At 39.0% G+C, this 72,089-nt stretch overlaps 2 long non-coding RNA genes across 2 annotated transcripts; both read left to right on the forward strand.

Moving 5' to 3' along the window:
• The first annotated feature begins 14,887 nt into the window (after nt 1–14,887).
• On the forward strand, nt 14,888–39,321 carry LOC120319235. Its single transcript, XR_005559715.1, has 3 exons — nt 14,888–14,942; nt 16,578–16,669; nt 37,801–39,321. It is a non-coding gene; the product is annotated as an uncharacterized LOC120319235 (long non-coding RNA).
• LOC120319238 lies at nt 24,532–30,235 on the forward strand. Its single transcript, XR_005559719.1, has 3 exons — nt 24,532–24,846; nt 26,289–26,377; nt 30,068–30,235. It is a non-coding gene; the product is annotated as an uncharacterized LOC120319238 (long non-coding RNA).
• Nucleotides 39,322–72,089: the final 32,768 nt, after the last annotated feature.

The following is a 72,089-nucleotide window of genomic DNA, read 5'->3' on the forward strand; positions in this document are numbered from 1 at the left end:
TATCTTGGTAGGTGAAGTTTACAATTGGCTCCACAATATTCATTACAAATATATTCCCTAAAATAAAATAAACCATAGTATTAGAATTCTTTGCTGAGATATAACTTTCCTGTGAATTATTGAGCATCAAGTTTTCCTCGAAATAATTCTCTCACCTTACTTGTAAAGTGTCAAAATCTCCCTGCATTAAAAAAAAAAAAAAAAAAGAAATAGTTTGTTTTAGGAATTCTTGACAGGGTAGCACATACATTTTATACTTGCATTTATATAAAGAATAAAGCTATTTACATAAAATATAAAGGTTGAATGTATATAATCCCTAGAATAAAAACACTTGGTTTTCAATATTAAATCAACATTCGATTCAAACATTTTTATGAATAAATCAGAGTAAAATCATATAGAAGGAGGGGTTTTTTAAGGGTCCCCCCCAGTTTTTTTCCTGCTTCAGAGGTGTGTGGAAAAACATGATGACCAACAAATGAGTCTTAGATTGTAAATAAGAGAATGTGGCTCTTATTGCCTTTGAGTGTCTTGTTAATATAGGCAGTGGCTTTTATCCTTGCACAGCAGAATGCATTATACTAAAAAAAATCACAACAAAACAAAAAACAAAAAAATAATCAATAGAATGTCAGTGAAAGGATAGTGAGTGCAGACAATCTTCTGTTTGTGGAAGAAAACATAGGAGAATGAGGAATTACTATATTGTCTCTGATAACGATACGATAGATTGCCTAGAGAATGAATAACACACTTTGATTAGCTTTTGGATGCTTGCCTCATGTTTCATTTTTGTCTAAGCTATTAGTAAAATATGTAGGCAGGAACCACAGATTATACAAGTCAGCAATGCTTGTCAGAGAACAGTTTGCTAAGATCACATTTCTCCTCAGAATCAGAATAATGAACTTGGGATGTGGAGCTTTATTGAAACAGGTATAAGCCTATTCATTAAAATCATTCAGTTGCATTAAAAGGATTTTACTCTGCTTTTATATATTTGCACTTTAATGACTATATTGTTTTATAGCATATACTATACATTATAGTTTTTAAACTGCTAAGTCATGCTATGTATACTTGTACAGTTAAATAAAATAGTCTATTGCTTTGGAGGAAAAATAAACCCTTAGTGTTCTTCTTAGTTCTCCCAAGATTTATTTCTCTGGTAATATGAAATGCCACATGCTAGCTGAGCAACAGGGGCCTCTTTCAATGTCAGAGACTCAGCCGAAACAGAGGAAAGGAGAACTCTTTTGACGTCAGCTAAGTTGCTATAGGAAGTATCAAATTAAACTGATAGTTATCACCAGCACGTGCATAGACCATCATGGACTTTCTGATGGCTTTTGCTGTCATATGTTTTCAGTTAGCTGATGCATCTTCTTCCATGCTATTCTATAAATTCAAAAAAGTCAGAAAATAATTTTTCTCCTTACCTGCTTTGGTTTAACAGCAATTTCTGGTCATTTATAAAAATGTGTTAAGATTTCCGGCACTGTCTGTTTTGAAGACAGCCAACTGAAAGGAACAAAGTTCTGAGGGAACATTTATTTCTAACTAATCATCTCCTGGTGAAGTATAAAGCTTTAAGAACCAGAACATAACATCAAACACTTTTCAACCTCCTGAGATATTTCATGTTTCAACTTTTGGAGATAATTACAGGCCTGTATAGAACCAATGCACAAAATGTATTGCCAGAAATATCTACAATGCCAACAAATAGTGCCAAAACTGTTGAACTCTGCAGACACAAAACATCACAATGTCACATGTACATCTGTCCTCAGTGTTCTGCCTTTTCTTCTACCATAGGTCGGATACTCCCCCCCCCCAACTGTCGGTATATTGCTGATGTAATGTTCTAAATATACCATACGCTTTAATGGCCAATGAAAACTGTAAGCAGTTCCAGAGTTAGACATGAAAAGGAGGAAGTGCATGCAGAAATAATAATAAAATCTTAATGAAGAGGACATAACTGTGGAAAAAGTTGAGAGAGAAGGTGTGCCATGAAAAATTATGGAAATTAAAATCATATCCATCTATAGATTCCACTTTTGGCTAATGAGAAGTTTCAGAAATGCTAGTGCTCATTTCTTTAGAAGAAGGTTGCAGGAGACTGTGATAACTCCATAAGAGGGCCATAGCATTAGCATTGCAGTACTTTTTTCTCCTGAAAAGGTAGAAGGACCCCTAGACCTAGAGCGTTTTCTGCAGAGTATGATAAAAGACAGTTCTCTTCCTTGGTTTCAGTTCAGACCTAGCACAGAGTTCCTTTTACAAGTAGTTCCTGACAGGAATAGTCAACACTCCAGAACATAGCCTTAAGATACAGGAGGATCTTTTTTTAAATAAATATTTTATTAATTTTCTAATTTTACAATCATGAGCACTTAATAAACAATGTGTTGTTTGGGTCTATTGGTAATTCAGTGGTACATATTAACTTTGTCATTATAATTCCAATACTACACCTTGGTGCTTCCTTGGTCCTTTCTTCTTCTGGTGGTATGCATTTTTCCACACTGGGCAAATACAAATCTTGTTACTGTTAATACATATACAATATAGACATCTTTATCACATTTTTTGGAATTATACATAATATCGATAGTATCAGTTTATAATATCTTTTCTAGCCAGAACATATCTCAGTTGCATTTGCACTTAAAATCCATTTGTTCAATCAATATCCTGTTTTTTCCGCTTTTTAAAAAAATTTACTTTCCCATCAATGTTCAAAGTATCTCTATCACTTATAATTTTCTCATAATAAATTATATTTGGAAAACCAAAAGTTTCCCTTCCTCAAACCCTTTAAAAATTTTCATATTTCCCTTTTCATAACAGAGTACAATATTTTAGGTACAAATCCTATTCTTCTAATTATAATAATACTTTTATTTCTAACAGTTATCTATTTTATTAACCATATTCAAACATCTGTTTAATAGAATATCCCATCTAATAGGTCAAAACATCTATTTCTTCAGTCTTACTCTAGCTTTCTTCCTTTGCCAAATAGCTTTCCAAGTCAGTGCATTTGAATCAAGTAATTCTTCCTCTGTTTTTGTATATATTGTTTGGAATGAGGAAGGGAATTTGATTGAAGTAGTTTTGGAAGAACGCTCAACTCATTTATCTTCATTAAACAGCCTCTGTCCTTCTCCTTCAGTTTTTCTTTTCATTTTTTATTTGTCAATATTCAGCATTTCTCCTAACAGCTTAATCATCTGTTCGATCAGCTCTTCTTTCTTACCCTCAAATGTGTTCTGAGATCTTAAGAAGTAGGATATTTTTTCCATTTCCAGTGTTATCACTGCATCGTCTAATTTTTCATTTGTTTGTAATTCCTTTCTTTAGATCCATTTCTTCTAATTTTCCTTCTGTTTTCTGGGTTAATAGTTTCTTCTTTGTAGTCATAGTCTGGATTTGTAAGTTTAGATTAGAAAATTGTTCTTTTATCTCATTTATTTTTAGTCTCATCATGAAATAAAACAATTGTCTCTTGGATTGATTTCAACACAGAAAGAATTTCTTTCTGAGATTCATTAACATTTTCTTGCTGGTATATCAAGCTGGAGGCTTCAGAGACAATGTTAAAGATGGTTTTTTACCATTTGTGGCTAAGTATGGAAGACCCATTTTGTTTTTGTATGTAGTCTTTATAGTCCAATAGGGTCCCCAACACAGATAAGCAGCCAAAGAGTTTTTTTCCCTTTTCCCAGCTGCAGTCTGTAAAAGTGAAAATTTCCAGAAACAACAAAGAGTCTTATTTAAGTCTGGGCTTCAAGCGAAGTTTCCTTTAAGCATAATAAATTGTAGTGCCATGATTCACCACTAGATGTCCTAGACACCATCTTCCAGCTTTCCAAATCCAAACCTATTTTACAGACTTTCAATTATCTTTTCTAAAAAAAAGTCTCAAAGGTACTTTTAGTCCCCAAATTTCAAAGCTATATATCTGTATTAATTCCAAATTAATCTTGTAGTTTTCTCTATTTTCCCCCAAAGCAATTAATTCTCCCTTCCCTCTCTCATTGGGGAGGATTCTTTGCTTTGGGCATTCTTTTTTTCCAGGAAAGTAGTATTAAGGTCATAAAAAGAGGATAAAGTCTCACCTAGTTCCATCCACATTATTCAAAAATTGCTAGTTAGTGCTTATCTTTGGTTGTCAGCAGCTTCTGACTGGCCACACGAATGTAGCTAGTCTTTCCCCTGCCGGTTTGGAGGGCTTCCTCGGATCCAGCAGAGGGGCTGCTGCTCCTCTGCAATCAATGAGGCTCCTCTCCTTCTTCGTCATTTCTCCGGGGTGACTTTTGACCCTTTTTAGAGTCCCCAGCAGGGTGAAATCGAACTTGGAAGACACAGCCCCATCTTCCTGTACCCATCACGCCACGACACCTAACCAGAAGTCAAGATACAGGAGGATCTTGACAGACTTGAACATTGGGTACTATCTAACAAAAATGAAATTCAATGGTGAAAAAGTAAGGTTCTACATTTAGGCAAGAAAAACTAAATGCACAGGTACAGTATAGGTGCTACCTTGCTCAGTAGTAGTAACTGTAAGAGGGATCTTGGAGTCCTAGTGGACAATCACTTAAATATGAGCCAGCAATGTGCTGCAGCTGCCAAAAAAGCCAATGCAGTGCTAGGCTACATTAACAGAGGGATATAATTAAGATCATGTGAAATGTTAATACCACTTTACAATGCCTTGGTAAGACCACACTTGGAATACTGCATCCAGTTTTGGTTACCATGATGTAAAAAAGATGTTAAGACTCTAGAAAGAGTACAGAGAAGAGCAACAAAGATGATTAGGGGACTGGAGGCTAAAAAATATAAAGAACGATTACTGGAATTGGGTATGTCTAGCTTAATGAAGAGAAGGATGAGGGGGGACATGATAGCAGTGTTCTAATATCTCGGGGTTGCCACAAAGAAGAGGGAGTCAAGCTATTCTCCAAAGCACCTGAAGGCAGGACAAGAAGCAATGAATGGAAACTAATCAAAGAGAGAAGCAACCTAGAACTAAGGAGAAATTTCCTGACAGTTAGAACAGTTAATCAGTGGAACAACCTGCCTCCAGAAGTTGTGAATGCTCCAACATTGGAAGTTTTTAAAAAGAGACTGGACAAGTCATAAAAGGGCCAAGTTTGAAGACCCCTGGTATAGAGTTTCCTGCCTGAGCAGGGGGTTGGACTAGAAGACCTCCAAGGTCCTTTCCAACTTTGTTGTTGTTGTTACAGAAAGTGATTGTCAATAAGGAAAAGAAACTTCTGCTTTATGGCTCAAATCTCAGATGAGTTCCCAATCTCAGAGTAATAATACCCTTTGACCTAAAAGTTCTGACATGGAAAATACTCTAAAGTCTGGGTCTACTAAGATACCTTGGGAATATACAGACTACTTAATGTCATCTGGCAGAATCCCTTCAGATACCAATAGCCACTTCTCAGACTATTTTGGAGAATGTCTGCTTCTGGTGTTTTGGGTTTCATCATTCACTAGCTACACCAATATGACCGACAGTGAGGGGCAATGAGAGTAACAATAGTCCATACATCTCAAGGGTACTAGATAGAAGACTGTTGCCATCAAACTATCAATCTATGGAACTCCTCAAGGCTTTTAAAATGTGTTTTTCTAGTTGGGCTAGCTCTATCATTAAGAACAATAAAGTGTTTATTGCAAGTGGCAGTCCAACAATGAAGTAAAAATACCATGTGGCTGCCTGGCAACTCTTTAGGGTGTCTGCTGCCCTCAGACCGCATATGCAGTCTTAAAGGAAATTTCAAGAGCTAGTTGTCTTTTGTATTTAGAATGGGAAAGGAAGTCTCAGTTGGAACATTCTGTATCAGGAAGCTTAGAAAAACGAAGCTAACCTTTCGGTGGTGATGTAGTGAGATGAATCCATTTGTATAGTTTTCAATTCATTTCTGTAAAAAAACACCAGTAGTCAAAATGTCCAATCAATAAAATGAATATACAGTAGGTTCTACTGAAGAATTCTAATATATATCTGAAACCTGAAGGAACTTCTTACAGTATTTTGCATTCAGATTTGTCATATAGTTCCTCAGAGATTTTTCTCTTTTGCAAAAGAGGCTCACATAGTCACATTTATTTTCAGAGTATTTGAGAATTTCTTTAATAATTTTTTTTCAACTTGGCATAAGATGCTACTACTTGTATTATTTCCTGTTATATATTTAGCATTCTGGAGCTTGCCTAGGTTTCTTGACTTGAAAAGGCCTAATGGGAAAAATTGGGGGTATGTTGTGTATGGATTTAATTCTGAAGCATGAGAATCCTGGGGGGCTGCAGAGTGGAGAAATTATTCTACGGTGAAAGACAAGGCATATAGACATTATTTACTACCATGGGAGTACAAGAACTCCAGACTCACCAATGAGAATTTCACAGGGAAAAGTGCTTCATAACATACCAGAAGATTGGGAACTGGTAGAAAACTGCAGACATATTGTTCTGCATGGCACTTAATGATCCTTAACCCTGTCATCACTACTCATAGTCTAAGGAGGTTCATGATAATCATCCCAATTAATAAAAATGAGGAAAAACATTGTCTATCAGCCTTCTAGCATGTGCTTTGGTTGCTTGATCATAGGCACTCCCAAAGTTATTCTAAATCCTCGTGACTTATTCACATGGCATAGAAGGGTCTCCAGAACAGCTTAGTTGTTTTCAGACAGAAAATAAATACATATAATGGATTTGCAAAATTATCTTAAAGACACGCCGTGGTGATAGGCAAGGTAGATTATGTTTAAAGAGATGCACTCTTAGGGTGCTGCTTCAAGATTCTGAGATAAAATGCTGGGTGAGTTAATTAAACATTATTTTTCCTAGATATACTTCATTTTTTTTCTTTTATTCATTTTTAATTCAAGGAGGTGTGGGGTGCTATTTTTAGGGAGTAGTGAATACATAAGATGAAGCAAAAAAAATAAACTGATTAATTCTTCAAGAAGCTTGAAGAGAGGTAACTTCTCTCCAAGGAGTATTTCAACCAATCCAAAGATGCTTTTACCTCAAAACTGTACTCATTATAGTGGATAACTTATAATTTATTATAACTTAAAGATGTCCTATAAATTATTTGGATTTAATGCATATTGATGCAATTACAGCAGATTCAAATCTTCTTTTTCTTCTTCTTTCCATCCCAACTGTCTAATTAAGATTTCTCTAAGAAAGAAGTATGTTCCCTTGGCTTTTCAAAGAGCAATTACAACATTTCAGCAAATCAGACATGCAAAGAACATAGTAATTACAAGAAAAACTACAGTGTAATACTAAGCATACTTCCCAACCTACCTATCAGGCAGGGCTAATCTGCAGAGATTTGAGGGTTGTAGATAGGAATGGTATATGTCTTTATTGCTTAGGAAGGCCTTATGCAACCAAGAAATATACTCAAGACTCAAAACTCTGTAGTTGTTCATTGTTCATATTGGTGCGCACCACAGGATTCGTATTAAAGCTTAGTTCCCCAATACTTAAAAATGCTAATTTATGCTAACTCAGAATCCTGAGAACTGTAGTGCCCAAACTTTTGTAGATAGAGAAGAGACTTAGTTACTGTGATGCTTATTTGGTTTCAAGAGGAAACACAGAATAATGGTGGGATTTGTTTCTTATCAACTCACTGTTTTTATCCTTTCTGCTAAGAGGTAGATTTTGCTGTTGCAAATGCACAGTTGTTAGGACTGAGCAAAACATTGGAAGTGTTTCCCTGAAAGTAAGACCCTGTCTTATTTTCTTTTGGGCTCTGAAGTAAGCATTAGGTCAGTGGTGGCGAACCTATGGCACATGTGCCAGAGGTGGCACTCAGAACCCTCTCTGTGGACACATGTGCCATTGCCCCAGCCTTGCCTCCCCCGTGACCCCCTCCTCACCAGCAGCCCCCTGGAGGAAAGTCGCCCCTGAGCATGGCCCATGAGGAGCAGTGCAGCCAAGGACATGACAGCTAGGCAACATAGGCAAGACTCTGCCCTCAACCCCCCATCGCGCACAGTTGATGCTGTGGGGCATGGGCAGAGGGCATAGCTGCCATGGCGCTGCTGGCTGCCTGGGAAATCTGTGGCAGGCTCTGGAGGTGGTGAGTGGCCCTGCAGGCAGGTGGGGTGGGGGCAGGGCTGGGGGTGGAACGGGCAGGGCCAGTTTTGGGGCACTCGGTCTCTAAAAGGTTCACCATCACTGCACTAGGTTTTACTTTCGGGGAGAGCTTACTTTTTGCTGGTACAGGTACCAGTAGGCCATGAGTGCACAGGGGTGGGGCAGGGACTGTGCATGGAGTGGAGAAGCAATGTGGCAGCAAAAGCATGGGGGCGGACCAGGTATGGTACTGGTGTGGTCGTAGTGGGCAGTGGCGGAAAGGGCACTGAGTATGGTGCAGGGCAAGTCAGCCCAGATCCGGAGTGCTGCCTGCAAGCCTACTCGGTGCTGCAGGCATCAGGCTAAGGGCGGACGCTGTAGCTCTCATGCCAGCTGGGCACTTTTAGCCTCTACTGGCTGCTCCCACTGGATCATCTTCTGACGCTGCCACCGCTGCCATGAGGTGAGGAGGCAAAGCAGGTGGCGGGGTGTGTATGGAGTTCCTTCCCTCTGCCTGCCAGACACCTGCCGAAGCTGTGCAGGATAAGGTTGCCATGCCCCCCCGCCGCCCAGATGCCCTTGCCTACCCCAAGCATTTTTTTTTACTAACCTGCCTTTCAGCTGCATTGCATTTCTCTGTTCGCTTCTCAGCCTTTGCTGCGTGTTTGTGGGATAAAAAAAAAAGTTCAATCAGACTTTCTAACTTCTCACAAGATCTCAGGAAATTAGAAAGTCTGATTGAACTTTTTTTTTTTTTACCAGTAGTCCCACAAACATGCGGCGAAGGCTGTGTAAAATAACCAGGAATATAAAATGTCACTGAAAGAACAGATTACATGCAGAACAATTTCTCCATTGATTTATGTGACAACTGGATTATTTTATGAGTAAGATTAGTCATATTATTTGCACAATGTTGCCGTATAAACAACTTGCAGAGTGAAAATAAATTTATAAATATGATTAATATGAAGCTTCAAAGGAAGGATTTAAAAACAAAACTAGCCTTATTGTTCTGTTTCATATTTGAAAGCATGCATCACTTCACTTGAGGCTACAAGCTCACAGAGGCCCAACTTGTGACTAAGCAACACAGAGACTTGCCTGTATGAAAAGAAACAAATATGTGAGGCAGCTTGTAGAATAATCAAGTTCTAGGATGTTCATTTGGAATAATAAGGACCAGGATACAAACTCAAAGATAAATTTATAATAGTTTAGGACAGTGATGGCGAACCTTTTAGAGATTGAGTGCCCAAAAACCAGCCCCTCTGCCCACCCTCACTCTGCCTGCTCTGCCCCAGCCCACCCCTACCCCGCTCGCAGGGCCTCTCACTGCCTCCATGGCCCACCACAGATTGCCCAGGTGGCCCAACAGCGCCATGGTGGCCATGCCCTCCACCGGCGCCCTGCAGTATCAACTGCGCAATGGGGCACGAGGGCAGAGTCTTGTCCCTGCTGCCTGGCTGCCATGTCTTTGGCTGCTCTGCTCTGCACGGGCCACACTCGGGGGTGACTCTCCTTGGGGGGGGCTGCTGGTTAGGAGGGAGCCGAAGGGGAAGGGGGGGCTGAGGCGATGGCATGCATGCCCACAGAGAGGGCTCTGAGTGCTGCCTCTGGCATGTATGCCATAGGTTCGCCACCACTGGTTTAGGATCTGAATTGTGGCTCACGGTATGTGATAATGTTTATCAAGTTTGTGCAACATATTTGGTGATCATTATGAGAGTATTTATTTATTTATTAAATTTATATAATAATAATAATAATAATAATAATAATAATAATAATGATGATGATGATGATGATGATGATGATGATGATGTTGGAAGGGACCTTGGAGGTCATCAAGTCCAACCCCCTGCTCAGGCAGAAACCCATTTTGGACAAATGGCTGTCCAGTCTCTTCTTAAAAACTTCCAGTATTGGCTCATTCACCGCTTCTGGAGGCAGGTTGTTCCACTGGTTAATTGTTCTAACTGTCAGGAAATTTCTCCTTAGTTCTAGATTGCTTCTCTCCTTGATTAGTTTCCATCCGTTGCTTCTTGTCCTGCCTTCAGGCGCTTTGGAAAATAGATTGACTCCCTCTTCTTTGTGGCAGCCCCTGAGATATTGGAAGACTACTATCATGTCCCCCCTCGTCCTTCTCTTCGTTAAACTAGACATACCCAATTCCAGCAACCGTTCCTTATATGTTTTAGCCTCCAGTCCCCTGATCAACTTTGTTGCTCTTCTCTGTACTCTTTCTAGAGTGACAGCCATCTCACTCTGAGAAGCTAGTCACACATTTTGTGTGGTTTTCACAAGCATGAAATGAAATCAAGATTGGTTTTAAGAATTGAAGCATGTGAAATTTCATAAAAATTGTGGTGGAGATTTTGAACTACCCTCCTTTAGGTTTTGATGATATTATTTTAAAAATTCCATAATGTTGTCATTTTGGGACAGGTGGTAATGACAGGTGGTAATGACATGTACTGCAAAAATGGGTCCTTGCTGTGCACGTAGACAAATTGTGTGTGTGTCTGTGTGTGTTAGAGAGAGAGAGAGGGGGGTGGTTTGAAGGCATAATGATGCTTTCCCGGTATATAATAGAGCTTAGTGTCAGAACTGAGACTAAAGAGAAGTCTAACTTATTTTTCCTTATATAGTTGTTAAATCAATCAGGAGGAAAGGACAGACACAAAAATTCTTTTTTCTTCCAAGAACAGAAAATGTAAAACAGTGAGGGGAGCAAATGTTTAAATAAGGAATTTTGCTGGTTCTTTCCACTCCCGTCTCGAATACACTGTGACTGAAGAAAAATCTGATTGCTAATTCAATGCTCCTTTCCCCTCTCCTTTCCACTAAGTTGCTTTATGAGAATAAATTCCCAAAGGGTTTTTTGTGGGGGGGGGGGCAGGGAAGGTAGTTGCTAAGTTACAGGGATGTTGATTCAGTTTAGTGTTATGGAAAGCCAGTTATAGTAATCTGCTCTTTTACAAATGTGTTACAGATTATACTGAACTGGCCCAAATTTCTCTGAGTTCAAGAATAGCAGTGAATCTGAACACAGTGCTGTTAAAAAGCTGAGTAAAGCCTCCATATTTCCCCTTGTGGCTACTGTGAACTAGCAAACATTTGAAATATTCCCTTACTCCTCTTACCACAATTAGGGTAGGCTATGCCAGCTCCTAATCTTTGCATATCTACTGTCTACAGGAATGGATGTAGCTTTCTTCCAGCTATTAAGTTATTATTAATTTTACAATAACCAATCAATTGTATTTTTTAAAATTAGAGGTTAAATTGATTTCAGCATAATTCTTTTTAATTTTAAAAACAGATCAGCCAGTTAAAAGATATTGTTTGTGATTGCACACAATACCCCACACTCAAAGTGAAGCAATCTTAACTCATTGTTCTGGGTCTACACAACACACTGATCCATACGAATCATAATGGATGAATTTGCATATTGAGCAGGTTACATTTGTGATTCAATATGATGTGCAAACACAGTCACTGAGTTGAGGAAAGCTGATTTAAATGCTACATCTTGGATAATATGCAAAGAATTCCTAATGTTATTTTAAGGTGTGTGTGTGTGTTTCTCTCTCTCTCTCTCTCTCTCTCTCTCTCTCTCTCTCTCTTTCTCTCTCTGTATCAATGACAAAGAAGGGAATGATGATAGGATGATGAAGTATGATGGAAAGAGTTTTTCATTGTGCTGCACTGAGAGAATCAGCTGTACTTCAGTTCACTTATATATATTTAAATAAAAAGTTATTTTTATTTTTGTCTTCTAATTCAAGGTAAATTATATCTAAAAGACCTAATTCTACATTTCATCCATATATCAGGGTGCCTCCATCTCAATAATGCAACAGGATAATTTAGAGAAGTGTCACAGATTTCTCTATATGTTAATAGGTGATATTTCACTTTCACTCTTTTCCTCTGTTCTTTTGTTTCGTCAGATTCCCACAAGTACCTAGAGATAATTTCTTTCAAAGAGCAGGGGTTCCCAACCCCCAGGCCAGAGACTGTCTGTGACCCACCAGAACCTGGGCTATGCAAGCGAGTGAAGCCCCATCTGCACACTCATGGGATCCAGGCAGCAAGTGAAACAACAGCTCCCCTGTCCATGGAAAAAACTCCCTCCATAGAACCAGTCCCTGGGGCCCAAAAGATTGGTGGCCACTGTCATAGAGACACACCAAAAACATTCCATTCCATACAGCTCCCAGCTAAAACAATTCAAATGCATTGTCTACAGCCCCTTTAAAGAATGACAATTCCCTTTCACTGGCCCTTAGCTGGAAAGCTTTGATTTGGTAATAGAGAACCACTTAATCCAACACAGCTACTACTTAAAAAACAACGGAGCATACCACAACAACAATGATCCTGCAGTACATCTAGATGCCAATTCTGACCCCATATTTGCTGTGGTAATGCTATTATAGAATGTTATTATATTACATACATTAAGGGACAATATATTTGCTCATTTACCAATGCAATATATGAGTTTCTCCCTTAGCAGTTCTACTAAATTTTATCTCAAACAATCCAACCAGTTTCTACACAAATATTTTAGGGCTATCAAATGTACGCTAGAAAATCTGGATATAAGTGAGATGGCAGTAGAGCAGCGGTTCTCAACCTATGGGTCGCAACCCCATTTGGGGTCAAACGATCATTTCACAGGGGTTGCCAAACAACGCAGTCCACCATTTTTTTCCTCCTTTTCCTTAGCTGTGCTACTCCCTCTTATTCTATTGGCTTTTGAAAGCCAATAGAATAGACTCTATTCAAGAGACTCTATTCTATTGGCGTTCAAAAGCCAATAGAATCTATTGGCTTTCAAAAGCCAATAGAATAGACTCTCTTGAATAGAGTCTAATTCTATAGGCTTTCAAAAGCCAATAGGAATTGTCCAGGCTGCCTCTGCCCTGCTGAGCCCGCCAAAAGTCCCAGTCTGCAAACGATGCTGCAAGTTGTCTGCAGCTAAGGCGAGCTTTCTGAATGTTTTCACCCCTCCCTGCTGAGCAACTACTAAATGTAAGTAAAAGAGGGCCAGGGGTGGGAGGTGGGAGGCTGGCGGGCGCAGGGAGGGTTGCTGGCGCGCGTGGGGCCTGGCAAGTGTCTTACCTCCCTTGGGCTGGACCAGCTGATAGTCCAGCCGGTGGTTGCCCTGCGCCCTTGCTGCCATGTGCCATGGCTGCCCAGGAGTGCCTGGGCCTGCCTGCTGCTGTACTGAACATGCGGTGGCCAAGGTAAGGCTAGCGGGGCAGCGGCAGGTGCAGGGAGGGTTGCTGGCACATGTGGGGCCCGGCGGGTGCCTTACTTCCCTTGGGCTGGGCCAGCTGGTGGCCCAGCCGGTGGTCAGCCTGCGCCGTCGCTGCCGCTTGCCAGCTACGCCTCGGCCGATGCAGGGGGCAGCACCACGCATGCACGGCGCTCCCGGGCCGAGGTGGTTGCTGGGCGATGTCCTGCATGCACCCTTGGCCTGCCCAGTGTGCGCTCCAGCCACAGGAGAGGAGGCGGAGCGTGTGCGCCTCCTCCTGCCCTGCCCGCAGGGAAATACAGATAGTCCTCGACTTACGACCACATGGTTGAGGGTCACGGCATTAGGAAGGTTGAGAACCACTGCAGTAGAGAGTTAGGGTTTCTCTACCTCTTTGCAGTTATCTGATGGTTTTCCAGATTTTTGCAGTCTTATCTTTGCCTTCCACAAAAAAACATAAATGGACACAAATCTGACATTTCAAATGACAACATACTGAAACCAATAAGGGAATCTTTTAGTTTCCCATGAAATTGTATCACTATCTTCAAGGTAGCATCATGTGAAAAAAGGAACTATAAAAGATTTAAACAATGGAATTCAAACTCATTTGAAAAGTAATTTCTCTTTTCATTTTGAAAAGAGAAAGTATGTTTTCATGGATTGAATATGGACCAAGGTTTTTTGGCTCATTAAATTCCTTCACTTCAATGCTAAAATAGCCATGTCAATTATTATGACAATTTCACGTTTAGTTATTTCCAAATTGCATATTTCACTTCTCTTTTTACTACTTCCTCCTTCTCTTAACTGCAACCACAACTGTGGGTATATATTGTTTAGGGAATACAAGTCTTGTGCAATAAGAGATGTTTTGGTCTTTAAAGGCCAGAAGATTCTTGATTGCTACAGGACTGAGAATGATCTATGCCGCTACTTTATTTAATACCGCTTTTAAAAAAGTATTTTTAGGGGAGTTTCCTGTTTCCCATTTAAATTCTGTAGAAGAATTCATGGCCTCTGATGTTATATTAAAGCTAACTGGTACCTTAAATACAGTCTAACAATGGCGCCCCTTGGCTCTTCCATTACTTAACAGATAGGACATAATCAAAATTCAGTTTTCTTTCAGACCATTCCACAACTATATTAAAATAAACTTTAAAAAATTAATACTAAATAGTAAGCAATATAAGCAGATTCATTACTTGTAATTAGGGCTATAGGAAAAATATTTTATTTAACATTTTAATGCATTTTTATTAAAATTGTAGAAAAGGAAAAATGCGAATAGAAAAATTTATTGAAAATTAAAATTGAGTGTGGCAGTGAAGGAGTTAAGGGCATGATAACTAGGGGAAGAAACTCTATGGTGCCTTATTTCCCCTGGTTAATGGTTAATCCAGGGCTGATGATCTCATTGAAGAACAGATGGGACAGTATAGCTGTCTGCTAGATGGAATTCTTTTGCCTGGAGAACCAGAACACGATGGAATGCAGGAGGAGGAATTATAAGAGCGGGGATTCCAGACAGGTGATAGAAGGTTGCTTGGATTTTGATGATAGCCACCTGCTGGATTTCTCACTTCTTGTAACAATGCCATGTGCAGGAAATATGTTATCCCCAATCTATGAGAAAGTTGCCATTTTTTTTATTGGTACTCCTGTGCTGCAAAGAAGTAAGAAAGTCAGCAGGTGAAATTTTCCCATGCTAAAAGAATCTTTCTTTATTAAATTCCTTCTTTATTTAGAACCAAACTGAACTCATTTGTACCCTTTCTGAGAAGATTTAGCAATCCAATCTACTTTTTAATCAATTATTGTTATACCATCTTTAGATAAATACTGATTTCTGAGTTCCAGCAGATGATGGTCTGCAATGTCTTCCTTAATATAGTCTTTATTTGTTTTATTAAATCATTATATTGTCCATTGCATTAAGTATCAATGATTAATCATTTTTAAGCCTCAATAGATACAACAAAACAGAGAAAATCACTGCAGGTCACAATATAAACTCTGTAAATGAAAAAAAGTATTGTTTTGTTTAAAGAAGGTATATCCTTTTATTCTGCACGGGATTTCAAATCTCTACGATTGCATCCTGATTTTAGTTCAATATTAACACCAATTTATTGGTAAAATAAAGATGTTACAAATAGTATTTGAAAAATCCTGTTATTTTCTTTGTGGTAATGTTCTAAACATTACATGAATTCTCTGCTTTCGTTAAGAATTCACATAGATGTGCGCATATTGTATTAGCTTGGCAATAATTTTTATCTTTTCAGCCAAAGCATTTCTATACACATCAGCAATGGGCATAAATACAAAATTGGACAGGCCTTCTTTTTAAGTTTAAAATGGACCCAAGCAGGCATGCCAGCAGCTCTTGTTGAAATTTAGTAAAGAAACATTAAGGCTGTGCCCGGTCAATTTTATCACGTATATCTTTCTATTTTTATTTTTATTTTAAAAAAATAAGTTTACAAATAAATAAGGAAAAAACTCCCCAGAAAAAAAGTAAGTAAAAAGGGAACATACAAAAATCATAAAATTGGCAAACAAACAAAAAATTGAAATGACATTGATATAACTGGATGTATCAAACTGAAACTTGGAATCAGTGTTAAAATAAATGAATTATTAGGAATTCCTATTGTATAATTGTATAATACAATAGGAATTCCTAATAATTGTCAGCTTTAACTAGTACAACTTGATATATACATTATAAGTCAATAAAAAGAAAAAATACAGCAAGTTCTGTCTGGTCTGAAAAAATTAATGAATTTAGCAAATAAGGAGAAAAAGGGAAAAACAAAACTTAAATATTATAATCTTATATTAGAAGAATCCCAAATTTTGGATATGGCATGAATAGTCTTAAATATTCCATCTTGTTTTTGGAATTCTTCTAGGACCATTTCACTTATTTGTAGATACTGAAAGCTGTGGTGTGATTTTCACCATTCTAAGAAAGAGTCTCAAGGGACTTTGTGTTTGTTTTATTAATATAAATCTTGTAAGTCTTATATGTATATGTATATGTATATATAATATTGAAGCAAATGATGATAAATCTGGACTAATTATTTATCCCCTACTTTCAGAATGCTTCTTTTTATTGAATAATTTCTTATCAGTTATATTTTCCTATTTGTTTCAGATCAGAGATATTTCTGCAGACTATTTGGAAGTCCTGTTTCTTCCACAGAATCAATCCAATCCATCTGTTATCCAAGTTTAGCAACTAGCACGGTAGTACAATTTAAAAATATTGTATTCGGTTTACAGTATTTTATATTTAATTCTTATTGGAATCATTTGAAACAACAGCAGACAGACAGACAGACAAAAATAACCCTGGTAATATATTCATTTTTAACCAAGACAGTTTTAACTTTCATAGTCTTAAAATCTACCATTTTATTGTTTCCAACTCTGGAAATAATTGTTCTTACATAGATATATTATTTTTTTGTTAAATAAATCCCCAAATATTTAAACTTGTTCACAGTAATGTTGAAACATAGGGAACATATAGCCCTACAAATGTTGCTCAATCAGTTTTCAAAATCTCCCACAATTAGCTATCTGGATTTGGTTGACTGGAAGTTGAACAGAAATATTGGTATTTTTACAGTTTTCCCATTAGGAAGAAGTCATGCCAGCGGATGGGTCTCATCAGAAGAGCCAAATTAAGAGTGTCTATCCCATAACAATATTGTGAGATGCAATTTATAGAAACCTATACTGGATTGGCCATCACCTGGATCAATAAGGACCACACCAGGTGTTAGAGTTCCTTGACATTTTATGACAAGTGGGCTATAAGACTCAAGATTGTTGGCTGAGCAATCAGGGCCAGCACCAGCAGGTCTACTGGAAGAAAGGTTTCTTACCCACTGCAAATGTACAAAGATAGAAAACAAGCAATAATGATTTGCTATCACAAATCAAGTTTAATGAGAAGAGGATATTTGAAAAAAAAAATGCATCCATTCTGGAAAGAACAACATCCAGAATCAAAATAATAGAACAAAGCAGATCAGTGTCAATTTATAACACAAAATAAAGTATTCAAAGAAGCAGAATTAGAAGAACTGCAGAAGTCTACTCCAGACAAAGAGATCAAAGATTTATCAGAAGTAGCCCAGACAGAAAGGGTAAATCAGAGGAATCCATAATAGAGGAAGTCAGAATTGTTATTGAGCTGTTCTCATTTACAAACCTTGTCCAAAGACTCCTAACTGAAAAACAAGAGAAGGTGAAATGAAGAATCACTAAGCATTTAGAGCAGTACAAAAATATTTATATTTATACTTATTTGTATTTCATATTTCTTAACTGCCCATCTCCTTCAGAGAGGGAGAATAATAAATAACAGAATAAGGTTTCCTGCAGAACAAATCAGCTAGCACAAGTATTAAAAGATACCATACTATAATATTGAATATAAGCACCAGCTCACTGCAAGAAACAAATCAAGTGATGTACAGTATAGCTGCAGTTAATAACTAAAGATCTTGAATGCAAAGTCAATAAACAAGGCAAAAAAACCCAAGAAGTATACCACCAAGCTAGAATATCAGGCTAGAAGAATAAGATGAGCATGCTAAGGTCAGATGCAAGCAAGCTAGAACAGATAAAAGAAAAGAAGCTGAAGAACATTAAGTCAAAAGAATACTTGACCAACAAATACCACCCAAAGAAAAGAAAGATCGAGGAATCACTAGAAATAACAAAGCAGCAAATAACAGCCATAGTTAAGAAAATCAGCAGATATGAAGGTCAAATTGCACACTGCAGGCAGAATCTCCAATTTCAGTCATATCAGAAATGTTTCTACCAATCTGTTGAGTCCGTCGCGAAATGGTAAGACACGAGAAGCAGTTGTAGTTCTCAGGAAACCTTTATTCTTCAGTTCAGTTTACATTGGAATATGGCGGCAACGCCTAAAACTCTCGGCCTCTTTTATAGGCCTTTCCCGGGTCAATCTGCTACTTTTGGCGCGCCAGCACCTGCGCATGTGCACGCGTACTGGCGACAGCCTGTCTGGTCCCGGGCAGTTTGCACCTGCCCGGGACCGCCTGCAATGCCCCGAGCCTGCTTGCAAGGCTCAGGACATAACACCCCTTTCCCCCGGGCTAAAACTACGACCAATGCCATAATAATACACAACCCACTCTTAGTACAATGCTCTGCTCCCCCAATGTTCGGAGTTCCCCCCGTTTCCATTGCCTTAGTGTTTCTACCCTTCTACTGGCTCTGTTTAGCCAATAGTGTTATGTAATCCTCTAAGTACTTAGGAGATTTCCTTGCTCTCTGTGACCTCCTAAGCTCTGGGTGTCTGACAGGTACCCCCTGACTGAGGGGTGATGTGTGCTTGTTTCCCTTGTTATGCCTTGGTGACTCCCAAGGACTGTGCTCCAATGCCTGGCCTGCTTGCTTACCCACCGGGCTCATCAGGCCAGGGCTTCTTCCAGTGTATGACCTGGTTGTCCCGCCTAGCTGTAGGCTCTCTGGCCCTTCTAAGTGACTGTCACTGTTGGGCGTTTCTGTAGAACCTCCTAGGTCCGTCCAAGACCTGTCAGGAGGCTGTCTATCCCCTGAATCCCGTTCTGTGTCCGGGCTTGTGTGGGTTTCAGTACTGTCTCAAAACTCAGTTGTCCCCTGAGTGTAGTCAGAGGTGTTGTAGTCGGGATTTGGTTCCTCGACCACCTCCCTGTGTGTTTGCCCCCAACTAGGAGGAGTGTGTGCCAGCTCTCTTGAAGGGAATGGATTGTTGGGATGCTGCCGGGTATTCTCTCTGACTGGAGTACTGAGTGATATGGGTGAGAAGTGATCATGCCCCCGGGGTGACTCCCTGGCTGGAGTAGGCGTGAATGCCTGATAACTGGTTAAGCTCCTAGAATTCCTGTTTGGAGCACTCGCGGAATTTTGGGATGGGCCGTTTGTGGCTCCCTCATTGGTAAAGGGCAGCATTCCATGCCCCTCCCTTTGCCCAAAGGGCTCCCCCTCCCCCTGGAAAAGACCCAGGAGTCTCAGCGGGAAGGTCCCGTCTAGGGCGAAGTTGGTCAATGTGCCGACGCAGGACACGACCGTTGTCCAGGGATACCTCGTAGGATAGAGGACCTGTGACCCTGAATATAGATGTGGGGACCCATGTATGACCAGGCCCGTAATTACGAATCCAAACCGGGGCACCCACAAGTAGTTGCCTAGGTGTCCTGGGGTGTGAGACAGAAGGAGGCAGTCTGTCCGGATGCAACCAGTCAAGCTTGGTAGTCAGTTTGCGCCCCCAACGAAGTTCAGCTGGGCTTTTCCCTGTAGAACTGGACGGTGTGGTGCGATAAGAAAGGAGGAAGTCAGCCAACCTGTGATTCCAGTCCCCGTAGGTGAGCCTCTTCAAGGCGTCCTTGGTGATGCAAACCATGCGTTCAGCCATACCGTTGGTGGACGGGTGGAAAGGTGCAGAAGTGGCATGACGAATCATGTTAGCTGCAAGAAAGCTTGGAATTCGGAGGAAGTGAATTGAGGGCCGTTGTCAGATACAATGACATCTGGGAGCCCGTGTGCAGCAAAAATCCCCCTCAGTACCTGAATAGTCTTTGCAGTGGTGGTGGAAGAGACAGGTACAACCTCAAGCCATTTTGAATGGCTGTCAACGAGGACCAAGAAGAATTGACCCTGAAAGGGCCCAGCGTAGTCAATGTGCACCCTAGACCATGGAGACTGTGTTTCCTCCCATCTATGCACAGGAGCTTGGGGCATTTCAGGGCGTGAGCGTTGACAAAGGTGGCAAGCATGCACCTTAGCTTCTATGTCTTTGTCTACACCTGGCCACCACAAGTGGCTGCGTGCAAGAGCCTTCATTCGTACAATGCCAGGATGACCCTCGTGGAGGGAATCTAAGACCCTAGTCCTCATTGAGGTGGGAATGACAACTCTGCTTCCCCAAAGCAGACAACCCTGAGAGGTGGACAACTCGTTCCGTTTAGACCAGAAACTCTGAAACTCAGGACTAGGACAGTGCTCAGGCCATCCAGACAAAACCCAAGAAAGGACACGTGAAAGTGTGTGATCTGTGCCTGATTCAGCGGCTACATCCCTGGCATTCAGGGGGGACTCGGGCAAGGCTTGAATGGAGAGAATATTGATGGCTGGCGCGGGGTCAGCCTCTATTACCAGCAGGGGTAATCTACTGAGGCCATCAGCATGGCCCATTTCCTTCCCAGGCTTGTGAAGTAGGGAAAAATCATATGCAGACAAAAAGATAGACCACCTGAGCATCCTGGGGGAGATGATTTGGGGAGTTTGTTTACGTGTGGTAAACAGTCCCAACAAAGGCTTATGGTCAGTGAAGACCGTGAAATGCCTACCATATAAAAAATCATGGAATTTTTTAATTCCAGCAACAACAGCTAAGGCTTCCCTGTCTATTTGAGCATAGTTGTGCTCAGCTGAAGACAATGTCCTGGAGTAATATGCAACAGGAACCTGAGTTCCATCAGCCCTGAGGTGGCTCAGTACAGCACCCACCCCATAAGGGGAAGCATCACAAGCGATGCACACAGGAAGGGACTCATTGAAGTGAGCAAGTACACTGTTAGAAGTGAGCAAGGCCTTGACCTCATTGAAACTAGCCTCATGTGTTTGTGACCACTGCCACACTGCCTGTTTATCTAATAGCCTGTGAAGAGGCTCAGCTACACTAGCCTTGTGTGGAAGAAAGGAATTGTAGAAATTCAGAAGGCCCAGAAAAGCCTGTAGTTCGGCCTTAGACTTTGGCCTAGGGGCTTGCATAATGGCTTTTAGTTTGGATTCAGCAGGATGAATCCCAGCAGCATCAATTTTGAACCCCAGAAACTCAGTAGAAGGCACCCCAATTTTACATTTGTCCTTCTTGAGTTTGAGTCCCGTTTTCCTGAACCTTAATAGGACAGCCCTTAGCCTTTCAGCTAGAATGTGTGTGGAGTCTCCTGCAATTAAGACATCATCAAAATAGGGGCAAACCCCTGGTATACCCCGTAGTGTGTTTTCCATTACGCTTTGGAAAATCCCAGGAGCGACATTTACTCCAAATTGAAGTCTCTTTACCTTGAAAGCCCCTCTGTGGGTCACAATAGTCTGAGCTATAGCAGCGTCATCATCAACAGGCAGCTGTTGATATGCTTGAGCTAGGTCAAGCTTTGCAAAAACGCGCCCCCCCTTGAGGGAGGCCAGGATATGACTGACCACAGGAACAGGATAGGCATGTTGCTGCAATGCCTTATTTAGAGTGCATTTGTAATCAGCACAGATGCGAATGTCCCCATTTGCCTTAGAGGTGTGACAATGGGGGTGTCCCATGGACTGGAGTCAACTCGTTCTAGAATTCCTTGTTGGATCAGTTTATCCAATTCAGTGTCAATTTTACTCTTTAAAGCAAAAGGGACCCTTCTTGCTTTAATTCTAATGGGAGTGACCATGGGGTCTAGTTTTAACGACACAGGGGGTCCTTTGAATGTGCCCAGCTGGGGGCTGAAAACGTCTGCAAATTCTTTGCAGACTTCCTGTAGGTCGAGTGTTTGTAGGCTGTTGAGCCCTGTGACGTGTATCCCCAAGGCCTCAAACCACTCGAGTCCTATGAGACTCGTTCGTTCACCCTCTACTACTAGTAGGTCTAGTGGACCCTCAAAATCCTTATACTGTACGTTAAGGGTGGCCTCCCCCTTAACACACACTCTGGAGTTTTGAAAATCCGTTAGCACAATGTCAGAAAGCCTCAACTTGGCCTGGGTTCTGCTGCCGGAATAAATCTTCTTAAATGTGTGCATAGAAATGATCGAAAGTGCAGACCCCATGTCCAGTTCCATAGTTAATGGAACCCCTTGTAGCTTCACCTTAAGTGACAGCTTTTTCTTAATGGGCTTGTGTGTGCCTGTCCTGTAGATGCTTCTTCGTGAAGCACAAAACCCCACCCTATTCTGGCTGGGGACCCTGGTACCTTTCAGGCGTAATTCTTCCTGAGATTGTACCTTCTGACGGCCCAGGCACACAGCTGCAATGTGTCCTTGTTTTCCGCACGCCCGGCAGATAGCGGAGTGGAACTTGCAGTCGGCTCTCTTGTGGCGACCTCCACAACCGATGCACTTGGGGAGAGCTGAAGAGCTTCCTCTTGGTTTTCCTTCCTTTGTGGGGTGGAGACGGTCCACTTCCTCGTCCGGATCCTCCTCGGAGTTCCTTTGGACTTCTTCCTGGTGCACGGACACAGCATCTGGACTGTTTCTGATTGGCCGCATGTTCTTGATGGCGCCGCCCACTGCTTCTTCTGCGATGACCTCTCTCAAGGCATCTTGGAAAGACAAGTCCTCCTTGGCGAAAAGTCTCCGTTGCAACTCTCGATGCCTTAGCCTGCATACAAACCGGTCCCTCAGTCGCTCCTCGAGGTCCTTGAACTTGCAGTGTTTGGCGGCTTTCCTCAGTGCGGCGATGTACTCCTTGGCCGATTCTCCGGGTCGTTGATCCCTCTGCTCGAAGGTGTGGCGCCACGCGATGACGGACATCTTAGGCTGGAAGTGCTCCTTCAATAACTTCTTTAGATCTGCGTAGCTGACAGACTCTAAAGGAACAGGTGCTGTGAGGTTCTCAGCGATTTCGAATGCGTCTTGACCGCAAACGCACAGCAGGGTGGCAGCTTTCAAGCTCTCTTCCCTCACCTGGTTCACTTTGAGGTAGTTTTCCACCCTGGCTACGTAGGACTCCCACCTCTTTGGATGTGAGACGTCGAATTCCGAAAGCCTTCCAATCTTTGCCATTTCGAATCAGGAAGGGTCTATCAGCCAGCCTACCCCCGAATGCGCACTGGATTGGCGGGTAGCTGCCGAGTCAACGCCGTTCCTGCCGCTCCGGACTCACTCGGGTAAGCTTTACACCTTTTCTTCTTTGATGTAAGGCGATCCCATCCTCGTCGCCAGTGTTGAGTCCGTCGCGAAATGGTAAGACACGAGAAGCAGTTGTAGTTCTCAGGAAACCTTTATTCTTCAGTTCAGCTTACATTGGAATATGGCGGCAACGCCTAAAACTCTCGGCCTCCTTTTATAGGCCTTTCCTGGGTCAATCTGCTACTTTTGGCGCGCCAGCACCCGCGCATGCGCACGCGTACTGGCGACAGCCTGTCTGATCCCGGGCAGCTTGCACCTGCCCGGGACCGCCTGCAATGCCCCGAGCCTGCTTGCAAGGCTCAGGACATAACACAATCCATCGATGGAGAGACTGCAATGGACCAGCCAAGACCTCACAAAGAAGAAACGGTTAAGTTCTGGGAGCAGTTGTGGGGCAACACAAAGAAATATAGTAAGAATTCAGCTTGGATAAAGGAGATGGACATCAACCACAAAAAAAAAGTTAAAATGAAATAATTTATAATAACAACAAAAATGGTGGAGAAAAGTGCAAGGAAGATCCAGAATTAGTCAGCACCTGATCTATTGGATCAATAACATGGAAGCTGGGATAAAGGATTGTTCTGTTATTAACTACCTGTTATGTAAGAACATGAAATGTGTAGCCAAAGAATGCCTAAATGAGCAGCTGGAGAAAACATCTTATAGTATTCATTCAGATGAATATCAGGACTCTCAGATCTGGGCTGCGAAAACCTAGGTTAATTCCTTATTGCCATGAAGTGACCATCCAGATTGTCGCTGCTCTGTTCTGGGAGCTCTAAGGTCAATGACATCCCTTGAATTTTTGTGCAACCAATTGATATTCCATCCGCTTGTATTCATGTCTTTATTTTCTTATGAGCTCCTCTCCCCTGTGGTACCTTGAAATGTTGCTTCAGTGTCTGAGCTCTTTTAATTTGCAAAGCATATGATTTTATAAGAAGAAGAATAAAAGGGACAGGGAAATGGGGAGAATCTGTATTATACACATAGATTAAAGAGGAGTTGTGCGAGAGAAGTATTTCTCCTTGACCCAGGGAAGTGCTCCTGCATGCCACGTTGGCTGCAGTTTAAAGAGCAGGCTGATTATCTCAAATACCAGGCCATCCTGGAACAGACTGAGTCACCTCCTCCGCCCTGTTCTCCCCAGTGGAATTAAGGGGATGCAGTCAGCGTCAGCTGCAGGGATAGCTAGAAGTGTTTCATTTGCGTCAGTTTGCAGTGGAGCTGGATGGGGCTGTGTTCAGGGTGCTTTTTAACTCTCTGTGACTGGCAGGTGCATGATGTCACGATGAGGTTAGCTATCTCGCAAAAAGATGGGGAATGACATGGGAAGCAATTTAGGATTAACAAAGAGCTATGGACATCAAAGCACAAAGTGACAGCTCCGGTCGTCGCACTGCAGAGGCAGAGAAATGTGGGAAAGCTTTTTATACACTTTCTGGAAATTGTTTTCATTGCACAGTTAAACTATCCACAGAAAGGTCATGGGAAGTGCGAATCTAGGTAAGGCTAATGTTGATTTTGGTAGGTCTAATTGTTATGCTTGTTTTAATTACATGGCCTTTTATAGTACAGTAAATTAAAAGGGAACAGTTAATTAGAAGATGCTAGTTGAGTACAGTAATGATTGGAATGATAAACTTTACCTGTTACAAGTTTAGTTTAGCACAGTTGAATTAAGCAGAGGATTTGAAACCTGCACATATATCTTTGAAAAAAATTGGGGGGGGGGGGAGATGTGTCCCTGAATCTCCAGGATTGTGAATGGCTCTCAAACAATAAAATAACTTTCCACCTATTTTTGGTAGAAAACATAAAAGATAACCTTTATTGTCATTTTTTTACCCACTATTTAGGCTTAAAATAGCTATAAAACCTAAGAAAAAAAATCTGCCTCCAAAGTGGCAAAGGTTGACTGAAGCATCTGGGGTGTGTGTGGGTGTGTTCAAAAAGGCAAAAATCATACACTCATGAATGCACAATTGAACCTCTCCCTTTTTTGAAGTGCATCATGCACTTAAAAAGAGACACATGGCTTTGATTGCATAGTTGTGCCCACCACCCTGAATTTCTGCTTTTGTCATACACTATTGATTATTTTTTCTCTCCCCCCCCCCCCAAGTTGATTGCTGGCCACTGAAAAGTTGTGCATCTTGTCCTAAAGAAGCAAATTTAGAATTGTGGTGCAAATGTTTTCTAGTCCAGTCCTTGGGGAAGAAAGTATTTTGCTGTCTTTGAAGAACTGAAATGTCTCTGACTGCAATTTTAAACACATTTGATGGGAATTATATTCCAACACATGTAGGCAAGCAAAGCCCTCTTAAACAATATTAATGAAACCAAAGAAGAGAAGGTGAAAGGGGAATAAATCAGTGGTGGGATTCAGCCATTTCACACCACTTCAGCAGAACCGGTAGCTAATTTTTTGTTGCCCAGGCCCAGAATGGACTTCTGGAAGTGGCATCCACCGATTGTTCACATATTTGAATCCCACCACTGGAATAAATTGGGAACCGAACTTGAGTCTTCCATCTCTAATACCACACAGCAGTCATTAAATGACACCTATCTAAAAATACAGATTCTTTGTCTCAGAAATCCTTTGCACTCCCATTTTTCAGAGAAGAAATGAAATTGACCCCACCAGCCAATGAATGATATGATCTGCTAAAAATGAGCCAGATCCTTTGGTATAAACTACTACATAAACTACTACAGGTGGAGTAGCTATAGTCTCAGACAGGAGCACTTGGGAAAAATGTCTTCATCCCAAGGACTTTCCTGTTCTTTGCATCATTACTGTGGTCTAACAGGCACAGTCCTAAAAAAGGGTTAGCTTTCTTTTTGTCTGGTTGTCTTGAGGACACCACATGTTGTAGTCTTGCAGTTTAAAAGAACTAGAAGGATTTAGGACTCTGTTCATTTTGATTACTTCATTTCTTTAGTGGCAGGATGTCAAATTCTGTGATAGGATCAAAAGAACCCAACTACTGTTATCACTGAAATGCAAGCGATGTAACATTTTATCAACCAGGTAAGAATATCTTCTCCATCAGTTAGAACACGCTGCTGCCATCTCGTCAATTTTTTTCCTATAATTTCATTTAGCCGTTCCCGAAATGTTTTTGCAGGTTTTGCTCTATCTTTTCAGTTAGATCTTAAAAGAGAAGTTGAGCTGAACTATGTGTTGTTCCTGCACATAAAAGGGGGAAGGGGGAAAGCAGATCAGAATCTTCAGAAGGGAAAAATGGGACCCTGCCTAATGCAGAGGCATAAATGTTAATGAAAAAAATTGGCATGATCAATGAAGAAGAAACTGAATTACAAAAGAGATAAGCAACTTGCATGAAAAATCAAGTATTCTTTGCATCTGTTGAAATGCCGGCCATTTTGCTTAGCTAACCCAAAGCTGTGAAGAAATCCCTAAAGATAACACTGAGGTTTCTTATGCAATGTTTCCCAACCTGGGGCCCCTTAAGCACCTTGCATGAAAAAGCAAGTGTTTCTCTGCATCTGTTGAATGATTCACATTATTTATAGCTTGTTCTACTCCTACCTTGAGCACAAAGCCAGGTAGGTGATTTTGGACCAGCCACTTTTTCTCAGACTAGAATGGAGGCAATGGTAAATCACATCTGAAAAAATCTTGCCAAGAAAACTGCAGAGATTTATCCAGGCAATCTTTGAGAATTGGACATGACTGAGCAGATTAAAAAAAAAAAAATCACAACTCATCAAAGCTCTGGAGAAATAAACATTTAAGTTTCTTGTGCAATTTTTCTCCAGTCTGGGCGCTTTATGGGTTGGAACTAAATACCTCAAAAATTCCTAGCTAGCTTAAGTTTTCATAGTACAGTATTTCATCTGAGATCAACTTGGCTTTGAAGATCACCGTCAAGTAGTAAGACTGTGTATGTCTTCAAATTCAAAGAGAAAAGGATGTTTCAGGGCACGCAGGGGCACAAACTGCAACTCCTTAAACAAAATGTGCTTTTACCTGAAATTGCAACAAAATGATTGAAATCACCCATTGCTCTAAGCGAGTTTTGCTTAAGCCTAGTTTGCTGAATAACCACAAGTGGATGGGGATACAGATCATGCTAACATATAAACTATAGTTTACCAATCATAATAGTTGAATTCACACAACTGCACCATACATACCCCATAGCAAATTAATACATTGCCTGCCTTCCTTCCCTACCAGCAACAAATCTTTCCATTTTGATTTGAATTCTTATTTTAGGTTCAACATGGGTTTGTATGCTTGTTTGTATGTTCCATTTCAGTGTTTGCTTTTTAATGATATATCTTTAGAGGGGTCCGCAGGCTCATCCAATGCTTTTGTCAGAGTGTCACCATTGGGATTCAAGCTCCATCTCTTTCACATGACATCAGATCTTGTGGCAGAACTGAGCAATGCCTCTTTTGTGTTTTGCCCCCCTTGCTTTCCCACTGCAAATGGCTCTCGCTGCCTTGAATACCCATCAACGTTTTTTAAAAATGGGATATATCTCAAACACATACATTGTCCTTGTCCATTCCCCTACTGGGCTGGTGTCATTTTTTTCTTTTTGTTCTTTATTTTCTCTATCTAAATTTGAAACCAGAGTGCCCACCTCTACCCAGCCTGGTTCCCACACTCAGTGGGTGGTCCTCTAGTTAGAAGTAGAAATCTTGCTGACATAACTAAAATATGTGTGTGATTATGAATATGAGTTTTTAAGAAAGGAAGAGAAAATGTTATGTTAAAAGTGAGCCAAAAACATATTATCATTAGTTCATTGCATAGCAGAAAGCCTATTATTATTAGTTCATTGTATAGTCAACCAGATATTCAGACTGGATTTGGCATTTTTGTCCATTTATCGAGTTCTTCTCAAGGTCCTGGGTAGACAGATGTGAGTGTTAGATGGTGTTAGAGATATCGTTGCAGGATGTAAGCTGTTCCAGGTAAAGCTACCTTCTGCCGTTAATTGATGGTGAATTTGTCAATACTTGAACGGCGTTCAACTAGTGCTCCAGTTGTTTTGGAACTGTACCCAGTGCATCTATTACTAGTGGTGCTACCTTTGCTTTCTTTTGCAATAGACTTTCTATTTCTATTTGCAGATCTTTATATTTTGTTATCTTTTCCATGTTTTTTTCTTCTATTCTGCTGTCTCCAGATATTGCCACATCCACTATCCAGACTTTTTTGTCTTTCTTATCCATAATTGTTAAGTCTGGGGTGTTATGTGGCAGATGCCTTTTTGAATTCTAAAGTCTCAGGGCACTTTATTTTCTCTTACTTTCTCTATTGGTCCCACCAGTTCTTGCTTGCAATGCATCATTGTTGCTACTTTGTTGTGCCTTTGTAGTCAGTTTGTGCGGTCTTCTTGCAGTAGCTAACCAGGTAGTCCACTGTTTCTTCAGCTTTCTTGTAGAGATGACATTTTCTATCTGTTGCTGTCTTCTCAATTCTGGCTTTGTTGGCATTTGTTCTTAAGACTTGATCTTGTGCAGCCATAATTAGCCCATCTGTCTCTTTCTTCAACTTTCCTGCCTTAGCCATGGCAAGACCTTGTTATCTTCTTTGCCTGATATTTTTTTAATGTACTAGTCATGGAATACTTTGTCTTCCCATGTCTCTTTGTTTTTTCTTATAGGACAGTTTGGTCTCCCCAGTATTCAATACTCAATAAGCCTTCCTGCTATACTAACTTCAGTGCATCTTCTTCACTTTCTTTTAGACATTCTTCCAATGTTTCCCCCCCCCCCTTCAACTGCCTGATGTACTTACAACATTCCATGCCCACCCATTTTCCTTGGTTGGTATAATCTGTCCATATCACTGACAATACATCATTTATCATTATTTTTTCATATTCAGTACTTTTAATTCTGCTTTCACTTCTGCTTGAGTCCAGTCCACTATTCCAGCTGTATATCTAATGACTGGAATTGCCCAGGTGTTAATTGCCTTGATGGTGTTTCCTTCTCTGAGCTTGGACTTTAAGATCTTTTTCACTCTCTTGATGTATTCACTTCCAACCCTTTTCTTGACTTCAGTATGCTTAATGTCCAATTGAAGGATGATCGTCTTCTCCCAGACTGATTTTATTTCCATAGGGCACCTTGATTTCTTCAATTTTCACTATTTTTCCCTGTTTGATATTGAGCATGACACATTTGTCCAGTCTGACAATATTATTGTTCAGTATTGTTGATAGGAGGAATCAGTACAATGACAAGGGAATGTAATGAAATGTGGAGAGATGGGTATCTTGTAAGTGTGTGTGTGTCTGCATGTATTTAATGTTCATCCTGCTCCTACTCCTTTAATTTTTTACCGGAGGGGGAGGGTATCTCAGCTTTCTCTTGTTCCATAATTTCTGCACTTGACACAGGGTTAAAAGGTTGACTTATTTACTCTAGTTATTCATCTTGTTTAGACAATATAGTAAAGCCTATTAAAGGGTCCACTTAGCTTTGGCTTCTTTTTTTTATGTAAATGCTGCCAATTGTTATTTGTCCAGTAAAGCATGGTTGAATAAATTACAATATGATGTGATAAGTGAATCCATCATTCTATTATATTTCCTAAGCCAGCCTTGTTTACTTATGTAGATTATCCAAACTTCATGTATTTATCTGTGATAACACAATAAAAACTGGATAGTCAGGGGTAGCAAGGGATAATATCTGGTCTTTATGTAGATTTTTCTCTTCCTCTTTTCTTCAGAAATGGAGATTATGGAAGCTCCACTTCCTGGGTGGATGGTAAAGCATCAAGACCTCTAATTCAGCCCACTCTCTGTGCACTGACCTTCTCTGACTGACAGAGGCAGTAGATGTTCTCTTGAAAGAAAAAAGACCACTGTTGTTCAAGCTCAGAAAGCTCAAGATGTCAAATGGCAATAGGGCAAGTGAAAATAAAACATTTTCAAAAGATTGTTAGGAAATAAGAGGAAATCTCTATAGAAACCTATCACTGCTTGTCAGCTGCAATTTGTAACACAGTGGGGACTTGATGAGTCCCAATGGGGATAATTTGAGTAGTTTTATTTTAAGACACCATTTAAATATATATTATGGCATTTAGAAGAAGGAGGGTAAAAAGGGGCAATTATAACAGCAATACAAGGTTCATGTGCAAGAAGATATGGGCTAAAGACAGAAATTCTGTCTATATTGCCATGTGCTAGAGACAGATGACACAATATATTGGAGTTTTATTTTAATGAAGGAAATGCAATAATCAACATGATCATTAATTCAATTTCAGATCTATTTCTGAAAAAAAAGTTTTGCATTATGTAGAAAAAACTTTAGTTGATAACTAGAGGATGATAATTTATCAATATTTTCAGTTAAAGGTTTTAAAACAAAATTATGAAGCAAGGAAAGGGTTCACACAACATGTTTAATCTGGCTATAGAGTTAACCCATTTTCTGGGTTTGCATAATATATTCGATCATAAACCAACCTAACCTAAAGGACTGACTTTATATACACTAATCCACAAAATAACCTAAGGTTAAAATTGACCAAGTGAATGCTGCCTTATAATTTTGTTGAAATGCTACCATAGTTTTTAGAAGCTAACAAAGATACTGATGTAAGAGTTGTAGCAGCTTTCCCTAACTATAATATAATCCCAGGAAAATTATAGAAGTTGTGGTCCAACATATACTGTATTGGTACTAGGCTGAGAAGGGTGGGTTCTGTGTCAGTACTGGAAAAAGGTATCCATTTCAGTGAATATCCATTACTTGGAATTAAGTCTCCCCTTTCTCCTTCCTTTTTTCCATCTCTCTATCATTGGCTATAAACTATTAACATTCCCATGTCAAAACTCGACTAAATAAGAGGACAATAGAAAATGTTAATACTTTTGACATCATTCAAGTTGTGGGAGAAGGTAGGGAATGCATCCAAACAATTTAAATAGACTGCCTTAAGGTTTGGGTGAGCAAGGGATAACAGGAATGTAACTCAAGGAGTTTGAGTGTGTTGCCAGATTAGATTTGAAGAGTTTAATGGGGCCCCAACTGAGTTTTCCTTATACAGTAAACAATACAAGCCTGTTCTCTGGCTGCTTCCCTTGTTTTCTCAGCCAGAGGAGGTCCCTCCATTATGGAAGATGAGGCTGTGCCCCTGAAAACAAATTAAAAAGTGACCATGTCAGTGTATGAATTATATTTTCCATTGTGATGCTGAACTCTTTCAGACTGTATCAGGTAAGACAGAAAAAACAATCATTCGTATAGATCAGCTTTCTCCAGTCTGTTGTTTTTCAGCTCTCTGCCCTTATAATTTCCATTATTCCTCGCCAGTTTTTCTTCTTGCTATCTATTCTAATAACAACCAAAAAAGTGTTTAATTGAAACTTCCATGAACAGCTTCCTTGATTAGCTTCTGAGCCAGGAGTTTATCCCCAATTGTTAGAAAAGGCTATGGCCAATCAAGCAATTCTCAAATTTTGTACTCCCCATATATTTATTTTTAGAGTAGCATGGAAATGATTCTTTCAAAAAAAAAGGAGAGATTTAAATCTTCTCTTTTAAGGAAGATATATATCTGGATATCCAATTTTATATAAGTAGGTAGATACTTGAATATGTTTATGTAGCAAATTTGAGAGATTTAATGACTTGGAAATTTTATAAGCAAGTCATGATGAAAATCTCACAAAAGATTCTGTCTCTTCAGAACTCAAGATAATTTTGGCAAAGTCAGTGTCTTTCACATATGTTTTGTCCACTTTTATCTTTCATATATTAGGAAATTTCAGTGAAAGCTTTGCTTCTATTCTCCTCTGTGGCAATACAGAGGAATTCTTAGATTTCATTCTACTTTATTAAAATCCGTTTACCAGTCAATATTGCTCTAGGTAATTGTGTACATAGGGAAAAATGTTTTGAATGAGGTATTTCTGCACTGATACAAGATGGTTAATGATCTTCAGAAAAAAACTGTAACTTAGCTAGTTTGTTTTTATTTTTTCGTATGTGGAGAAGATAGTTTTGCTGGCTCAGTTATGAATATTACATTCCTTGAGATAAATTTGTCTTTAAACCTTTCTCCTTCAGCTTTTGTATGAAGTGAGACTCTAATGTTCAGCATTTTCAAGACACCTTGGAATAAGGAAGTTTCATTTATTACTGGAAGTCTTTTTAAGGCAGTGATTCTCAACCTTTCTAATGCCGTGACCCCATAATACAGTTCCCCATGTTGTGGTGACCCCCAAGTGGGTGTGGCCACCAATAAGAGGGAGTAGGACAGCTAGGGAAAAGGGAAAAAAATGGCGGACAGCATGGTTTGGTGACCCCCGTGAAATGGTCATTCGACCCCAAATGGGGTCTCGACCCACAGGTTGAGAACCACTGTTTTAAGGTAAAGAAATCTCTTTAAATAAAATGTTTCTATAAGACAGAGTTATCATATTTTAGAATACCAAGTCATCCTAAAACAATAAAGGAATTTTGCAATCTCCATACATATATTTAATAAGTTAAATTAAATTTGCTTTGTAATAACATAGGGATTCTCAAACTTTGCATATCAAACTACCTGTTGTGCACTTGTTCAAGTAAAGTGGGAAACAAAGCCAAGCGTAAAATCCTGCTCAATGTTTTTTTGCTTTAAAATGTCAAATTCCATTTAAAGTTTTTAATGATTTTGGTAGGATGGATTGGGTGGGTGGGAAATCACATTCTGTTAATCCAACATGGTAGACCAGATTAAGAAACTAATGCAGAATCTTGCAAGTCTGAAAGTGCTTCCCTCTCCCTCATTTTATTGAGTGAACTAGAGTGGAACTTGTCTGAGATATTTCCTCACATTATTTTCTTGGCCCCGGTTCAGGCCACTCTTATCAGACTGTTGCTTTGATAGCAGCTCTTCCTTCTGTCCTTCAAGACTATTCCCTATGCCCTTTACATAATCCACAGTTCCAGAACTTTTGGTTGAGGCCTCAGACTATTAGGGTTCCAAGTAAAATTCTGCCAGTTTTCAAAGTTCCTCCAAACTCAGATACTGAACTCTTAAGTAAAGCTAGAAAATCCTGAATTTAGTAGCATACTACAATGCTGCTGAGTTAAAGGTAATTACCAAAACAGAAGGAAAAATCAGCTTATAATAGTTAAAAACCAAGATGCACTGAGAGGAAAAATGCAAACCTGAAAGTTCTGTCAAGATTTTTACAGCATTTTATAAAAATATAAAATATGTATATAATTTTCTATATGGAAGAATGCCTATAGAGTTCAGTAGGTCTAAGTAGGTTTTTTTTTTTTTGCTCGTCAATACTGTGCAGAGGATTGTAGCATAAACCCACAAATTTTTAAAAGTTATGTTTCACCCTGCCATATCAATTAACCCAGAATTCTTTATATAATGAAATAGCACTCATGGGGATATTTTATACAATTCAGATAAGTGGAGGTTTTATAGTCAGACATAGGCTATTAGTAGATTAAATAGAAATTTATTCCAATGCTTCTATAAGGAGCTCTCCTAGTCAGAATATATAGAAAAATAAATTTGGCCTTGGAATTGACATTATGTGAAATTTAAATTTGTAATAGAAGAGTCTATTATCTTAGGTACATTAGTTACTATCATTAAAAGGTAAAATGGTAACTTAAAGATGGGAAATGCTAACAGGCACAGCAAATTTTAATCAACTACGGCAATTAATCTGCCCAAAAGACCTATTATTCTCTTCCCAGGTATGAAATAATATAAAAGAAAATTGCTATAAAAACTTTGTCAATAATTACTGATACTAGTGAGTATAGACTAGTGAATACAGACTAAGTGATGGTTTTACAACAATAAAATAATAGAAACCAATATAAACTGAAAGAATGAAGGAAAAAGGAGAGTAGAAGGAGCAGAAAAAAATAGAGAACAGAAAAGAAAGAAAAAATAATAAAGAAAAGAAATAGATGAAGTGGCCTCCCACCTTCATCACAACAAGGATAAAATTATAGCAACTTATCACCTTCTCTAAAATACAAAAAAATGATCACCTCTTCCTATAGCCATCTCTTATCTATAAATAAATCCATAAAGCATAGTCATTTCAGTCCTGATGTCAACAGAAGTCCATTGTTATCAGATATTAAAAATATATTCATTTTAACCTTGATCATATAAACCAACTTTATATTTTTTACTTTTATTTCTAACAATTTTAATCTTTTTAGTCCTGTTAAAGTTGCAGAACAATTTCTTTTCATTTTTTCTTTGTTCCTTCAAAGAAAATTTTTCAAAACTTTAATAAGTCTCTTTTGTAAATCCAATATCAGAAAAATATTCAGGTCACTTTCTTGATTTATTTGTGTATTCTTTTTAATTATTAAGATATCATCCAGTTTCTTTTGTAGATCCACTATAATATTTTTTTCCATGTCATTCTTATAGCCTGTCATTTTAAAATCTATTTTCAATTCAGTCTTATCAGCTAGAACTTGTTTCTCTTCCATAACATCTTTTAACATCTATATAAGCAGACACTCTTAAAATTAACTTCTGGGTCCATTGTTCAAAAATACCCTTCAGTATGTCCAAAGTTAAAGTATTTTGTAATTGGAAGTGAAGTTTGAGAATTCTTCTCCTTCAATTGTAATCTACAGTTCCCTCTAGTGTCTATTGTTTTTAAAAGTTTAAGTTAAAAATATCAAAACAAAAACATTTTCCCATGGGAAGAATTCTTTATAATTAATTCAAAAATCTTATTTCAAATCTATATGGACTCTTAATCCATTTGTAACTTTCTAAAATCAAAAATTTAATCACCCTTTTGCTGTTTATTCCCCTCCAATTTTTAAAAGTTTTTAAACTTGCAGTTAAAACTTCTTTCATTAAGGATAGAAGGAAACTCATCCAGTGCTATAAAACTTGTCTATCCAAAGGTTCTTAATGTCTGAAGAGCAGTTAACAATCAATTTCCAGAAGCGATTAGAAAGAAAGTATGCAGACGTAGTGTCCTTTCAAAGAGACTGTAAATTGAGCAAGATGTCTATTGCCTTATCTCCCAGAGCTCAAAATCTACCAAATACTGCCATCTCATATGAAGCAGCTGTCTGGAGAACTTGTGGATGATCTCAAGTCCTCTCCTTATCTGGAGAGGAATTATGGAACAGCCTGTCTGTTCATTCCACCATGGTTGTCAACTGTTTTTCACAGAGCTATCTTCAGTCCATCATTTCTTCCACTTTTGTGACAATCAACATTTGATCCTTTTGATCCTTTACCAATATATAGAGCCGAGGTGGCGCAGCAGTTAGAGTGCAGTACTGCAGGCCACTTTAGCTGACTGTGTTCAGTAGGTCAGCGGTTCAAATCTCACCGGCTCAAGGTTGACTCAGCCTTCCATCCTTCCGGGGTAGATAAAATGAGGACCCAGATTGTTGGGGGCAATGTAAATATATATATATACATTGCTTACTGGTGTACACCGCTTAGAGAGTGCTTGCACTTAAAGCGGTATATAAGTCTCATAAATAAAATAAAATAAATAAATATTTGTGGAATTCTTGGATAATTTAAATAATCAGGAATGTATATGGAATTGGTTAATAGTTGCCAGCAATGTGACTATGAAGAAATGACACAAACATATTTTCTTGTCCACATTAACATAATGTTTAAATGATAAAATTGATAAGTATATCTATGTAATAAAGCAAAGCAGATTTCTAAATGTGCTGTTGTCCTCCTTTCTTTGAATTTATGACACTTAGTTATAGCATACAGTATAAATGCTGATAGATAATGGAGGTTTGCTATATAAATATTTCTGGAATATTATTTATCACATAGTTTTAATACTCTATTTCAGGGGTGTCAAACTGCCGGCCTGAGGGCCAGCCGCATCACGAGGAAACTGCACCCACCCCATTGCCAGCAATGGGGAAAAAGTTCTGTGATATCACATGACGTCACGTAACGTCACAAGTTTGACATGTATGCTCTATTTTACATAGTAAGAATGTATTTAATAATAAAATATTCTATAATTGTTTAAAGATGCTGGCCTTATAATATTTTCTGCTTGAGTGAAATCAAAGCGCACTATGATGCTGGCAATTTGCAGCCTGCTTTATGCAGAAAATATGGACATCCATGGAATGCCAAGAGAGGCAGCAAATTATGAAAGCAACATCACACCATGAACTCTGTCTTCTTTTGTATGTGCGTTGTGATATTATAACCTTGTGCAAAAGTGGCAGAGCTTGTATCATAGTGACACAAAGCTAGCATCAGATCTTGTGGATGCCTCTGTTCCCTGCCCACCAATCAAAGAATCTCAGCTGACAATAACCTTCATAGATGCTAAAGTGTCATGAAAGTCTATCGATGGCATAATTAGATCAATCTGCCACAGAATTCTATCTTCATTTTAAAATAGGATTTTATGTTGTAGTACACCACAGCTGAAAATACTTAGAATGAAGCTACTTGAATAAGCAGCAAAACATTTCAAACCCCAAAGAAAAGAAGTCCTGTTGCCATAAGTTAACTTCCAGATTGCCACATAACAGTATAAGTTATCTGAGTAAAGTCATTATTCTTTGGCTAAATAGTTTTGATAATGTATGAAAAGAACAACAGGAACTGTTACTGCAGTATTTTAATATAACCACTATTACTCCCATACTCCCACAAAGAGCTGCCTAACCCTACAGTTATAGTCATTATGGTTGTTACAAGAAAAGGCTGACCTGCATTTGGTCTTGACAAGTAATAAGGGAGAAATCTTTGAAAAGTAAGATTCAGTAGGCATCTCTGAAACTCTGTGAGATATAACTCATGAGTGGAAGGCAAGAATGCAGGTTAGAATGTATTCAAAAACAACAGAACAAATCTAAGGAGAGGAAGTTAATGTCCTTTCCTTGACGAATCAAAGATTGTTGGGAGAAAGAAGAAAGAATAAAAAATTGGTTTATTTGCTCAAGATTAAAATAATGGGTTGCTATTTCTGGTGGGGTTTAATGGCTTTCTGATTGGAATTGGATGATGTTAGTTATTTCTGATAATATTTAATTGTTGTTTTGACTAGGACCAACTTTGACTATTTGAGGAGAGGAAATAGGTAGGACCTGATTAAATATAATTGGAGGATAAATATAAAAGGAAGGATTAAAATTGGGTGTAATAGCCATTTGTAATACCTATGTTGTTATTTCTGATTACGTTTAGTCGACTTTTGCTGATTAGTACGGAGAGATGAGGTTTTAGAGATATTCTTATAGAGAATGGGTGAGATATGAAATAAAGAAGTCTTTGATAGTATTTTAATAGCAGTAAGCTGTTAACGCTGATCATATTTGTGGAGGATGAAAGTCAAGATTCCTTCTATTCTTTTTTCCCCTTTTTTCTTTTTGAGTATTTTTTTTAATTTTTAGAAACATTTCATGTATTTCTGTAATATGTATTTGTACTAATTTTGTCTAATTTTATAGGCCTTCCTGAATACCAAGGGAAGATCCAATAAAGCACCATGGCTTCTTCATTTCTGGCAAGAGAGCGAAATTCCCAGAAGTCAGATGAAGTGGGAGTTTCTACCCATGCTAAGCTATAAACTAGTAGCTCAATGCAGCAGTGCAAAACTACAATTACAACATTTTCTTTGAAGCAAAACATGAGCCAAAAATTAATCCTTGCAGCTTCCTAGATCACCTGTATTGTGTCTTTAGCCTGCAGATGCAGGCTCGGGACGTTGCAAGGGTCCCGGGCTTGCAAAAGCTGCCCGGGACCAGACTGAGTGGCGCCGGCTTTGCGCGCGTGCGCAAGGCACGAAAAGGGCCTTATTATGTAACCATGTTGTCTGGGATCTGGGCATATAAAAGGAGGCCTGCATGCCTCTGCTCGTTGTTGGAGTTTTGACTGAAGCAATAAAGAGAGTTGTTCTACAGAGATGTGTCCTCTTTCTTCGCCTTCATTTCAAGGACTTAACACTGGTGATGAAGGTGGGATACTTCAAAAGATAAACAAAAGGAAGCTATAAGACTCACCCCAAAGAAGTCCTGCAGAGGGAAAACGGCGTTAACATCAGCAGCCATCCTGCCATTAGAGCATTGCTGGAGGGTGAGTTCAGCTGAAAGACCCTTTCCTTGAAGAAATGAGTGGTGAAGCGCAAGCCACAATGGCAAAGATCGGCCGCTTATCTGAATTCGATGTCTCACACCCGGAAAGATGGGAGTCATATGTTGCGAGGGTGGAGACTTACTTCAGAGTCAACCAAATTTGTGACGATGGTCTTAAGGCTGCCACTTTGTTGTGTGTATGCGGTCAAGAGACTTTTGAGATTGCTGAAAACCTAGTGGCCCCTGCCTCTCTGGAAGGTGTAACATACACAGATTTAAAGAAGCTTCTAAAAGAGCACTTCCAGCCCAAGTTGTCTGTCATTGCATGGAGACACACATTTGAACAGAGGGATCAGAAGGCAGGCAAATCTGCAAAGGACTTTATTGCGGCCTTGAGAAGAGCAGCTAGACCATGTGAGTTTAAAGACTTAGAAGAAAGGCTGCGCGACCATTTTGTTTGCGGGCTGAGGAATAGAGACTTACAGCAAAAGATATTTGCTAAGGAAGATGTCTCATTCCAAGATGCTCTGTGAGAGGTTACAGCGGAGGAAGCAGCAGGAGGGGCAGTAAAGAACATGCGGCCCACTAGAAACTCTCCGGAGACTGTCGCCGTCCACCAGGAGAACGTGCAAGAAGAGTCGGAAGAAGTTCCTGAAGATGAGGTGGACAAGCTTTACCAGGCAGCCAGAAGAAGACAGAAGGAATGAACAGAAAAGGCTTCAACAGCCCTTCAATGCTTCGGGTGTGGAGGACGCCACAAACGAGCTGATTGCTGGTTCTGTTCTGCCATTTGCAGAGCATGTGGTAGGCAAGGTCACATCGCATCCGTCTGTTTGGGTCGTCAGAAGGTACAACCTAGAGAAGAATTGCATCTGAAAGGTACCAGGGACCCGAGGCAAAATAGGGTGGGTTTCTGCGCAACACGCAGAAATGTCCTAAGGACAGGCACACATAAACCCCTAAAGAAGAAACTGTCCCTTAAAGTAAGGTTGCAAGGGGTTCCTTTATCCATGGAATTGGACACTGGGTCCACTCTTCCATAATTTCCCTCAACACATTCAGGAAGATTTGCAGAGTTGTGGCCTTCAAGTTAAACTCAGGCCATCCAACGTGATTCTCACAGACTTTCAGAATTCTAAGGTGTGTGTTAAGGGGGAGGCCACCCTTAAGGTACAGTACAGGAATTTTGAGGGTCCTTTAGATGTGTTGGTTGTTGGGGGTGAATGCACGAGTCTCATTGGGCTCGATTGGTTTGAGGCTCTGGGAATCCAAGTCATGGGGCTGCACCATTTGCAAACGCTAAGCCTTGCAGAAGTCTGCCAAGAATTTGCAGATGTGTTTAGTTCTGAGCTTGGATCCTATAAGGGGCCTCCAGTTTCATTGCACTTAGATCCTTCCATAACACCCATTAGGGTCAACCCTAGGAGGGTACCTTTTGCCTCAAAGGCAAGATTGATGCTGAACTGGACAAATTGTCCAGCAGGGCATCTTGGAACCCATAGATTCCAGCCCTTGAGAAACTCCCATAGTAACGCCTCTTAAAGCAAATGGGGACATACATATTTGTGCAGATTACAAGTGCACACTAAACAAGGCACTACAGCAACATGCCTATCCAGTACCTGTAGTAAATCACATTCTGGCTTCCCTAAAAGGGGGGCGCATCTTTGTGAAACTTGACCTGGCACAGGCTTATCAACAGTTGCCTGTGGATGAGGCAGCTGCTGAAGCTCAAACAAGTGTGACCCATAGAGGAGCTTTTAAAGTAAAGAGATTGCAATTTCGGGTGAACGTAGCCCCTGGTATATTCCAAAGTGTCATGGAAAATACATTGAGGGGTATTCCTGGAGTCTGTCCATATTTTGATGATGTCCTCATTGCAGGGGACTCATCTCAAATATTGGCAAAAAGATTAAGGGCTGTCTTGCTTCGTTTTAGGAGAGCAGGCCTTAAGTTAAAAAAGGATAAGTGTAAGCCTGTTGGCAGTGGACCAAGGTCCATGAAAAAAGTTTCAATGAGGTTAAGGCCTTGCTTACTTCTAATGCTGTGTTAGCTCACTTCAATGAGCAACTACCTGTTTGCATTGCCTGTGATGATTCTCCATATGGAATAGGGCCAGTTCTTAGCCATTTGATGGCTGATGGGACACAGGTTCCTGTGGCTTATTATTCTAGAACTCTGTCTTCTGCTGAGTGTAATTACGCTCAGATTGATAGGGAAGCACTGGCCATTGTGGCTGGCATTAAGAAGTTCCATGATTTCATTTATGGCCGTCACTTCACGGTCTACACTGACCATAAGCCTATATGGGGTTGTTTACTACTATTCCCCCATGAACTATGGAGGCGAGGGACAGTGCTCCCAAGAAGGGTCCATTGTGGATCCAGGGACTACCACTCCTCCAAGAGATGTGGGGTTGAGTGTAGAGGGCTCAGCCAATCAACAGAGGGGCAGATCAACCAGGTCCGGGGGCCAGCAAAGCCCTGACCTACTGAGCCTGGCAGGCAAGCAGGTAGGTCAGGCAACAACACCAGGGTCTCCTGAAATAAGTGGCCATCCATGTCTTGGCTCACCAAACATAATGGGTCATGGACTGGATCCAGGGAACTCTCCCGGTCCGAGGAGGTCACAAAGGACCAAGGCCCCCCCTAAATATTTTTCAGACTTTGTAAAACTGCTGTCTAGTTATAAGGGGTACTACTCTTAAGAATACTGTAATAATGTATTTTGTTTTGGTTATGATTAAATATCTTGTAATAAGGAATCCCTTCCATGCTTGGCTCTGGGTGTTCCAAGCTAGGGGGAGGGGTGTTGTGTCCTGAGCCTGCAGATGCAGGCTCAGGACGTTGCAAGAGTCTCAGGCTTGCAAAAGCTGCCTGGGACCAGACTGAGTGGCACCGGCTTTGCACGCATGCACAAGGCGCAAAAGGGGCCTTATTATGTAACCATGTTGTCTGGGGATCTGGACATATAAAAGGAGGCCTGCGTGCTTCTGCTCGTTGTTGGAGTTTTGGCTGAAGCAATAAAGAGAGTTGTTCTACAGAGATGTGTCCTCTTTCTTCGCTTTCGTTTCAAGGACTTAACAACCTGCATCATGGGGATACAGGGAGGTAGCATTGTATAGCAGGACACCAGTAGCACAATGGCATGGATCAAAGGTTGTTGAAAAACTGGCATCGTTTCTAACTTAATCCATGTTTGCCACTGTACAGATCCTCTGAAACAGCTAATGAAATATTGGAATATGATTGGAAACTAAATATAAATACTAGTAAAATCATGGGCAATGGTACATCATGTACTTCTTGGGTTGCCACATTTCATAAGAGCTGGGTTTGCAACACAAAACCCTACAAGAAAAACATCCAGCTGAAAAGAAATGTCCCCCCTCCTAAAAAGGGAGGGTTAGATAAGTAAATGCTACAAGAAAATGAGTGTTGCTGATATTCAATGACCGTTTTTTAAAACAAGCATTCCTTCTTTGGAGAGCAGGAGGCTGACTTGCTCAGACATGACATAAACAGAAGCTATCATCTTCTTGACCTCTTCATCTATAGGCAGTGCAGGGAGGCTGTCTTGTTGCTGTCATACCCTTCAGTCACTCGAGGGAGGCATGAGGCAGATTTTCCATTGGCGTCAAACGTGCATAGATTTATAACCTGAGGCTCATGAGAGCAGCTTAGGAAGAAACTGTTTTTAGATAACTGACATACCTAAGAAAACAACAAATATAGGTTTGGATACTGGAAGGTCAACAATTTCCTTAAGAGCATGAGAAAAAATTTTGTCCCTTCCACTGTGTGTTTGTGTTTTCAGTATTTATATTGTACATACACAAGAAGCCATTTAACTGAATAACAATTATTTCAGTTAGTAGAATATGATGTTACTGTTAACCCATCCTTTTCTGATAATAGAGCAAAAGGAAAGCTGAGAGTATTTTTGAGCCATTCCATCATCTAAGACAGTGTAATGGATGCACAAACTAATGTCCTATTAAATGATACACTTCCATCTAATGTTGGAGCCATCTATTAACTTTCCTTATTAATAGTGGCATGCAGTTGCTCTATAACAAGTCAACACAACATTTCAAGTATATACAGTAGGCACAGATTCACAGCAACTAAGACAAACAAGACACTTTTTCTCTTTCATTTTCTAGGGCATGGGTCTCAAACTGGCTCTGCAAAGGCAAAAAACATCTCAATACATCACATGATGCAATCAAGTTTGACACCCATGTTCTAGGGGAAACAGTTTAGCTGCAAACCTGAGGCAAAACTAATTAAATAAATAGATCCATATATGCCTGTTCATGAGGGCCTGGTGCTGTTGCCTCCTTGGGTTAGCAAATGAAATGAACTGCACCATCTTACTAGAAGCAGCTAACGAAATACAGGAAGATGTGTTTATTTCTTCATTAAAGTTATATCCTACCTTATTCTAGCTCTTGACTGCATCATCTACTACTTCATCAATGAAGCATTCTAGATTGTGTCTGCAGCAAAAAAAATATGTTGAAAAGAGAACAAACATTATTTTAGAGCAGCTAAGAGCAATGTTAAACTGCATCCAATAGGGTATATCATATAAAGTCATTACTTACAGAAGCATGTCCATGCTGCTATTAGGAAAATATAAGGATTAGCTAGGGATCTGCTTTTAGTCTTAAGAACTTTTCCAAAGAAGGCAGTTTCTGAGACCTATCAATGATTTTATTAACCCTAAATCAGATGCCAACATACCCTGACCCATGCTTAAAGTTTCTCTATTGTTTTTATTTCCTGACCTGGAAAATAAAAGGCTGATTTCAAGCTTTGTCAAAAAGATTTTTTAATTTAACACATTCTACTTACTGGATATTTCTAACATCCTCAAATACTTACTTTTCTGAAATATGATCCTTGTGTTAAATGAAGTAAAATGAGTTCAGACTTTTCCCAATTCTCAAACTTTCTCCCAAGTCCTCTGATTTATTGCAATGGAACATGAATACACATTCAATAAACATGAAGGATAGATTGGCAATTTTGCACCAGTAAAAGTTAACTTCTGTTGCTGCTGATCTCTACATCTATAGGCAGTACAGGGAGGCTGGGTAAAACAAAGGGAGAATTCGTAGTTTTTAAATCTTTTAAGAGACTCAGATAGTGCCTGCAGGCATTCGTACAGAGAGGGCTACATTCTACTTGGCAAGCACTGTAATCAGGTTACATATAAGCCAAGCCAAAGTAAAATTTTGGGAATTCATCTAGTTCAATAAGCTAAAATGGACTACTGTTACATGTTCTAAATTATCTCTATCAGTCTATCCATCTTATCTATCTATCTGATGAAGAGTTTTCCTTCATGGTTCAGTCCAAGCTGGGGATAAACAACATGGCGACTGTTTTAGAAAGAAGGTTGCAGTTTATTGAAGAGGAGAGCCAGACAGAAAGATGGGTCTGGAAGAAAAGAGAGCAAGCACATGTAGGGAGTGGGTTTTTATACCCTCTGGAACCTTTTGTTTGGAGTTGTTCCTGTGGCATGAGTTTTGACCTGTGTCCCTGTGACATCTGTGAATTAATCCTATTATGTCCTGTCTTGGACTTTGGGTGGGGTATGTAGATTTTAGGTGTCTTTGTCTTCCTAAACTTCTAGCTCCAACCTTACTGATGGTTTACATCTGCATTTCTATAGAGCTGTTTTTTGCTTGGGGGAGGGAGACAGAAAAACTGGGCATGCTTGTCTGCCTCTTTAAGATCCTTTGAGGAAATATATTTTTCTGCCCTTTTAATATTTCCTTCTCTGCGGAGCTGACTTCCCACATATCCACCCACCCATCTACCTTCCTACCTACCTATATCTATCTTATCTCTATCTACATAAATATCTGTATCCATATCATCATATCTCCATCTCCATCCATCTCTCCATCCCTCCCACCCTCACACACACAGACACACACACCTGTATACACACTACTAAAACTCTGATTCCCATAACTTTAGAAATGGTGCACCATAGGACAAAATGTTTTGAACCAAGGTAGCTCAAATGGGCTAACTTATAGAATGCACGGGTCCAAAATCCAGGACCCATGATCACCTTGGAATTGAAATTTGACAAACTTTATAAAACATTTTATGACATAAACACTATCATAAAATAATTTATGGCATAATACAAAATGTCACAAAATATTTTCTGTGCTGATGTTTGACTATGCTATAAAGTTCAACATAGTCTAGCTTTTCCAGTACCTTAGGTACTGGAAGGCAGTATCTTAGAAGCTCTGTTGAAGGCATTGAGAAATCTGATAGGAAAATATCTTTGAAATGATGATCTAACACATCACATGGGTTATCTACAAGCTACAAGAGAGAAAGATCATTTATAATTTCGGGGAGGGGGAACAGGGAAGAAATAAGGAAAGGTCTCAGCTATCCATTTTCCTCAGTTAATAGCATGCCAATAGGGCTTTGGATGTGGTGACTGGTCAGCCATAAAATCTCTTGTCATCATTCCCACAGCTGTTGGTATAGTCTCCCTATATTTCCTAAAGGTGTCCATGTGAAGTATTTATCTTATCCGAGAAGAGGAATGGAGTATGAATATCCAATCTTTTCATTCATGTTATCAAGCAAAATATTAAGATACAGCATATATTTCAAAGCTACACATATCCTCCACCTCAGTTCCTCAAGTACCTCTGAGGATTTTTTTTTCTTTCAACTCATTGGAACATGCACATACACGCACACACAGAGAGACATTCACAGGTGCTGTTAAAATGCCAAGATAATTACAACCTGTCAGCATAATTCCTTATGATGGCTAATTCAACTGTGTAATTTATTCCACCAGGCATTTTTACCACACATTGATTTATCTGAGGCTGAACTAAAGGAACAATATCTTTAAAGAGGACATAACTCTAGAAAAAGTACAAGCAAAGTCTATGGAGAAAACAAGTTCTGTGTTAGCCAATGTCCATGTCTCATTCTAGTGATATTTCATCTTTTAGATCAGGCTATGGATGTTTCAAATCCAGCCACTGGGCATCCACAATATTAATTAAGCAAACATATATCAGGGTTGATTTTATTAAACACAGAAAATAAGTTTTCCCCTATAATTACCAATAGTCATCTTTGTTGTTTATTACAAAAATAATAAGAGGCAGAATTTCAGAAGTAGAACACACTTTCAGGGTGAAATAAAGAAAAATCCATACTTAGCTATAACATATAACCCATTCATTAAAAAAAGCTGACTCTTAGGAATGTGATTGTGAGAAGAGAATGTATGATAATTACCGACATAATATGGCACGGTCAGGTAACAGAATACAGCTAACTCTGTATAACCAAATGTCTACTCGGTTTTACTAACCCGGCATTTGGAATTCTTGCATTACTAATGTGCAGGTGTACCTAACAGTCAAGTATGCCTCTTATCTTCATGTGGAAAATTTTCTTTGAAAGCCCCTTTCCCCTACTTCACCTTCTTGTGCCATCCAAGGATCAAGTCCATGCAGGTCCATGATCACTTACTATCATGTGCTGCAGCTCCCATTCAGAATTTCCTGGATATACAGTATTAGTTGACTTCAATTGTCAGGAGTGTATTGTGTATAATATCAAGTAGTATGCATGTACACACACACACACACACACACAGAGAGAGAGAGAGAGAGAGAGAGAGAGAGAGAGAGAGAGAGAGAGAGAGAGAGAGAGAGAGAGAGAGAGGGAGGGAGAGACCACTTCTTTTCTGTCATGAGATTGTCTTTGCTTTATTTCCAATCCACACTGAGGCAGCTTAAATTCATCCTTTGCTTAGAGCAGTGTTTTTCCCTTTTCTCCTAACAGATATTTTTTCCCCTGGGTACAATATAATAATGTCACTGACCTTTGGGTTGCAGTTGTTATCAGAGGTTGAGATCTGCCCAACACCTATTGACCAATTTAGGCCAGTACAGACATGCCTCTTCCTTGCAATCCTTAGGCATTTTTTCCATGATCATATCTTGAACTGTAGGAGAGACCAAACATCTGGCTTCCTCAAGGACACCTGCCCACTTAGAACCTGACTTCACAGGTTGTCACTAGTTAATTCTTTTAACCTGGAAGTGCATCAATGCTTGTAACATGAGTATGATGCAATGTTGGTTCTTTATTTTACTGATAGAATTTTAAAGGTTAAAGTATTTTCATTATAGATATGCCTTATCTCTTCATCAAATCAATTGTCAACAAATTATGCTACAAACATTTATATTGAGATAATATAAAAATGTATTCAAAAATTCTTACAGTTTTCCTAGATTTGATTAAACTCTAAATTTGAGTGATATATTCTTCATTTCCTCATTCAGATCAGCAAAGGAAAATGGCACTATACCATGTAATAAAGTCTGAAAGATCTAGTGGAGATAAGAATGTTAGCATCCATAGGATTTGAAGTATGGTAACAATTGACTTTAGAATATTAATTTGGATTACACAAGCATAATTCAAAGGCATAATTCTGAAAAAAAAATGTTGGCTAAAAATAGTATTTGTATATTCTTTATGTTCTGATAACATTTTTGAGTATTTGTTAGTATGGACTGTGAAAAATGGAGACTGAGATACAAGGACAATATTAATTAAAACTAAATGATCTTGGAAGTTCCAATGCTAATAGGATTTATCCAATTCAGTATGTTAACTTTAGACTATATCTAAAATTTCCTTAGCTTTTAATGTATTTAAGAAACTATTTTTCTAATCCTAGAACTTTCTGTTCAAAATACAAAATATTTTATTTGAGAACTAAATGATTGTATTATAATGTAAAAAAATAGTATCTGTTTTAAGACATATGATTAATCAAATTCATGGCAATCATAATTTTATATTGACTAAATTCTTCTTTTAGTTTCAAAGATGTCAGAATTCAAACAAAATAGTGCTACATTAAGATGCATATTAGTTTACACACGATGTCAGGCGTGAAATTCAACAGGGCATTTAGGTGTTTTACAAATCAGAAAAAACTGTAATTCAGAATGGACTCAGGTTAATCAAGTTTTATACAGACACATTGATCAGGTTCACACTCACATCATGCTAAACCATAATGTGGTCTGTTTGGTTTGATTTAGCAGGATGTGTGAGAACACAACTATTGTGCATTGTGAATTATAATTGTGAACCAGTATTATGTGTGAGCCAAGCCATTAGGTTTATATAAAAAGCCAGGTTTAAACAAATCATGGCTTGGTATTTTTATAACCATCATCATGGCCTGTTTTTATTTATTTATAAAATGTATTGGCTATCCATCTTACCAGAGTGTAACTCTGTATGAGGAACTCTGTCTTCTTCCTCTGTTTAACATCATTATCTAAAGCAGGCATGTCAAACTTGTGATGTCACATGACGTCGCACAACATATCGGAACTTTTTCGCCATTGCTGGCAATAGGGTGGTTTCCTGATGATGCACCTGGCCCGTGGGCCGGCAGTTTGACACCCCTGATCTAAAGTAACCTTGAAGAGTAAATGAAGTCAGAGCCCTTGTAGCTGCTTCCATAAATTATTTGCAGGAGCAAATTGTAAAAGTGCGACTGTACGTACAAGTTGTGAGAACTTCTTTCCAAAGGAAGAACTGCAAAACTTATTTTTTTGAAGAGTGAAAAATGCAAGGGAACATTCTCTTTCTTTTGGGATCTGAGGATTGTCAGGAGGACAGCTAATATTACCCCAAGGTGAGTAACTTCTCAAATCATCATCTAGTAGGGTCAGCTCTATCCTAAATCAGAGTTGATGAGACAAAGAAAAGGGTTGGGATGATTGCACTGGGTGAGGCACAATAGTGAGAATCCTCTGTCTCACCTTGACACCTTGTCCATTCAGTGGCCAAATGGCATTGATCTCAACATTCTTTCGGTGATGCCAGAACTGTAGGATAATTAATCCTACATAATTAATGTAGGAAGAACATTAACTCTCGATCCCAATTTACATGTAATATGACCAACAGCTGAGAACTGCTTTGAGATTTTATTGATCTGAGCTACAGATTACTCTCTTTCAGAAGAAGACAAATGGTTTTCAAGCAAGCAATTTATTCCAAGCATTACATGACCTTCTCCTGCATAGTTTATTAGAAACAAACAGTGATTGATTTAGGGTGAGAACAACCTTGTTCTTGATCATATCATCTTTTGCTGGGAATTTGTATGAGACAGCAGTTTAGACAAAGGGAGCTTGTTTCTAGTACCTGTATAGCCTGTGCTCCTTATCACTTATTCCCTTCCTTGCTAGTACTTTGTTTTCTGCAAGTTATTGTCTACTGTAATGACTTCTATTCTGTTTTCCACTTAAAACATGTCTTTGGTTGTATCTATTAATACTTAGTGTTTTACATCTTTGATCCTTTTTTTTAATTGTAAGAAAGCTCTGTGTGCATGGGCTTTTGTATATGTGGGTTCCAGAGATGATATCTCTGACAGAACCCAGTAGCCACAGAAATGAGAACCAGCTTAAATTGCTTGGTCTTCATCACTAAGGGATCATTTTAGGATTCAGGCAACTGTGAGGGATGTTTCTAAAATCCAACTAATCTTTCTGTTGCAAACTTTTTGAGATATAGAATAACAAAGATTCCTAGGTGCCGCCTGCCCTATGTTGGAACCCACAATGTTCCATAATCATTGAGTGGTTATGGGCAGTGGTGGGATTCAGCCAGTTTGCACCACTTTGGCAGAACCGATAGCTAATTTTTTGTTGCCCAGGCCCAGAATGGACTTCCGGAAGCGGCATCCACACAGAGAACTGGTTGTTCACATATTTGAATCCCACCACTGGTTATGGGTAATGAAATTTAATGGCAACAACTAGGGCAGAGGTTTGAAAGCAAATTAGACTAGATAACAAACATTAAAGGAAAACCAAGAGTGATATAACCCAGGACCTCAGACATATTTATTATAATATAAAATACGTCCTAATCTGTAAACAGGCTATCCAAAACTTGCTCATTCCTGATTATACTAGTCCAGAGTCACACTTTTCACAGAGACTGCTGCCAAGAAAAGTAACCAGATCATGAAACCAGGTCCACTGGCATCCTTAATTAATATATTGCAATGTTGTACTGAGTTTTTCTTTCCCGTTGTGTCTGCCTTTTATTAGGTATCTTAATGTATTGCTTAGTTTTTAATCCTTGCAAGCTGCCCAGAGTTGAGTGATGAACCTGTAAATTCAAATGAACAAATAAATGTTCCTCTAATAGTTTCAGATTTCTATTCTTGCTGTTAGGGCCAACCCTTGATTGCCGTCTTCCCTTTACATGCTATAGTATTATTCCAGGGTCACGTCACAATTAATGAAATTAGAAATGTCTTCATAATGCATTAAAATTGTTGCTGGCTTCCCATACACAAAAAGGAAGAGAGAAAAAAAGATGTTGTACGGATATTTTCCTGCATGTACCTATAACATATGTATGAACAAGATTCTAACCAAGGGGATTAATGCATCAGTAGTATTTTGTCCACACTGCTAACTCCCCCCCAAATCAGTATGAATCAGACTTGAAAAAAGACGAAGAAACACTACGGAATAATCTGAAGTGACTGCTGGGTTGAAAATGATGTCAACTGGATTCTCTGTAATAAGTGACCAAATACTGTAAGCGATAACAATTCCAGAGAAAATGGCTTGTGTTAAAAAGTCAATGTGTAAACATTAACTCTTTATAAACAACATTTCTGGGCTCAGAAATTTAGCTGGCAAACAAAATTACTGTTTTGAGATTAACAAATTACAGTGAAAGTTAAACTCTTGAAAACATAATGGATCAGCAGGCAATTTTGTGTATCAATTCTAAGTTAGCTGACTAGTAAAAATAACTACTAGGAAAAGGACCATTTTCTTTATGTGGAGGAAATAAAGATTCAGCAGCAGGTGATAGTTGTTCCAAGCTGTATCTGTGTCTGGTTCATAGCTGCACACAACTGCACTGATTTTTTACATCCAACTCTCACTTCCAAGGAATGGGTGTAATTACGTGTCATTGCCCAAAGAATGTGGAGCATAAAAGGCAGCATAGATGCTTTTTAGAATTACTGAGCCTTAGCAGATACAACTGCTGCCTCTAAATTGTATAGTTTACAGAGACCTTTTGCAAAATAAAGGAATAACAAAGCAATTCTATACATCTGCTTAAATGTAAGTCTGTACATGCCTCTATTTATAAGGCAGCTGTACCCCAAATGCCACAGCATGACATTCTTTCTCCCTAAATGTACACAGCATTGTTCTGATAGTTACACACTATTTCACAATATAGCTAACATGAAATAAACTGTTAAAAACCAGAGTTAATAGTTTAAACAAAACACAAAATACAGTACAAATAAGAATCAAAATGCTAAAAATAAATGTCAATAAAACAAAACATTTTTTCTAAACAAAGATGTAGTGCAGACAACAACTTTCAGCAACAGACAACAAGATGCATAGCTGATGCCTGGTGTCCAAATCCCTTCTTTGCCATTTTCTGTTAGTGATTTTATTTGCTGTTATTTTATAATTGATGATTTTAATGTTTTTATTTTGTATGCTGCCAAGAGTCGTTGGATATGAGATGGGCAGCAAATAAATTTTACAATCAAACAATCAATCAGTCAATACACAGAAAATGCCTTTTGAAGAAATTTTAGGGCCTGGGAGCAGCCCCCATAAGGCTTTCTTAAGTATAGTGAAACCTTATTCCAAAAGATAAATTCAGGAGAAGAGCAATGTGTTATTCACAACTTCAGCTAAATACAAAACCAGGGCAATTTGTATCATTTTCACCATGAGATCATGATACATATGAGTGAAACTCTGGGGGGGGGGGAAGATCCATTGCATATGAAATCCAAGTTTCACTGTATTACTCGCTATAGCCAGCTAATGTGCTCTTTTTCTGTGATACACTCCTTGTCAGTGAATCTAAAGGGGAAAATTCTCGTGCATTTTTTTCCTATCATTTTTCATTCAAGGTGATGAAAGAGAATTTGTGTCCATTTTTTTCCCACAGGAGAAGAAAAATGCCCATGGATAGGATGTTGTTGCACTGCTGGGACTTCGCCAAGAGTACTGTATATATCAATCATCTCTCTGCAGCCTGGAGAATCTCTGGGTTACATTCCAAGGAACAGTATACAGAGGGCTTAAATATATCGGCCTTCCGCTGGATTTTTTCATTTTGGGAAAGATGAGCTGTTGGGGAGTTGGAGTTGAAAGCAGAAAGATGTGTAAGAAAGTACATCAAAACTAACATCTCTTGGCACTTCAAAGAGAAAGAGAGATTTGAAATAATTTTGAAAGTAAGGTGGAAAAACTGAAATGTTTTTTCACAGAAGACATTTTGTTAGGCAAGTTTCCACAAAGAAAAAAAAAGTAATGTACTGTATAGCTTAAGTTTCCATGGTAATGGATAAAGTGATCATGTTATTAGGAGTATCTTGGATTTAGTAGCTGAAAAAATGAAATCATAGCCCTGAAGAGGAACCCTAATAATCAGCAGGTGGGTCTAGTGCAGGGGTAGGCAACCTTGGCTCTTTTATGACTTGTGGACTTCAACTCCCAGAATTCCTGAGCCAGCATGGCTCAGCTTGGAAACCTCTCCCTTTCCCCTCAGCATGGCTGGCTCAGGAATTCTGGGAGTTGAAGTCCACGAGTCATAAAAGAGCCGAGGTTGCCTACCCCTGGTCTAGTGCAATTATTTCCTGTGTGGCCTATATCGAAATGAAAGGGTGGTTGTACTAGGGAAAAGAAGCCCCATCTGAGGGATTTTCTCCCATTAAATTTAAGCTTTTTCAGAGATATGGTTTTCATCAGAGGAGAATCAAAAAGGTTAAATTTCACTCCATGCCCACTAGGTACAGATTATTTATGAGTATGTACGTGCTTAAGTGCTAGTTGCATTTGTTTGTAAAATATACACATAACATTTTTTAAGAAATGAATTTAACAACATTACTAGCTTGGGCATTTGGTACTTGACATGTTTTAGAAGCATTCATGTAGAATGCTTCAGAGGGTAACACATGTCATCCTATAAAAATAAACACACTGGCAGCATGGAGCTCAATTCATGGCTGTAAGTCAACATGCTTCTCATCACAGACAATGAAGATTTACAGCTGTTCAGAAAAAAATTCTTCCTGAAAGCTATAGCAGAACTCTTGTCTATATAGGCTTCTGCTTGGTCCTTTCCTTTTGTTAATAATCCCATCAGAACTAAAAAGACCTGCTTCGTTTCTTTCTACTTTGGAAGTTCAGGATAGTTTGTTTAGGTCAGTGGCTGACTTCAAGGTTGTGTAATGGCCATTCTATCAAGTTGCCTTATCCAAAGAGAAGAAAAGCTTCTGAGAAGCTGGTTCCATAATGTTTTTCTCTCCTGAATACTCATTAGCATTGGTTTCAGTGGGTTGTGGCAGGGACAGAAAGTTTCTGGACAACTGTATTAATCTGCCATCTATTGGCTGTTTTGGATGACACAAAGCCATCTGAGATTGTAACCTGATGCATATTCATCCATTCCTTCCCTGCTTAAAAAAACAGAAACCACCAGATTTCTCTCCTTTTCCCATAGGAGAACATTCTCACCCTGCTCCCATTAATTGCTTGGCTTCAACTTTAGCATTTCATCTTTATCTGAAACCATATAATGACACTATCTCACTAATAAAAATATATATTTCCTAGTTCACTGAGTTACTATAGTCTAATGTTTGTGTGTAATAATCCAAAATAATCATTTTGGTACTTTCAAAAATTCTTCATAATACAGTGACAAAGCCTTTCAATTAAGCCTACACAGCCAGCTGGAAAGGCTTTTGAAGTTAGACACAGCCCCATGTCACATTTGCAGCCGTTCAGAATGATTTCCACATGCACCTTTAGTGTTATCCCTCCGGAATTAATGGAATTGTTGTATTTAAGGAATTTTGATCTGAGCTGATATCCACTCATCCCTGAGTCAACTGAGAAAACTTGTCTATTTTAGGAAAGTGCTTGACAAATGTAGACAAATAAGGGAATCAGGATGAGGGTAGAGGAGATAAGCAGCAAGTTCCTTTTGTAGAAAGGGAATAAGAAATGACTGATGCAGGCTCAGATAAAATTGGAGGTCACCCTGGAGGCATTTGAGGAAGCATGAATGGTTGGCAATTATGGATGTCAACATAGAACAACAAACTATAAACACGCCCCTTAGTAATAATATTGAGAATGCGATATAGCTCTGAAAAGATGAAGATAATTTTTAAAAATCCCAATTTTATTTAAATGCACATTTAAAGACTTATAAGTTTAGTACCTGAGTAATCTTTGGGTGGGGGGTGGGGTTCTGCTTCATTCCTTTTCCATTTTCTGCCTCAATTCTGTAAATTGATTTGAAAGCTACACTGGACATTTTTTCAGCTGAAATGCAATATAAAAGATATACATAAACGCTTCTAAAGGCTGGCCAGTGGAAAGATGACAGTGGCTAGCCAGCTCAGATGTATTTCAAAAACATGCTCATTTTCCTATAGTCACTGGGAGTTTTGCTTAAGAGAGACTTTTCACTTAGCAAAGAGAAGCGCTAAATGGTAGTATAGAATTTATACAATTTATGTTTACAAAGCCATTATGTAGAGGAAATGAAGCACAATGCACAGTGAATAATTGTGCTGTCGATCCCTTCTGTCAGGGAACTATACTTGGTAAATTCCAGGAGGCAGGCCTTATTTGCTGTGACATCTGTCTTATGAAACATTCTCCTCTACCTCTCCCCCCCAGAAGTGAAGCTAGTGCTATCCCTGTTAATGTTCCAGAATTCCCTCCAGACCTGGTATTGTATGTCATCAAGCTTGAGGATCTCAAGAGACCAACAAGATCTTGAGGTGGCTCCATTATTGTAGTTAACATTCATCCTCTCTTATAGCAGGGGTGTCTAACCCCTGGGCAGTGGACCAGCACTGGTCCATGGCACACCATAAACTGGGCTGCACAAATAAGCAAAGCCCCATCTGCTCACACACAGGATGCAGGCAGCACATGAAACCACACCCCCTCCAGTTCACAGAAGAAGCTCTCTCCACAGAACTGGTCCCTGGTGCCCAAATTTGGGGGCCGTTGCCTTATAGTTTTTTTTTTTTACACTTTTAAATAATAGTTGTTTTATATATTTATTGTTTTAATTGCTGTAAGCTGCCTAGAGTTACTTTTTGTGAGATGGATGCCTATATAAATTTGGTAAATTAGCAAATCAGATGTCCACAATGTTACTTTGAGAAACAAATCAGTTGTCAGCTTTCCATATTTAATGACTATGCCATGCTTAAAAGCAGTGAGGTCTATGCAATTTAGACAATAATGCTACAGCTCTGGATGTTTTATAAAAGTTTAGAGTTAGACAAAAATAAGAATGATGAACGCTATTAATAGGTTTACGACCATTTAAAATATAATGTCTCAAAACTTATCACCCAGTTCTACTTGAAAGATAGCTCAAGAGTGCTTATCTGACTTTGGACGTCATTGCAGCTAACAGCTACACTCTTGTAGCTTTTCCCTCCTTGCCTTTTCTGTTGTGCATTAACCTAAGAGACCCTTTCTGAAAAACATCATGAAATCGTCTTTATCTCTTCTCTGCAGAACTAAGGGTAATAACGGTTGTTGGCTCAAAAGAGCAATGTCATTAAAGTGTGTAAAATAGAAGTCTGTAGATGCAGTGAAAATTACACCATCTAAAAACAAGAAGGATTGTTAATGACTGACACTGGTTCAGCATTCATAGTTTATTTTAGACAATGGACATACAATACAGTATATAAAATAACATTATATAACCATAAAAACATAAAGGAACTAAAAAAATACTAATTTATTTCTTATTTCTAAAATTCATTACTCATACAAACCTCTACAAGCTTTTCCAAATGTTCAATTCCTTCCACTCCAGAATTCAATTTAAAAATTCTGGTTTTCCCCTGCTATGTAGGCAATTGGTGTGTGCGATAGTTTTGTACCAGGAGCTGTCTACTTACTAGTTATCAACTCCATTGGTAGAGAATATTTTTGCAGGCTTCCCCAAATGTGTTAGGCCATGAGATCCAGAATTCCCAACTAGTTTTGATATTGCCCGAGAATTCCCACAGGAACTTCAAGGGAGGCTAATACATTGCAACAGAACTCAAGGGACAAGTGGCATTATTGTTTGACTGCCACAATCCATCCCTTATGATAGTTAGAAAGTAGCCTGGATTAAAGCTCTTGCTTTGTGTACACATAGAGGCCTAAGTATTCTGGGTCAGTTTTTCAAGAAAAGATTGGACAACCATAAATTGGTAAAAGGGCTCCTGCTTAGGGCAGGGGTTGGACTAAAAGGACCCTTCCAGCCCTATGATTCTATGTCTAATTTTGCAAAACAACTTTGTAAATCTGTCTACCTCTAAAGATAAAATACATGGGACTATGCCAGAGATTAGGATCCCTTTCTCTTTTAGGAATCATAAATAAGGTGAAATAGTGAAGCATGAACAAGTAATTCAAAGTTATACAAATGGTACACATTCTTGTATTTATTCTAAAAAACAGCGTGATTTCAGTTTTTGGGTTGGAGCACTTCCCCAATTAGAATAAAAGAGTTAGTTTTAATATTTAATAACTGCCTGTTTAGTGGCAAAAGACTTTCAGTCCCTCTCTATGGAAGGAAGGAAGGAAGGAAGGAAGGAAGGAAGGAAGGAAGGAAGGAAGGAAGGAAGGAAGGAAGGAAGGAAGGAAGGAAGGAAGGAAGGATATTTAGAGATAATATACTGTGCATGCTGGGCAAATAACGTATTTCTTACCAGCTGTAATAATCATGTCAGTTTGTCCTTTGTTCAATTTTGGCAGTCTGATGAAGGAAGGCTGTTCCTATATGCCTATTGTGCTCGTTAGATCTTTTGTAATAGGTTTATATGAGAAACATATCCAAAGTTTTTTCTTTTGCTTTCAATTATGTCAATATATGTAATTTTAATTCTGTAAAATATTTAAATTGTGTCCATTAACCGAATATATCATCATCACCAACAACAATACTATTACCGTATTGTTAGCACTATGTGTTTTCCTTATACATTCTGAGATAGTTTCACTCCTGCCATTTTTAAATAATAGGATCATCTTATTTGACAATACATATCTCATATAATAAGCATGATTCTTTCCTTGTTTCTCCATCACATCACTGTGGTGTTGCTGATGGAAAATGAGAGAATACAACTCATCTGCAAATGAAACCAAAGGAAGCAGGTCACTCCATTAGCTTTGGTGACGTACTTAGCATAAGGAAATTGCAGACATTCCTGCTGAGGGACATAAATGACTAACCCTCTTCAGATGAGCTTTAGCTTCTCAAGCAGTGGGTAAAAGTAAACCTTGGTTGGATTGACAGGGTGTTTAAAAACACAAGAGCACTTCTTACAGCCTATTCAGAGATTCTTTTCTTCTATGCCTTTTGTTAAAATCTGAACGTGTCAGACTCTGTCGTGAGCAGCCATTCTTTTCTTAGAGTTTGCCAAGCAAAAGCTTTCTTGGATTATATTAGCGTACAGCTTTTAAGAGGCTTTTGTGCTCACAAATGAAGTGACATGTACAAACAAATGCACAGACAAAAAGAAATTGTTTGGCATCTCCAAAGTTTCCAATTGTTCCCTTTTGCCCTGTGAAGACTTTTGGATTAGAAGATGGATCCTTGTTCAAGCTGAGTCCATCGAATCATTCAGGTTCTGGCAAGTTAAAACAAGATCAAATGCAATAAAATATGAATGGTAGATTTAAAAAAAGCCCACCAAACATTCATGGTAGAATAAATAAAACAAATACATTTAACCCTCATACACAGTGACACCAAAATCCCAAAACAACTCACAGAATCAAAACCAATGATGACAGCAAATGTACAAAATAAAAGCATCATAAGACAATAAACAAAGTTATTCCCCAAACCAGCAGTCTCCAACCTTTCTGGCTTGGCGGCCTGGCAGGAGGGAAGGGGATAGTTCCTTGCGAGTGGTAGGTTTACACGTGCGCAAATGGAGCTTCATGTGTGAAAGTGAGCGCCACCGCTTGTGCAAGTGGAGCTGCACCTGCACACACATGCACTTACACACTGCTTGCACAGCCCAGTTCCGAACAGGCTGTGGCCCACCAGTGAGCCATGGCCCGGGAGTTAGGGACCCCTGCCCAAAACCATCCAAAGAGTTCCATAACTTTTGGAAGGCCTTTATGAAAGGGGGCAATCACTCCCTGAATCACTATAATGTAGGCTCAAACTTGATCTCATATCTATGCTGATTCAGGTTTAATTTGGTCTTTGTTCACCAATGCTTTAGGCATTGTTTTTGACATTTCATCTCCCAAAGTAACTTTGAGAACCAAGATACAGTGACAGGGACATACACACAAAAAGGCTTATCTGTGGTAATTTAGTGGGAACCTTAGTTGTCTCGTGTTAAGAGAGGCTAACTAGGCTGTCAGATCATTGAAATTCTCTTCAGGGCCCTCAAAACTGCTTGAGATCCATCAGACCCCTAGGCTTTGCTATACAAAGGTCCTGGGGGAAAGTTAATCTTAATTGAACTATAAATGATCCAACTATGGCAATTACCAGAGTAACGTCCTATATTCTGATCTCTAGGCAATAATCCTAATGTGAATATCAGATCTAGTGTACATCTTGAATAGTTACCCCATCTATTCATTCACCCATTCTTTCATAAAAATCCACACAGACTAATCATCACTTGCACATTCTTGCAAATGATTCAGTGCAGGGATTTTGCAGCCAATCAATGCTCCTGTGAGATGAACAAAACCAAAATTTTTAAATAACTGTTTTTTTTAAAGTAAAAGTTTTACACTTCTAGACTTTCATACTAGAGAAATGCAAAGATCCTTATGCTATGCTATGCATTTGGATCCATTTAGCCAGTCCTATCTTTGAGCCACCCCATTAAGTAACATGAACTGGCAGTCAGAATGAGGCAAGAGACAGACCTGTCTGGACAGACTACAAGCAAAGAGCTTTCCTCGTTTAAAGGAAAACAAAAAGAAAAATAAAGGATTTAGTGTGAAGATAAATAACTACTCATGGCTTCATTTATTTGGCAAAGATCTCGGTGTAATCTGCAAGTGAATCTGTGGCTCCATCTAGAAGTTTCTGTATTATTCTCTTGTTGAAGATTAAGAAAATGAATGAGAGAGACCAGAACTAGCAGACTAACATGCATGGGCTGTCTGTCTGTCTGACTGACTGTCGGTCTGTGTTCCTCTCACTGCACAGAGGTTGTGTTTATTAGTTCAGTTTATATGACCTCCCAATACACTCTGTGTTGTCACTTGTTATTCTGGATATTTGGGGAACCATTAAACACACAGGATATTGGCTGCCTGCCCTATGACCAGGCCCAGCTCTACAGAGAAAAATTTCATACCCTCAATCTTTTTATTCCTGTTCTTTTTTGTTCACAACTTCTTATTTTGAATGGCCAGTCCAAGATTGGTTGAATTGTTTTGTCTGAAGAGCGCCTTTATTTTTCTTTGTTCAAAAAGAAGAAAAGAACGGAAGAACGGCGAGGAAACTGTGGTGATAGGAAGGGTGGGGAGATTGAAGCTCAAACATTGTGAAGTCAGAAGTTCATTAAAAACGGAAGGTTATAGCTCTTATTGTCCCTACGTCAGTCCTCTCCTTAACAAGCTCTCCCCATGACGCCAGGAGCAGCCTGTTAAATGTCAGTTACTTACTGGCTGAATAGAAAAAGAAGAAAAGTGGCTGTTTGCTTGTCTGTTATGAAAGCATTGATCCAGCCTGAAAAGAGTGCAGGCTAAGAAGCCAGCGGATGTCCAGGTAAGCTTTTCTTAAAAGTCACAAAAAAGACTAAGAAAACATTTTGCTGATCAATTTTGTTCCCCCCCCCTTTTTAAAAAAAAATCATTACTGATTTCTTTTCCACTTTCTAAGACCACCACCTTTTTTCCCATTTCAATTGGAAATAAAAAAAAATCAAAGCACATACTTTTTTAAATTATTTTTCTGCCATTAAAAATATAAATACTGGGATAGATAACACATTTTGTAAAGGCATTCACACCTAATTGGATTTCCTCGAATTGATTACCCACACAAATTCCTGTTCGGTTAATTATCAGTCTTGCTCTTTTTCCCTGTGCCAGCTAACAGACTTTCTTGAAAAATTTCTTTCTTTTCCAGGACGTAACTCCTGTCACTTGCAGGCCTCCCTGGAGCTCCCAAGGAGAGGAGGAGGAGGAGGCATTCTTCCTCAGGCCTTTTCCAAACCGCTAGAAACTTAACGACTTTGCAGCATCCCTTCCCTACCCCTGTAAGAAAGCATCTGAGTACATCTGGGTTACAGTTGGAAATAAAACAGTAGGCAACAAAGAGGCCAGTGCTTTGGTTTCTATCCTGTCCTGCCTCCCTCCCTCCCCACCCCCAAATAATCATTTACTGCAAAAGCCTTTGATGGATGTCAAGAAATGTTTGGGTTATCATGGTGCGCTTGGATGCCATATTAGTGATCCAAGGAGCGGGGGGGGGGGACCTCTTTTCACTAAACAAGTCAAACCAGTGAGTCTTCTCTATTACTCCTATAAACACTCCTGTAACAGCATGTTCATTGGTTTAAAGTATAGAGAGCTTGCTTTCACTGGCTGTAGAGATTATAAAAGGGTGTGTGATAATTTTATTAATCAAATTTATATAGCTGCCCATCTCACAAATGTTTCCCACATCACTGCCTGAGGAAGTAGCATTCATAAAGGTATCCGTGATGTATTCCTAAATATTTGTGATGTGGCAAAAATATTGTATGTGCAGTGAAAACACCTGTATATTACTTAAATGTAGAGTCAGACACCTTTTGTAAATTGATATGAAATTTTGGGACACATTCTCAGATCATACAATATAAACATTTGTGATGGAAACAGACAGTTCATACAAATAAAGATTTTGCTTGCTCTCATTTTTCCCTGATGTTAAGATGTCAAACTCTTCAGAAATTGTAATTGGAAAACAAAAATCAAAAGGAAACCAAAAGAAGTCTGCCCCTGTTGCTCTTTTGTCATAAAAGACGTACTGTATTTTTCTGTGTATAAGATGCTATTTTTTTTCCTGCAAACACCCTGTTCAAAAATCAGGTGCATCTTATACAAGTGCAGCATCTTATACACGGAAAAATAATGGTAATCTCCACAGCCCAGGGCATGCCTGTGTGGGTTGCCATGCCACCTGGTGCAGGTGTCAAGCCCCTGTGGGCTTGCCAATAACGGGAGGGGGAAAGGGGCAAGATTGTCAGCCAGCTGAACTTCCGGATTTACCAGCTCAGCTGTTTGGTACTCCGCCGAACAGGTGATTGGCGCAGAGAAACTCGCATGCCAGAGTGTCTTATACAAGGGTGCGTCTTATAGACGGAAAAATACGGTATATTCCTTATCTATAATTAAACAAGCTATACAGTATTAGTATAAGTTAGTATAAGTTTATATACTGTTTCTCAATGTTAATATGTTTAAAAATATTAATTCTATGACATAAATGATTTAAAAGGAGACTTCAAAGCTTTCCTACCTGAAAGCTTCTTAGTCCTTAGCCCATCAAAAGTGTGGTTGTTTCAATTGTGTGATAGGCAAAATTGTAATATATCTTGGCTGCTATTTGTAACTACCCATAGAAGAGAATGTATGTAGCTCAGGGCTGAATTGCGGAGTCCTTGATGCTGTCTGAGCTTGGTAGTTTGCTTGCAGACATTTTGTTACCTAACTAGGAAACATCTTCAGTCCTAGAAAGGAGTAGAAGTTGCTCTTTGTTTATATAACAGTAGCTTGCCCTGTCAGTATTGTTTGGGTTGTTGCTTTCTTCTTGGTAACTTCTTGACTAGGTTACTGTTTACTGCTTGTTTGATTTGGTAATTTCTTGATTAGGATAGTGTGTACTACTTGATTGTTTGTCTTGTGTTAATCCTGGTGTTAATCCATGCTTATCTGGGTGTTGATTGCTGGTGAGGACATGTTCTGGTCTTTTTGTTTCCTTTTTAGTTTTTTTAGGTAATTAATTTTTTTTTTTGAATGGTTGCTGTGTATCTGTCTGTTGATAGCTGGCTTTCTGAGTGCCAAGCTTCCAGGAATTCTTTAGCATTTTGGGATTTAGCTTGGTCTAGGATGCAACTATGACTAATCTGTCCATGTGTTGTGAAATGAAAGCATTTTCATCATGTCTTCTTGACAGCTAGTTGGTGTTCATGGATCCACTTTGCTAATCTTCTGCCTATGTATCCTCATAGTGAGCATTACAGTCCTTACAATGTATGTTGTAGATGACTCCTATTTTTTTCTTTTGGGGTTATTGAATTTTTTTGGTTTATGTAAGATGTTTTAAAGTGTTTTAGTTGACGTGTGGTTGTAATAGCCTGTTGGTTGTTTCTGAGATGTCGGTTGTGATGTAGTGATTTGAGTGGTCAGGCGCTTTTTAATAAAGATGCAAGGGTATCCATTTTGTTAGAAGAAGTTGTACAGGCAATTGGTTTGGGTATTCTGGGTTGTTGCATTATGTTTGTGCTCATCTGAATAATGTTCTTACACTGCTTCTCTTGTGGGAGGATTGGGTTGTCACTTTGGTAGTGGAGCACTTGTTTTTTTCAATAGACTTGTGTTAGTAATTTGCTATTTCCTCTCCTTATTTTTATATATTTGTGTGTATCTGTGTGTATGTGTGTACAAACATACACACAAATGTATGTACACTGTATGTATATATATTGTATATACCTATATTGTATGTGTATGAGTGTGTGTATGTGTGTATAAACTATTTGAATATTTTTTAATTGTGTTTTACCTGTTTTAATAGTTGCTATGATTGTTCACAGCCTGGAATCGTTCATTTGAGAATTACGATTGATATAAATTGAATGAATGAACAAACAAAACAAGCTGTAGCATTTACTCATTTAAAATCTCATATATTTTCTAATTAAATAGACAGACAGAAACTGGTAGACTTTTACCCATTGTTTAATCCACATATTTTCATACCAAAATGTTGAGAAACATTCTTTAGTGACCATATTTAGATGCTGCTTTAATCATGCTCACAAAATCCGAGCCAGGCAGTGATGGGATTCAAATATGTGAACAACCAGTTCTCTGTGTGGATGTCACTTCCGACAGCAAAAAATTAGCTACCGGTTCTGCTGAAGCGGTGAGAACTGGCTGAATCCCACCATTGGAGCCAGGCTATATGTGCTACTATCTTTGATATTTGATGTTACTTTTTATTAACTTTATTTTATTAGGTCAGATTAATGATTTAATTGATTTGGATTGTTTATTCTGTTATTTTTCTAAACTTATATGCTCCTAACCAGATAGCTGATATCTATCTGTTTTGGAAAACTGAAAACAAATAAGCATTAATTATGTAGTTATTGTGGGAGCCTTCTTATCAAAGAGATATTTTAATCTTGGGTATCCATCTAAATAACATTTTTCATACAATATAATAATGCTTATTCATGGCTAATTCCTGGAATCTTTTAATGATCAAGCTAGGTTATGCTACATTCGCTGATCATTTCAACTCTTGACCATAAGCATGAAGACTGCTGTCACAAAAGAACTTTCAGAGTTGCGTAGGTATATTTCCTTGCGAAATGACTAAGGAGCCTTCCCTTCCCTTTCATTTCCTTAACTTTCCTTTCTTTTCCTCTTTTATTATAGTGAAAAAGGAGATTGTTGTCTTCTTTTTTGTGATCTCACAGCAAGGAGAGGAACAAATGAAAAATGCTCAGTCTGTCTTCTTTTCTCTGCCATTCCTCATCACTACCTACTGTATCTAAAATGTTGATGTGATAAATGAACTGCAATTCCACTTGTGAGAAGGGAAAAGCTTCCTCCAATTTTCACTCCATGCAGCGATTATTGCAAATCGAAGGAGTCTTTGCAAAGTGACAGCACCATGGGATAAACCTTCAGCAAGAGATACACAGCTTTGAACTGCATAGCCATAATTTACATTAATGAGAGTCACATGGCTAAACCCTGGGCAAAGGAAAAATACCCCTGCCCTCCAAGCCTCTCAGGTGAAGGAAATTAGAAGCATTAGAGAATGAACAAAAGATTCAATTTCTCCTCTGGTGTGAGACTGACAGGAGACCTATCACTATGGAAAGTTTGTCATTCATTTCTAGCTAGGCACTGTGACAGGCAGCAGGGGAGAGGCATTCAAGCTTGGGGAGAAGGCTGGAAGCCCTTTGTGCATTGGTGATTGTACACTCTAAATGAGATCCTCTGTGGTGTCAGAAAGAACAGATCTCAGCAGTTTATGAACAAGTCAAAAGAGTGCAGGAAAAACATGGCAATTATTTAAGGTTACTTAAAAGTCTAGGCTAGAGATGCAGCTTTCCTTTCTTCAGTTTCACGTACAACCATTAACATTGTCTCTTCTCTCTGTTTGCTCAGGGACTCAGTTGCCTTGAGATAAGAGGTCACACCAATATATCCTGCATATTCCTTGGAGGCAAAGATCTCAGGGCATGGACTAGCAGAGAATTAGCCAGGCTGGAAAAAAAGCCATTGGCTACACATCAGAAATGAGAAAGGTACTTAGGTACACTCAAGAGAGGAAAAACAAGAATCTCTAAAAGCATTTTAAAAATTCTGAAACTTTCCCCATCTTTCTCTTTCTTTTTAGCCCACTTGAAACACTTTTTACAATTCTCTGACTATTCTCTCTTTCCATGTCTCTTCAGTATCTAGGGCATTTTGGAGGATCCAAAATGATGGCCAGGACCTTTCAATTAACAAATATAGCAATTCAACTAATTAATCCATTAATCAAAGGGAAATGATTTTTTAAAAAACCCTACACCATTGCTTCGGCTAATGGTGAACACAAAATATGGGTCCAGGATATCTGAGGAACTGTCTCACTCCAATGGGATTGGCCCACCCCACCCATGAGGATCCTGTCATGCAAGGAAGTCTGGCAGGTGGAGTCCAGGAGAAGACCCTTGTTTGCCTTGACTCCTTTAGAACATCATATCCCCTGAGATGATATTTGCACTAACACTCCTTGTCTTTCTATCAAGGCCTGCCAGCTAATCTGTGCCCAAAGAAGGAGAGGGGTGTTCACTCTGGAATTAAGAGAAGACCCTACCTTCCCCAGTGGTTTTTGTGGTTCTTTCTGCCTCGCCCCCATCTGTTAATGATAATTATTATGTATTCCAGTTAAACCAGATGTCCAGACTGCATTTGGCATTTTTATTCAGCTATCGAGTTCTTTGTAAGGACCTAGAATAGACAGATGTTGACGTTTAGTTATGTTGCAAGACATAAACTGTCCCAAGTAAAACTGTCTTTTGCAATTGACTGGTGGTGAATTTGCCAATCCCGGTGATATTCAAGTTGGTACTACCTTTGCTTTCTTTTGCCACAGTTTTTTTATCCCTTTTTGCAGATCTTTGTATTTTGTTATCATCTCTAGTTCTTTCCCTTCACTTCCATGATGATAATTAATGTTTTCATGTTTGTAAACTGCCCAGAGTTGTCTCTGGATGAGATGGCTGCAGTGGTGGGATTCAGTTAATTCGCACCAGTTCAGTAGAACTGGTAGCTATTTTTTTGTTGACTTCAGCAAACAGGCTGATGCCCTAGCCCTTTTTCGCAAGAACCAGAACGGACCAGCAGAAGTGCATGGACGTCACTTCCAGAAGTCTGTTCTAAGCCGGGGAGGCCACCCAGGCCCAGAACAGCCCACTGAAAATGCATGGACACCACTTCCAGAAGTCCGTTCTGAGCCTCGGAGGCCCGGGGGAGGCCTCCCAGGCCCAGAAGCTCAGAACGGTCTTCCAGAAGTGGCGTCCATGCAGAGAACTGGTTGTTCAGATATTTGAATCCCACCACTGGATGGGTGGCATATAAATTTAATAAATAAAAATAATCAGAAAATACTGTCTCCATATATGGACATTGATTGAAATGTTCCTCACTTCCAATTTCTCTAACCACAATAAAGTGGAGAATTTTGAGAGGACATTTGGAAATAGCACCAGTCCTCTGCTACTTCCACCCACTCAGTTACTTCCTTTTTTCCTCAGAAGCTCTGCCATTTTTTCTAATTAGGATCAGTGACAAGTGTTTTTGAGGTTTTTTTTAAATCTTCTTTCAGTTTTCCACCAACTCAGGGATTGTATTTGTCACATTGGTTTCCTACTTCTCTATTCTTCATGTGAGATGATATCCTTATGACTCTTGTTTATGTAACCTAGCTATTAGGTTATGTAACCTAGCTATTATAAAATATATATATACTACATATATATTTAAACTTTTTACTGTACCATTGGTTTACCCAACTATAGTGTATTTCTACAATTGTTTGTTGCCTTTAACCATCGAAAGATCTAAGCTTTCTTCAAAATTGTTTAAAGGCAGAGTAGCTATATTTTGCTAAAAACTGAGACATACAAGCACTTCAAAAACCTTGCAGAAAAACAGTTCTGGAGTTCTGGGCACATTTAAATCTCCATGGCCAGTTCACAGAGAACTGAATGAACTAGCTGATGACTGGCTGAGCTTTATCATTGAGAAACCTTGAAGTGCCTGATGATTGGAGGAGAGCAAATGTACTCTATTTTCAAAAGGAAAAGTAGAGACTAGGTTGCCACAAACTGACATTTACAGTTAAGATTTTAAAGCAAAATTGATATGTAACTTTTAAAAATTCAACATTTATTTGTCAAAAACAAGTATTTCTAGATTAATCTTTGCTTCTTAATTGATTATAAAATGCTTTGGAGTTAATACTGTATTGATTTCAGCAAAGCATTTGACAGATATACTCCATGACATTCTGATGATCGTATTAAGTGTGGGTTGGATGAATAATTCATTGGCTCAAAAATTATACTTCAGGAGGGCTCACAATGGTTTTTCATTGTGGAGAAAAATATTGAATAGTGGATCCCTTGGTGTGCTGAGCTTGGTTGTTTGCTGTCAAGACGTTTCATTACCCAACTAGATAACATCTTCAGTACTAGAAGGGAGTGGGTTTGCTCTTTGCTTATATACAATGACTTGCCCTATCAGTGTTGGTGGGAGTGTTTCTTTTGGGTAGTTCCTTGTTTACTGTTTGATTGTTTGAGCTGGTAATTCTTTTCCATGCAGTGTCACATTGTCTGTATTATTCTGGTTGTATAGGTTTAGTCACATCATGGCAGCTGAATATCTTTTCCAAGGCTTCATGACTGCATTGCTGAGTGATAGTCTGTAGTTCATTTCTTGACTGTTTGTTCTTGACTATTGATGATGATTCCAAAAGGTAGAAGCAGTCTATCACTTTAATATCTCCATTGTTAATTCTAAGACTGGTTATTGTTTTTGTTGTCATTAGTTTGATTTTATTTATATTCAATGTTAGACCCTTTTATTACTATGTTTCTTGACTTTTCTTATTAGAACTTGCAGTTCCTTTGCACTTTCAGCTATCAGGCTAGTGTCGTCAGCATAGATTAAAATATCTTAGAATATTAGATGCCTGTAAGTTGAATATGTATCTCCTGTTGATGTAGGTGCAAAAGAGGCAAATGAAAGTTTAGCTTGCAATCAAGAAGACTCACTTTATCTTGCTTTGGTTAAACCTCATCTCAGATTACTGTAATTTTTTATAGCCACTCTATATTAAGAAGCATTTGGATATACCAAATGTTTAGAGGACAATGTTGAGGATCAAGAAAGTAGGAAGAAAGTCCTATGGAAAAACATTGAAGGAACTGAGCATGGTTAACCTTCAGGAAATTGAACTAGGATAACATTCTTCAAATATCTGAAAATATGTCATAAAGAAGATGAGTTTAGGAAACAAAATAATGGATTTAAGGCAATTAAATATAAGAGGGTTTTTTTCCCCTAACAGTAAAAACTGTTCAACAGTGAAACCAATTACCCAGCAAGATTGTGACTTCTCTTTCACTGGGTGTACTCAGGAAGAAGGTAGACAGTTATTGTCAGGTATGCTTGAATTTGAATTTCTGTACTGAGTAAAGGTTGATAGACTAATGCCTTCTTCTGACCATAAGATTGTATGATATTTGCAGAATTCAACACAATCTGGTTTCCCATATCTTATTTTTAGTACTAGGATGGACAGATCTTTTCAATCAGTTTCTGAAACATGGGTTTTCTCTAAAATATTCAAAGCCATTTCAGTAAGAATCAGCATCAAGGTATATTGACCTTAGTTATACCAATGGATAAATGTAGGGTCTAGTTCACACACCATGCTAACCAGATTTGCTTTGAATATGATTTATTAAATAAATCAGTTCACACAGCACATAATAAACTATAGTGTACAAATCACAATATTTGAGTTCAGATTACATGTTAAATATTTGGTTGAAGGCAGCTGTGAACCCAACTTCTAATCTAATGGTAGTAGATTATGCCAGAGAAACCATATCTTCTGTCCAGCTGTCTTTTGTTGGCTAAACTGAAAATTGGAAACACATTTTTTATCTGCTACCATTCTTCAAAGTTTTCCCTATAGGACTTGGTGCATTTTGTTTAGCTTTTCTAAAAACTGTTTCTGAGACAGCACTAGAAAATCTTCTAACAATGGACCTTCACTCTTCCTTTGCTTTTTTCACTTACTGTTCCAGTACCTTCTCCAAGAATTTATGTGCTTCCTTAAACACATACAAATCTGATTGATTTCTTTAGTTTTTTACAATCTATATTTACTCAATTACTCAAGACTGATTAACTGTAACAGTATTTGTAAAAGTTTAGAGATACCTTTGAATACAATAATGTAAGGACCCACTTCAATCCCACATCTTAAGGAAGCAGAACTCTTGGAAACAATTTCTTCCAACAGGAGCTTTTATTAAGAGTAGTTAACAGCAGGCATAATAGACAGGATCTGAGGGATTTCTTTACAGATCGATTACTTTAAAGCAGTGGTTCTCAACCTTTTTAATGCCGCGACCCCCAACCGGTCATAAGTCGAGGACTACTCAACCGGTCGTAAGTCGAGGACTACTCAAATGGTGCAGCACCGTTTGCAGAATGGGACTTTTGGTGGGCTCAGCAGGGCAGAGACAGCCTGGACAATTCCTATTGGCTTTTGAAAACCAATAGAATTAGACTCTATTCAAGAGAGTCTATTCTATTGGCTTTCAAAAGCCAATAGAATAAAAGGAAGCAGCACAGCTAAGGAAAAGGGGGAAAAAATGACGGAATGCGTTGTTTGGCGACCCCCATGAAATGGTCGTTTGACCCCAAATGGGGTCCCGACCCACAGTTTGAGAACCACTGCTTTAAAGTGTCCCTAAGCACACATACCCCACAATTCAGACTGGCCAATCCCCAGGTGTTAAGTCCATCATGGGAAATGGGAGATAACATCAATCCGGCTCCGTTTGTACTATGATGTTCCACAGCTCTTCACACCTCCTTTTGAGAACGGAGAAATAAGCCAGGTCCCGGAGGTTTTACTTCTCTCCCCCCCCCCCCCATTTTCCTAGCTGCCCGGTTAGGGAGAAGAAGGTTCAGAGAGATGCATAGTGCAGGAGGCAATTTGTTACATTGTAACAGATAGCAGACATGGAGCCAATTAAACAAAAGGTTACATTATAGCTAATAGAGGAAGTGAAAGCAATAAACCCGCATACATATCCCCTCTCTCCCTTGGAAGTAATAGTAATAGTAGTAAAGTTGGAAGGGACCTTGGAGGTCATCTAGTCCAACCCCCTGCTCAGGCAGGAAACCCTACACCATTTCGGACAAATGGCTGTCCAGTCTCTTCTTAAAAACTTCCAGTGTTTGAGCATTTACTGCTTCTGGAGGCAGGCTGTTCCACTGATTAATTGTTCTCACTGTCAGGAAGTTTCTCCTTAGTTGTGGGTTGCTTCTCTCCTTGATTAGTTTCCACCCGTTGCTTCTTGTCCTGCCTTCAGGTGCTTTGGAAAATAGCTTAATTCCCTCTTCTTTATGGCAGCCCCTGAGATATTGGAATACTGCTATCACGTCCCCCCTTGTCCTTCTCTTCGTTAAACTAGACATACCCAATTCTAGCAACTGTTCCTTGTATGTTTTAGCCTCCAGTCCCCTAATCATCTTTGTTGCTCTTCTCTGTACTCTTTCTAGAGTCTCAACATCTTTTTTACATCGTGGTGACCAAAACTGGATGCAGTATTCCAAGTGTGACCTTACCAAGGCATTGAAGAGTGGTATTAATATTTCACGTGATCTTGATTCTATCCCTCTGTTAATGCAGCCTAGCACTGTGTTGGCCTTTTTGGCAGCTGCAGCACACTGCTGGCTCATATTAGGTGATTGTCTACTAGGACTCCGAGGTCCCTCTCACAGTTACTACTATTGAGTATGGTGCCACCTATGCTGTACTTGTGCATTTGGTTTTTCTTGCCTAAATGTAGAACCTTGCTTTTTTCACTATTGAATTGGCCGAATCCAGGGAAAGGTGAGATTTGGTTTTAGATCAGAGGAGATAAATAGAAATTAAATATAACTGGATTCTGACAGATACCTTTGAATACAATAAAGCTGGAATAATGAGCAAAAATAGAGGAAAAATAGATACTGTATACTGTATATAAAGGTATAAAACTACTCATATGTTGTTATTTAATGACAGCATTTAAAAATATTTATATCCTATGAGTCTTCATTTAAAAGTTTGTTTTTACTGTCCTACTGGGGATTATTAGAAGGAGCATAATATTTATCAATGGATTATCTAACCCCCATGAATTTAAATTAGAATATAGCTACTTTTACTTCTGCTACATCTTCATAGTTCATAAAGAGTTTTCAGTCATATTTTCCAACTTAGTAAGAACATCATTATTGTTCAGATATAGTAACTATACGTCTTGAAGTCTTTTTTATCTTGCTGTGAAGAAATGGAGGCCTGTAGTGCAGTTAAAAAGGGGTGATTTCATATTTTTCTACAAGTAACTTGTGCTGAATGCATCTATATTTAGGTCATTAAAAATGTTGTGGCCTCCCCTGTGGTTATCTTACTGCAAAGATCCCATGAGGCCTAGTCATACTAAATAGGTCGTTGCATCCATGACTCATGATACCTGTGAGCTTGGAAAAATGATTCTAATATTAAACACTGTTCTAATTCTGTTCTAATTTGAGGCCACAGTAAATGAAAAAAGAATATTGTTTTAAAAATAATACTTTTGAGTCTCCTTATTTATTAGAGTACCTTTTAATTTGATTAAACATTCTAGATGCATGTCTAGCTGCAGGTCCAGGAATAGGACACCGATCATAAAATGTGTTGGGGGGGGGTTATATTTACCTTATATGCAGCTCTAGCATTCATCTCTATTGTGTTTGTTTCCTGTGTCATATTGCTACCCTGTAATTCATCTCTATTGTTCCTGTGATGCATTTCCTGTTCCTGTTGTTGTATTCTCTCTCTCTCTCTCTCTCTCTCTCTCTCTCTCTCTCTCTCTCTCAGAAAGATGGCTGTTGCACAGTGAAGCCTTGTATTGTATTTATTGACTCCACATCAAACACATCAAATCCCATGCACTGCTTGTCCCAACACATACATCGGACAAACCAACAGAAAAATAAGTGTACGCATTGAAGAACATAAGAACTCAGTCAAAAAAGAGGAACCAACATCTTCCCTGGTCCAACACCTTAAAGCCACAGGACATGAAATTGACTTTAAAAATACCAGAACCATTGCCAAAAGTGAACATTTTAATAACAGAATAATCAGAGAAGCCATCGAGATAGAAAAACGCCCACACAGCATGAACAAGCGAGATGATACCTCCCGCCTATCAGCCATTTGGAAACCCACCCTTATTGACAAACGACTCCCTAACACAAAAAATGATACCAGACCCATACTCACAAAAACCACACAGGATGTTACCACCACACATCCACGCAAAAAGCAAACCCAAAGCCACACCGACAATGAGGCACGACCACAAACCAGAAGCCAGACCACAGCTGCATCATTAGCCACTTTAAACCCCTCCAATCCATACATGAAGCAAACTGACACCCTCCATGAAGATGAGGCACGACCACGAACACGAAGCCAAAAAATAGCAAGGCAGCCCAAAATCTTAACCCCCCCTGCAACTCAGACTAACCTGAGCACAACCAAACAGAACACTCCCCCAGCCAATCAGAGCACAGCCAACCCCCCAGCCAATCAGAGCACAGCTAGTCCTAGAGAATTGACTTAGTGTGAATTCAAATATTATGTTTAATACATTTAGACTGCTTACTAATGATATTATATACTAGTGATATTATATAATGGCAAAAAAAGTTTTTTCAAGTGAGTAATAATGATACTGAGTGAAGCCGCCCAATGTTAATTGTAAATAATTTTTTAATCTAAGCATTCTTCGCATGAGCAAATTTTAATTAATTACAGCAGAAAAAGCTGACAGATAACATAATTTTTATTTATCAAACTTAAAAAAGATATATAGACTATTTTTTTTAAAAAAACATAACAGATATCATTAGAGTAAATATGGTACCGTATGAAAAATTTTCCTAATGATGTCTCAATTTAAAACACTAA

Source organism: Crotalus tigris, unplaced genomic scaffold (assembly GCF_016545835.1).
Source record: "Crotalus tigris isolate CLP2741 ecotype Arizona unplaced genomic scaffold, ASM1654583v1 scf7180000017601.7605149639:7615979, whole genome shotgun sequence".
In the NCBI taxonomy this organism is placed as follows: domain Eukaryota; kingdom Metazoa; phylum Chordata; class Lepidosauria; order Squamata; family Viperidae; genus Crotalus; species Crotalus tigris.